The sequence below is a fragment of the Balearica regulorum genome, chromosome 3 (genome assembly GCF_011004875.1).
Source record: "Balearica regulorum gibbericeps isolate bBalReg1 chromosome 3, bBalReg1.pri, whole genome shotgun sequence".
NCBI lineage: Eukaryota > Metazoa > Chordata > Aves > Gruiformes > Gruidae > Balearica > Balearica regulorum.
Window position 1 is genome coordinate 62,173,903 of NC_046186.1, and position 66,856 is coordinate 62,240,758.

The following is a 66,856-nucleotide window of genomic DNA, read 5'->3' on the forward strand; positions in this document are numbered from 1 at the left end:
GAGCTCTCCCCCTTGCCCGGGAGGGCAAACGGCAGGGTTTAGGACTGGCATCAAAGACACCATCCCCTCTAGCTCCTTGTCAGAAGAGGGCATTTCTCCCCTCCTATGAAGGGTCCGTTTCAGCCTTGAAAAGCTTAGAGCAGATGCTGCATGCAAATCTTTCAAGAGGCAGCAGAGAGTGCTGTTCAATAAGCAGTTTCTAGTCTGGTTCTCCTTTTTTTTTTTTTTTTTTCCCTCCCAAGTTTTAATGCAAAATCAAAGAGGAAAACATGAAAGGGAAAAAAAGAAGTACTTGACTCCTCCTACTCATAGGAAAGAGCCCTCTGTCCTCTGCAAATTAATTGGTGTACTAACTGCCAGCTGGTATGGGACCAAAAAAAAGACGCGAGCAGCTTGTGGTGTACAAGCCTTACATCTCACTGTGTGCTTGGCAAGTCCATTTCTCCTGCCTGGGTATCTCAGCTGCACGTTGCTTAAAGACTAGCGGGTGGGCATAGGGGGGCAGGTCCATAGCATAGCGTGGGGAAGGTGGCAATTGCCTGCTACCAAGTCCAGAATTCAGCCCTTTAAAATTCCTTCTCTGCTGTAACCCGGCTCTGCAGGCAGGAGCAGCACCCTCCTTCTGGTAGTCATCAGGGCTGAACAAGCAAAATAACTATTTCTTTATACCAGCCAGAGTAAAGTAAGTGGCTTTTCTTCTTAGGAGACAAAATAAAAATGAAAACTTTAGTAGTAAAAGCAAGATCAGCAAGGATCTTGTGTTACAAGTGATGAGATAGCAGAGGAATAGGAAAATTCTAGCCAGGGCTGCAGAACAGGAATAAAGGGAGGGAAGCCAGAGAAAGGCAATTATAGTAGTAAAACAGGTGGGGACTAAAACCAAATAAATGAAGATAACCCCTAGTCCAGCAAGTACTGATTGAAAGGGAACAGCCCTACTTTTCCTGTTAGTACAGAATTTGAAAACTGAGAGTTTTCAATGAAAACTAAACTTTGGAGAGAACACTGTATAGAAGGATCTATTTTACTGTCCATCCTGGGGTTGAGGTTGACTAGTGATTTTAATAAATATATTTTTCCGATATGAAATCTTTTGCCCAACTTGCAATTTCCAAAATTTATAACCTCCCAATACGACATAAACACTTTAAAAAAAAAAAACCAAAGATACATTTTGTGAACCCATATTAAAAACAAAAAAACAAACAGAAAAGAACAATTTCTGAGTATCAATTTTGGAAAAACACATACTAGTCCTTTAACACAGTTTTGGTTATGAACATGATGCCTGCAAAAATATACCTACAGAAAAAAAGAGGTCCTTGGAAAAGGCATGTTTTATCTTTCTATTTACAAGGGAAGGTTCTTATCTGGTTAGCAGACTATTCCCTGCCGCCAATGCAGGAATGTTCTATAAAGTAGACAGTTTTTGTCAAATCTAAGATTACTGTTCCCAGACTATAAATCCCCAGGACTTCATTCACATAGGAAATGAACAAGCAATTGGACAGATTTCATAATCAGGAATTCTTGACTAATAGTCTTTTGCAGCCTTACATAATTTTACTTTGCCTAATTATCCCAATTTCCATTTAAGAATTCCTTCTCCTCTTCTGTACCAATACACTCCCTGTATGTTTCTGGCAGTCCTCTTATCTCTGTGGTATCCAGCTCCCACATGCACATTTTCAGATTTATCTGCCATCACCCTGTTTGGAGAGGGCTGGAGTGTGTATTAGTTTAGCTGCACACACGAATTTCTGGTGATGGCATGGGTTGGCTGCTGAACCCGGGACTCTTGGGCTTGGTTCAGTGCATTAGGTATGAAACCAGTTGTTCTTTCCATCATATCTTTCAAAAATACCCACAGATTTCATATATAGGGATCTCTTCTCTCTACAGCCCAGTTCTTCCCCACGGTAGCTAAAAAGCACTAACCTCTGGAGGTATGTTCAGCTAGACAGACTTATCTTTACCTTTTTTTCGTGCTGTCTGGTTCCTGTGATGCCTTTCTCAACTTTCTGACCTGCTTTTCTAAGTCTTGCCAGCCTTGAAGGACCAAATCCTCTGCTGCTGAAGGTAGAGTCGTATAGCCCTATAATGGATTTGTGTCACCTTTCATCAGCAGTGAATCCAACCTGTTAAGTCTAAAAATGCGTCCTGGTTCAGTATTTCAATTACATTCTCCCCAGAGAGGCACAATCTGGGAATAGCTTCTGCCAGATTTATTACACGATGCCACAAATAATGGCCAACACTTGAGCAGCTTTTATGGCTTTCACAGCATATTGCAGACTTGTAACTTGATGTCTAAAAGACATAGATATTTATAGAAGTTCACTGTATTCCCCAGAAATGCCTTGCAAGATTGTGCGTGGTTATGAAGAAGTTTTCAAACCCTATCCCCTTAAATATCTTAAGACATCCTCTGATGATGAGCCAGTCATATAATCTTAAGCCAACAAGTGAAAAAGAAAAATATACTACACAACATCCTCTTTTAGTCCTGAGAGCAGAAATTTTATGCAAAACCAACAGGTGACCCACAGAAATGCTACTTGGTTTGATGAAATAGGTATTTTTAATGTATTTTCTATGGTACTGGTAATCTATGCTTAAATAAACCTGAAAGCCATTTGAGATTCTCAAATTATTTGTGCTCCTTTGTAAAGCAAGGCTCTTCACAGTATCGTGTCAAGCTATAAGAACCTTTTATTCCCGGGTACCTAGGTTAGAGCAGGGAAAGGAGTCAGCAGCTTGGATTTTGCCAGGTTTCCTTTCAAGAGATTAGAAATTTCCAGTGAAAAAATACCATTATCTTTCTTAAAAATCACTGCAAACAAGGAAGTTAAATCATGATTAAATAATGACAATGTGCTGAGGAAATGGTTGCTCAGGCCTATAAAACTAAAAGAGAGAGTAATTTTTTTTTTTTTTTGCTTTACCACTATTTCATAAGGGAGTTGTAAACCACCTGTAATGAGGCTGCTTGGTGGTTAATTAGTAAGAGAACCACATTCAGCTCCCAGCTAGTTTCTTGCTCACTAGGATGGAAGAAGCTGGAAGCATTTACAAGGTGAAGTATACGTAACCCATGGGAGGCATACACAGGAAAGGAGAGAACAGCCTCACAAAAGGCAATTTACTTTGTCAGTAACTCTCTGAGTCTCCAGGAGTATTTATACAATTCGTTTGTGTTTTACAGTAAGAGTCTTCTGTCCCTCAGAGCTCACCTCAACACCACAGTGTTAGTTGTCATTGGCAGTGAAATTGCAATATGTTGTCCTAGGTCAGACGTGATGCCCCAGATTCGCTGTTACATGAGTCTGTGGCATACAGAGTGGCAAGTGTAAAAAGACATTCGCTTAAAGTAAATATTTTGTCAGTATGATCTCATGCACAGTGTTCCTTCACATGAAATACTGTCAGGGGTGAGCCGTCCCTCCAGGAAGACCCGTGTTCTGCACCGTCCTCCTCTGCTACAGAGAGCAACTAGAGGCCTCAACTGGCTTGAAGCTGGGTAGAGGGAATAACACTTGGTGTCATTTAAGGAGCTCTGGCATATCCCAGGTAAAATCAACAGTATGTAAGGATGCATGGCAGCTAGGGGAAAAGGGCTGCCTTTTGTACAGCAAATACAAAAAAACCCCAACAACCAACCCACATATGCTTTTAGCATCTGAGGCTTAAAATACAAGGAAAAGGTATAAGTTGAACAAAAAATGTGTCCCACTGCATATGCTGTATGTTTTCCATGATTAAAAGGTTGTAGTATTTCAAGATAGATGGTCAACCTTCTCCAAAAAAGCATGCTCTGCAAGCTAAGAACTGCTGCAATATATATCTAGTTAGTTAGTTATCTATATGCTGCCTATGAGATAATAAAAGTTGATTCCTGTAGTATGATATGAACACAATCTTAATAATTAAAAATATAATAGAAAGAGTTTAACTCAAACATACCAAAATTAAATTGAAATAGTTTAACATAAGTCTGGGATATGAAAGCTTTTGCCTGTCCTAGCTAACACAAGCCGTGCTCTGTCTGTCCTAGACTCTTCCAGGAGCAAGCAATGAATCGCACAACGATTTTATTCTGAGCAAGTGGTGATAAGGCAGTTGCTACCATCTGAGCCTGTAACAGTATCACTTGCACACTCCCAGCATACCACCCTTCCTCTTTCTGAAGTCATTTATTTACACTTTTAGGTTTGTTTGCATTTAACTAAAAAGGTAGATATTTAACTCAACAAAAGACTTTCTTAAAAATCTCAGCAGTACAGTTTAAACCAGTAATTTTAAAAGGACACTTCAACAAGTATTTAATCAGCCACCTCTACACCGTTCATCAACCTTCCTAACCGTGCAGGATGGTTTTATCTCATAATGAAGACTTTGCTTCTAGGGCAGGTATTCACAGGGTACTAAACATTCTCCCTGCATATCAGAGCACTGTTATCCTGTATGTCCTGTATATCCTCCTTTGCGCTGTTAAAAAGTCCCACTTTACACCTTTACATTCAGCAGCCATGCATATTTAAATTCCAGGTAGTATATATACAATCCAACTGTACAGTTTCTTCAATTCAGAGTTCCCGTCACATATTAAAATACAGTTTTACGCAATTTTATGAGTGTATTTTAAAAACAAGGAAACATATTTCACCTACTTCTTATCAGTTTCATTGAGACCCAAGGCAATTTGCAGGGCAGCTGTGAAAGAGCCAGCGGCCACAGTCAGTTCCAGCCGTCCTCAGCACGACCAAGGGGGAAAGAGGAGCAAAGCCTCTGAAATCTCACGCACAGTCAACGCTGAAGTCACCACTGAAGTCATAAAAGACAGGTCGCGATCAGTGCTACAAAGAGTGGAAAGGCAGGACATGGTGCAAGCAAATGTTGAGTCAATGGTTCACTCACCACGGTTGTCTGGGAAGTTTCCTGTTCTCTGTGTATTTTTACAGCTGTGGCACCTGTAGTCTTGCAAGTTTTTACAGGTTGTCTTGAAGGTTAGATTTAGCATAGGTGCTGGAAGCAGGGGTTACTGTTCTCTTCTTTCTGCAGTTACACAAACCAGGGCAAAAGAGATTTTAGAACAATTACATTAATGACAGCATTTAAAAATCATTTTGCACCATTTAATGTTGGCACTTACACACTACACAGAAGACAATGGTCCTCCATGAGCATTACCTCATATAGGTAATACTCATACTATCCTACCTTGAAGAAGAGCAGGATAAATAGGAGAAGCAATCACAAATTTAGCAGAGAAACACAATTGTACCTGTAAAAAATTTTCAGTGTAACTGCACCTGTTGAAAATGCTTTTCAACACTGAAGCCTGCGGATACAATGCAAACCAAGCGGGTAATAGGAAGATCCATATCTGATTATGTGGGATCATTCAAGTGGTGATAGGTGTGATTCTTGCTCGGTGGTTTGGAAGAGCTTGTACTGAATTTTAGCATGTCTTCTTTTCAGCAGGATGCAATAACTCATCCTAAAATGGCCAGCTCTCAGAAGCAGACTGTAAGTCATGTTTTTAGACATCTTAAATCATCTTATGTTCACCTGATATCTTATAGTTCTCCTGCAAACTAGAGTTACCACAAAACTAAAAATTCATTTGGGGAAAATATTCTACTTTGCTAGTTTTGATGTACAAACGTAAATTATGTTCATATCTTTATCCTAGGTGAGTGCACTGAGCACCACTCTTTAGGTTTTGGTAGCTGGGGCAGGCACCTGCACCACAAGCACTTTGCAGGGGCTGAAGAAGGGAAAATTCATGGCTGCCCCAACCCCTCTGTTCAGCCTGTGCCAGGGCCGGTGTGCCCGCAGGACACTGATGCTCCCAGGGGTACCCGTGGCCCAGGAAAACCTCCATGGGGATGGAGGAAGCAACCCAGAAGAGCTCTCTGTGTCACAGCTGTCATTTTCTTCTCCCAGCCTTCCCCTCTGCTACAAGGTTCAGGATAAGTTTGCTGTCTCTCTCTCTCAAGCAAGACAGAGATGTGCCAAAATCAGAAATAAGAGGCGGAGAGCGGAAGGAGTGGAAATTCTTAAACATTCCAGAAGTAATAATTGGTCTAAAAATAGTCACTTTCTGGATGAAGGGAGGGAAAAGGAGAATGAGACCAGTGTTTCTGCTAGGTTTAATTTATTAAATTTGTGCCCCTTCAGCATCTGGGATAATACAGCCATACAGTCCCTCTTTTTAACCAGCCAGTCCAGTTACCAAGCCAGACGTCCCCAGTGCAAGGACTTCAGCCCAGCACAGTTGCACTCCCTCTGGCTGCGGCTCTGCTTCTCGCCTTTGCGTGGGTCCACACTGTCACCCAGCCTAGATGTGTTTCTTTCATAATGTAATGTGTTCATTGTTTTGAATCCTTTTAGTTGTAAATATCCCAGAACTGTATCACCAGTCTCTTTTTTTATTTACCTGTGAAGCAAAATTTTCCTTCCCGTTCCTCCAGAAGTCATAAAACAGTTGCAGATTGAACAAAAATGAACTTTTAGTGTATACAGCAGGTCTTCCTGATATACTGGCAGTTATCTCTCACAGACATCCTCTCTGAGCCAGCTTTGCATTACATCATCTCGTGGCCTGCTGGATGGCAACAGCAAACACCCATCTGTTCACATGTTCTTAGGATGGGTGCCCATGGAAAGGAAATCCCTGTAGATAAGAAACTGCATCAAATCAGAGAACAGCCAAATGAATCGAAAATAACCCTAGATCTGCTTTATCTTTGTTGCAAACCAAGTCAACATAGAACTGATGCCAGTAGCCCACATCTATTAGCAAATGACAGACCGCATTGCATGTGAAAGGGCTCCCCTGTCCAACACAAATGTTCTTTTCTCATTTCATTCCCTATTATTTTTCCCTTTGCTCCCTGACAAAAAGATGTTCCAACATGCCCGCTTTAGGCATGGGTTTAATTCTGAGAAAGTCCAAGGGTCCCGCTGACTGCTTTTACAATAAGGTGCACCCTTAGCTCTGTGGTATCTTAGCTGGAGGATGCCCTAGCTTTTCACCTTCAGAACCGATCTGTACACATAATCACTGGGGAGTTTCTTCTGCTTATAATTCACTATGACCATTAATTTGTTTTTCATTTTTCATCCAGTTCTATTCAGGAACATAAAACAGAAAAGCATAGTCCTTCTGCTGGCAGGAAGGATACACCTAAATAGTTACATTTTTTTATTGAAACTTCAGAGTTTTGACCCCCCCAAAAAATCTACCTGCTATTTGGCATACACCTTTTCCTTCATCCAGCACCAGTGTGAAGGATGGCAGAACATACCACTGTCCAGCTATATTTACAGCAAGCGACTGCCCAACAACAGTGAAGAGATTTCCCAGGATTCGGTGGGAGTTGCTCTTACGCCAAGTGCAGACTGCAGCATCAGGAAGATTTAGTAGGCCCTAAGAACCTTTATCTTCACGGCTCATTTTAAACTCCCTTTATGCATACATTTTGTAATAAGATTGTTATAGCTCCTAGAAGATTAATCTATACTTGATTAATTCTCTCATCTCTAAGTGAGGCATTAGCTGCTTCAGTGCCTCTCTTCTGTGTCAGTCACCACACACACTGTCATTTTGGCTATCCACAAAGGAGACTTACAAGCTCTGTGATGCTTTCCTTCTCACTTCTCACATACAGAGAAGACAGTTCCCAAATCCTCTCCTTATTTTCCTTCTTATGTGGTATTTCTTTGCATCAGAAGACCCTGCCCTCGTTAAGAGGTGCAACTGCATGGACAGCTATCAGTCATTAACAGTCAATGAACACAAATGTTCAGAAAACCAGTTTATCTCAGCTCAGTCAGGTTCTTGACCTGCTCTGGACTTACCACACTGCACAAGAGTGCTCATAAATGGCATAAAAAGTCCGTAACAAAGTCTGTATGTAATGAGGTCTACAGAGGTTAGTTGTAGTGCAGGTGTTGCAGTGGTCAGGGAAGCATTCTCCACATCCAAACCAACTTATTTTTAGTAAAGTTTCTCCAGCACTATGGAAAAATTATAGTTGACTGTAACTGGAGTGTGGCTACAAAAATAAGAGCGGTTTTGGATGTTCAAGGTCCTTTTCTACTGTGTTGCATAATTTCGTTGGGGAGCAATGCATGAGATATCTTTTGAGGATCTTCCCCGCCCAACACCATCTGAGTAAAAAAGTTGCAGATTTCCAAATAAATAAAAAACTTTACAGAACACACAAAAATAGCCTCTTAATGAACCATTTGGCCTATCGTGATGCTCGGCATGTGCTAACAATAGCTCCCGGCAGGCTCGTACTCCGGTTCCCTGTGCGTGCCAGAGCCTTGCTGTGAGATAGATCTTTACTGCTCCTGCTATCCAGATCAAATCTAGCAAAGGCGTGCCTACCCCTCACAAAGCTTTGCTCGCTGTGCAAATACCTTAAGACAAAAGAAACACGCTGAATTGCCAGGGACCGGGGAAGAGATAAAGAACTGAAAATGGGGAGAGAAATCCTGCCAAGTTGAAGGACTTTACAGCAATTGTTAGGGAATATTTGAGGTTCGTCCCTTTCACACCCATAGTGCTCACTTCTCTTAAGATGGGGAGATGGTCTGCAATGCGTTGCTCCCAGAAATGTCCTCTCATGCAGGTGTCAGTCAGACATGACCAAATACATGTTTGCAAGACCTGTCCATGCAGAAATAGTTTCATAACCTGCAGATGTCAAGAACCAAGACAAAATAATACAGCACACACCAGGTGGAATGTGGTTAACTAAGTTGCTTTTAGTTTATTAATTTTACCCATATACATAGTTGGTTTTGAAAACACCATGTGAAAGAATCAGGACAAAGTGTAACAAAATGGTACGGAAAAAGATTTCAATATGCAATGTGCCAGTGTACCTACTGTGTTTTATACATACTTTACATTGAAAACCAAAATACCCCACAGTTTTCAGAGGAAGTACACATTTTATTTTGAACTGGCGAATTTAGTTTATTAATATGTAAAAAAATAAATCTACAATAGCAACAGTGCAAACATCAGAACTTGCATGGTATACAGAACACAAATGAATAAAAATTATTATACAAAGGGCCCAATGTTTCCTATGGTACTGGCTGTGACATATACAACAAACAACAGGGTGGTGAATAAACTGCAACGTAAACAGGAAGTTGAGCTGCACATTACTGGTTCTGTCTTGTACGGTCTCTCTATTTCCGGGGGTAAAGCTGTCATGCCTTGAATCTGCAATTAACATAATAAAAATTGATCAGAGCTTTGTCACATAAGATTAGAAATTTGTATTTTGCTCTCTAGCTAGTTGGCAGCTTGCATGAGAATCTATCATTAGTTTTGTACTAGGGTTGTGACTCTTACTGGGGAGACATCAAGCTCCGTAAAAATATTAATATATTGCATGCCAAATGATCAGCCAGTGTGCACGCCCATTGTCCTCAGCTCAGAAACAGCTGTACATACTGGCATCCTCTCCACTAAAGCAAAGTTAGGCTTTTGTTGGTTGATTTGTATGACCTTATTTTGCTTTGTGGGATTGGTTGGTTGGTTTGGGTTTTGTTTTCATCTTTCTGACAGATAAAAATGGCAGTTTACCGTGTTACAGTACTATAGGAATATATGATGATATTTGAACATCTTCATCTGTACATACAAGGCTTACACTTGCATGTACAAGGCACTTAATTGTGCACACATTTACTTCACAGAATCACAGAGTGGTTAAAGTTGGAAATGACATCTGGAGGTCATCTGGTCCAATGTCCCTGTTCAAGCATGGCCACCTACAGCAGCATCATATTTCTGTATATTGAGCATTTTTTACTCTTCCCTTAGAAACTAGTGCAATTTTTATGGAGTTAGACTAACTACCTGCCTGTCCTGGCTTTGACATGAAATTGGAGAGATTTGGGTACACTGCTTGGCTATGCTTTTCCTAAATGTATTCCCTACATGTTAAGGAAAAGAAGCCATGCAAAAAAGTGAGCCCCTGGACACAAACATTTTTGGAAGTCTGAATGCCCACCTGCACAGCATGTGCTTGCTTTGGGTTTTTTCCATGTCGCAATTATCCTGCACTGCAGAAAAAAAAATCTAAAATTGACTTAAACTTAGCAAACACAAAGCTAAAACTGATCAAAGGACCATCCCTACAGAAGGATGAAGGTATTTTCAACTTACTTCCTGAGTTTCACATTTTTTTCTTTCTTGTAACAACTCACTGATTGTTTGGCCATTCAGGTTAAATCTGTTCTTGGTTTTCATGAGGATGACCAATTTAATGTAGTATCACTAATAAGGGAAAGGAAAGAGTCCTAATCTTAGCTTTGATGAATATGCCCTAGTCATTTCAAATAGGAAACTATGATTAAAAGAAAGAACTAAGGACTCCTAATTCCAGTGAGCTCACTCTTTGACTACATTCTTTATGTTGTAAGTATTGTTCCTTCATCCTGTAAGATAAAGGGGAACAGCATTTTCCAGAAAGCATGCCATAAAAAAAAAGCAGCCTATTCCCTCCTGATAAAATTTTGATGTGCTTTTCATCATCTTAACTTGTCCTCTGACAAATAATCACTGAAAGAGTGGCTACGAAGCTGCTACTGGCCAGCAGTTGCAAAGGTCAGGTAGTTTAACCAAAACTGGTGAATAGTCACATGTACTGTCAATAACTACTTTTCACAGGAGGTCTGCAGTGGGACAAATATTAGGAAAAACCAGAACCTCTTTGATTACTTATAGCACACAGTATTTCATTGACATCCCATAGGCAGAACAGTCTGATCAATGTTGGAAAGACCCAAGAATGCTGCTGCAGGAAGGGCAATTTCTCCACCACCTGAAAGCTATGCATGACCCACTCCAAGGCAGCATGGGCTGTTTTGTGGAGTGAGAAGAATGAGGCAAAGGTCCTTTTCTAGGGAGTACTTCACCAGTAGTATCTGGTATCAGCTTTATTAGACTGACCTAAAATCATGGTAGGAGATAAGCCAGTACAATGCGACAATATCTCCCCTGCTAAGCAGAAAAGCTCAAAAAAGTAAAATGGAGCTTTCCATGGCTCAAGCTCTCCATAAGCCAGCAGTGTATCCTTGTGATCAAGAAGGCCAATGGTATCCTGGGGTGCATTAAGAAGAGTGTGGCCAGCAGGTCGAGCGAGGTTATCCTCCTCCTCTACTCTGCCCTGGTGAGGCCACGTCTGGAGTTCTGTGTCCAGTTCTGGGCTCCCCAGTTCAAGAAAGACAAGGAACTCCTGGAGAGAGCCCAGCAGAGGGCTACAAGGATGATTAGGGGACTGAAGCATCTCTTGTATGAGGAAAGGCTGAGAGAGCTGGGTCTGTTTAGCCTGGAGAAGAGAAGACCGAGAGGGGATCTCGTCAACTCTTATAAATATCTAAAGGGCGGGTGCTTAGAGGAAGGGGCCAGACTCTTTTCAGTGGTGCCCAGCGACAGGACAAGTGGCAATGGGCACAAACTGGAACGCAGGAAGTTCCAGCTGAACATGAGGAAAAACTTCTTTACTTTGAGGGTGACAGAGCAGTGGAACAGGCTGCCCAGAGAGGTTGTGGAGTCTCCTGCTCTGGAGATATTCAAAACCCGCCTGGATGCGATCCTGTGCAATCTGCTCTAGTTGATCCTGCTCTAGCAGGGCGGTTGGACCAGATGATCTCCAAAGGTCCCTTCCAACCCCTACCAATCTGTGAATCTGTGAGTCTTGAATTTGGACTCTGTAAAAGAATTCAAGGAGCAATATATATTTTTCAGCACCTCCTTCAGGGATGATACTGCATGCACTAGTAGTTCTTTATAAACACACATCAACACTAAAGATGACAGGTTTTCCCAGCAGTCCTGTTAAAATACCAGTAGACATTTAAAATAAATAATAATTTCCTGGGGAATTATATTTTATCTTACAGTTTTATTCATCAAGAAAATTGGGAAAGGAAAACCATAGAAGATAAAAACTTCCAAAGGTGCACAAAGGAAACAGAAAATCCAAATGTACTTTTTTTGGGCCAACACTATAGACATCTCAAAGACACTAGACCAACAAAAAAGCAAGAGATACTGGAAGAGTCCTCATGTAACTTTAGGTAGTCTAGATGCCTGAGTTAAGAAGTAAGATTCTTGAGACTTCCTTATGCAGTCAATGAGCTTCCCCCCTACAGAGTGACGCAGAGAAGAAACTTGATTTAGGGATTTTGAATCATCCATTGCAAGACCCTATCGTAAGTCCCTGACAATGGAGGCAGCCAAGGGAAAACAGCTTTCTAACTTGGTCACCTCATCTGGACACATATAGTTACTATCAGTCCCAGACACACTGAAAGGCTCCATACTCCGGTTACTGATCCCAAGTGCTGATCAAAGCTTCAACCTTTCTATTTTTTTTTTAAATACTTCTAGAACTCAAGTTAGGTGAAAGCACTGATAAAACATTCTCATCATTTGTATTGTATGTAGATGCAATATAGCCATGTAAACAGTCTGAAGACGTATAACCAGGTACTTAATCACACCAATGAAGCACAGTAACTCACATTTGTTTCATGGCATTGTTGCTTCAACACTTAGACTTACCGACCATTCTGCATTATCTGTTTTTGAACATCTCACATTCACTGGTAGTTTAAGCACAAGTTCATTATAGGAGAGACCTTCTGATCTGGACCATTTGAATTTGTTCATTGCATCCATAAAAGACAAATTTTTATATTGCTTAGGACTCTTGATAATGAAAGGCCAAGTCCTAAAGAAAAATAAATACATAGATTTTAAAAAATAGATAAAAAACATCAAGTTGGAACTGATGAGAAAAAGCTTTTGGAGAATCTACTCAGAAAAACAAATCTACTATTAACATGCACATTGTGCCTAACTCACATTCTCAGCTAAGTTCTCTGCTACTGAAAACTGAGGCAGTTTCATTGATTTTAACAGACTTACAAAAGTTTGTCAGCAGTTTAGGACTTGCTGCCAGATGCTTTTAGAAATGAAGGACTTTTAAGTTAAGAAAAATAATTACAATCCTGTTCTCTGATCTACAAACTGAATATACAGCCAACACAAAACAGATCTTCTGTTGCAACTTCTCAAAAAAAACAAAAGAAAAAAAGCACCACACCCTCTACTAGGCTTGGCAGACAGTGTTGCAAAGACACGTTTGCCATTAGAAAGCTACTTTCAGGTGGCTCCGCCACGCTCTGGTCATAATTCAGATAATAGGTCAAAACTCAGCCTAGGACAGGAGCTGCTCTAACATGCGTTGGTTCGCAGCAGTGCCAAAAGATCAAATGAGAATAACTGGTGTTGTGGACATTGCCTTTTGGCGTGTCCCTACGTGCTGCTGTGAGAGATCTGACTATTTGCCTACGTGTGGGAATCCTCCCCATGAACGAGTGGGGTCAATCCCATTCCCCACCAACCAAAGATGTGGAAAGGGAAAGAATGAGATGTCTTGTCTTTCATTGAGAAAAGAAAACTCAGAAATAATAACGAAGGAAAATTAAAGCAAACAAACAAACAAACCAGCTAAAGAAAACCTTTTCCATTGTTCTTGCTTTGTCCTTGTTTGACTCTACTGGGATGAATGGCAACAACATGATGGACGGGTCAAGTTTTTAACAACAGAAAATCCAACACAGCTAGTGGAAGAATGAAAGTAAATAAAACTTTATCTAAGTAATGTAATTAATACTTTGGTTGGAGCATGAGTTATCTTTTCAAAGCACTGTAGACAGATCTATGTTATCTTGCAGTAGGCTGTCTCCCACTTGCTTTGGGTAAAGTGCTGCCTATGCCAAAGTTCTGCCCTACTCAACACCCAGGCACAGAGGACATAATTTTAATCAAGCACCTATTTTACACTATTGTGGCCCAGCTGCTTTCATCTCAGCTCCTCATGATTTATACCACTGTCAGTGCCACCAGACTGAGGGAAAAAAAAAGCGTTTTAAAGTGAGCCACAGTGCCTTGATCCTGCTTCCAGTTTGCCTTCATGTGTAAGTCAAGAGAGACTTTAAAGGAGTCAGTGAAGCAATTCCAGTGTAAGACTGACACAAGAGAGATGAGTATCAGGTCACATATCCTTAGGCTGACAGAGCTTAATGAAACAAGAATTGTGGATTAGGTCATAAATACTAGAGGCATTAATAATCTCTTCTTCTAATTACTATTCCATTTGTGGCAGACAGTCTGCATACTTACTCTATTCAAAACATCTTTATTTCCCCAGGCCAAATGTGCATTTTTTCCTTAAGTACAGTTATCATGAATGAACACTCAAGAGAGCATACATTTGTTAGAATGTTTTGTTTCTAAGCTCAGAAAGACTCTTTTAGCTAGGACTAATTTAGAAACTGTGTTCTCCCTGTATTAAGAGATTTTAAATAGTGTGGGAAATTAAGTAGACATTGATTGTATTGTGACTTTCTTCAAACTCTTCTGGCTTGGATATAAATTTCAGAACTAAGACCAGTAAGCCTGTACATCAAATTATTTTGCAATAATAGTTTTATATGGTTTTGTTAAGATAAACTGTATAAGGAAAGACAACTTTTAAAATTTAAACGTGATGACACACTATTAGTCTATCCATTTTATCTTAAAATCTTACTATTACCTTATTTTAGTGCAACTAACAATACAAATGTAATTCACTTTTCACCACTAATAGTGCATTCTACTTTCCATTGTTTGATTGTTTTTCTGCATTTCCCGCATTTGGGAACTTTCCTCTTTAGACTATTCTCACTCTGTTTACAATCACTTCTACTCCTGATCTGCTGTTGAGATGCTTTAATTTGAAGCACTCTAAGGAACACTTAAAAACTGAAATACACTGGTGATTCCTCCCATCTCTGACCTAAATTTAAATTTTGTATTAGACTCTGGAAATCACTCTTGCTCTTAGAGAGCAGTATCTTTGTGCAGGTCATCCCATACCATTAAAGGGCAGAAAACTCAGATCCAGAATGGGAAGCATTTTGGTCTTGCTGAGGACTCTCATGATGAAGGACAGCAAGACTTCTGCTGACTTACTAGAGAAACTGTAACACCTTTTTTAAAATTCACCAGCCTGTGGTTTACCCCAGCAGTCAGATACCAGCTGAATTGCACAGATCTTCACGGTGCAACTACAGCTCCTGAGTTGCCTAAATGGTAACAGCCCTCACCCCTTGCCATTCACAGAGGGGATGTTTAATACTTGTGGAGCACTGATGTAGACAGATCTTACAAAAAATGATATTACCTCTTTTAAGCTGAGCAGCAGGCCAATATTCAGATTCTTGTGGGTTATTTTTATTAGGAAGAAAAACTGGTGAATGAGCTTGGGGTTTTTCTTTCTGACACAGATTTACATCTCAAAAATGTGCAGTGTCCTGCTTCCCTGAACAGTAGGAGTCCAAGACTTGGGAGACATTACACAGACTGCAAGCCCCTGCAGCCAACAGTTCACCTAAAAAGCTCTTTTCTTCCTCTTGGCTAGATTCCTACCACTGGTTCCATGTTTTTCTCTCTCTTTACCTTGTATATCATCCTCTGACTTTTTATTCTTCCAAAGCCTCCAGTTTTCTCATTTCTCTCCATCATGATTTTATCTACCATTTATCCTTTGCTATGAACAATTTAATATTTTCTCAATCCTCCACTTCCTTTCTAACTTACTTCTTCCTCTTTTGTCCATTTTTGTCAGTGTCACTGAGACAGCATTAAGCTCTGAATGTGAGCAATAGTTATAAGATCTGGTTGCACCAATTGACTTCAGCAGAATTTCTGACAACAAATCTACCCATGCTCCCAAACTCTTTTTCAAAATGATCTCTATATATGTGAAACACTGATGTTTTGATAAATTGATAGATTTGAAACGTTGATATGACATTGATACATAGTCGTTTTAATGATGGTTGAGGTGAAAAAAACCTACTGTGAAAAATATTATTTCTGCAACAGAAGAAACTGCTTTTTTATTAAAAAAAAAAAAAGATGCAAAATAATTTGGCAGGAGAAATAAGAAGCAGCACAGCGTATTCACCAAAAAGAAGTTGCATGAGTGACCCTAGCATGAGTTAACCTACCAGAAAGAAATAAAGGCCATTTAAAAATGACCTTGTAATCCCACAGACAGAAACAGATGCGCTACACATATTTATAAATATTTTACTTGCCTGACTGGTCTATAGATTTCCTTAACACCAATGAACTGGAGTTGTTCCATTATATCTGGTATACTTGCACATCGGGTGAGGTTGATTCTCGGGTAGTAGAGCAGATACGACAGGCACATTTCATTCCTGGTGCTCAGACCACCCTGAAAATGGGATTTTTCTTTGAATCAAGATAGCATTGGAATCCCACAGATAAAAACACTGATTAGCATTTATATGCTAATTAAATGTGTATCAGGAGGCCCAATTCAACAGGTTTACTTTGCACATTAGGTTATCAAGTAGCAAGAAGTTATTACACAATCAATTACAAAATACACTGCAAGTTCAAGCAACAGCTCCTGAGCTTAAAAGACGTCAGAAAGAACAACTGTCAATAAAATAAGACTCCTATTATGCTGAAGAGTACTATCTGAGTTCAGGTTTATTTTCAGCTGTCTCCAAGGTACTTATAGCTACCATATTTCAGAAAAAGGGCTTCGAAGTGGAACAGATGTAGAAAAAATCAAGTAGGATAATTAATATGTTTAATAAGAAATTAAATGAGCTTTGCATAGGAAAATGGAGGCTGGGATGGAATAAGTATCTATATGGACTCTCCTTGTAAGTATACATGCAGATATAGAGTAAGAAAGAAAACATTTAAGTTAACAGATAATGTTGACTCAAGAACAAATGAGCACTAACTATAAAATAATCAATTAGAGTAAGATTTTTAGCTAGCAGAAGAAATAGACTCTTAAACAGACTTCTACTGAGAGCCATGGGGCAAACAACTACTTGAGAATTAATCTTGGTACGTATGGACAAGTTGTACGTTCCTAAATCCCATGTGGGAACAGTTCCACAAATCTCACAGAACCACAGGAATAGGAATGGAGAAGACAAAACACATGAACCAAGGGCCAAGAGCTAGTGTGGTCACCACACAGGAAAATAGGACAAAAACACAGAAGCCTTCGTTCTCAATCTTTTTTTTTCTTTTTTTCTTTATATACCTACTGCATGCACCTACATGCAAGCCATGATTCAGGGAGAGGTATCCCTGCGCTCTCTGAATGCCAGGACCAGGTCTTCCTTGCCGAACAGAAACCCCTCAGGTCTCACCTGCGGAGGTCTGGATCCAGCCCCTCCTGAGGAAGCAGGATGAGCCCCTGGCGAGGGCTGGCTGTCAGCAGCTACGTCCCTCCCATGAACACAGGGGGTCTGGCATCGCCCTCTGGTTTCGCAGTGAGCTGGCACAGTCCAGCTCATGTCCCAACAACCAAATTTGCTTCACCTCCAAAACCAAGAGGCCACATCACGATGGCTGGTGCCTGGCCTCTGCTCACCTAAAAAGCTGTGTTTGGGAGATCATGCGCAGCCATGTGCCAAACCTGAGTCAGACCCCCTTGACCCCGAAGGGGATGCTCACCCCCTCGCCATGGCTCTGCCTTGCCCGCTGCCGTGGACATGCACCCAGGGCTGCGGCACAGCCGCTCCTCGTGCCTCATGTACAAGGCCATGAGGGCACAGCGTGGGCTCCTCTGAGCCTCCCTGGGGGCAGCAGCTGTCCCGGAGGGTCCCTGCCACTGGAAAATCCACCACGTGAGAAAGGTAACTCGAAGAGGCTCACTACACCCAGCTTCCTCCTCCCAGCCTGAAGGGCCTGGCTGGAGCACCTCTCCTGTGAGGACAGGCTGAGAGAGTTGGGGTTGTTCAGCCTGGAGAAAAGGCAGCTCCGGGGAGATCTAATTGCGGCTTTCCAGTACCTGAAGGGGCCTACAGGAAAGATGGAGAGGGACTGTTTATCAGGGAGTGTAGTGACAGGACAAGGGGTAATGGCCTTAAGCTGAAGGAGGGTCGATTTAGATTAGATGTTAGAAAGAAATTCTTTACTGTTAAGAGTGGTGAGGTACTGGAACAGGTTGCCCAGAGAGGTTGTGGATGCCCCATCCCTGGAAGTGTTCAAGGCCAGGTTGGATGGGGCTTTGGGCAACCTGGTCTAGTGGAGGGTGTCCCTGCCCATGGCAGGGGGGTTGGAACTAGATGATCTTTAAGGTCCCTTCCAACCCAAACCATTCTATGATTCTATGTTTCTATGATATGACCTGCATTCTGCCTGGATTCTATGCTAGGCACAAAAGCAAGTGGTCTCATCTTGGTCACAGCACAAGTAAAAATCAATACGTAAGAACTGGCAATAACAACTTGGGGGGAAAATGAATAACAAGTTAATAAAAATAATTCATTAGAATATGCAGAATTTGCATGTTAAGACATGTTATAAAGAAAACACTCCTTATACTACCAAGGTCAGATTTTTAAAGATCTTTTATGAGCTGGCTTGCTTATTTTTATAAACTAGTCATATGAATGCCTTATGCAAGGGATCAGACTATGATCATAATAGTCCTGATGACTTTAAAACCTAAGAATCTATGAAAGGAAAGACAATACACAATTATGTGCACACAGGCATTAGCAAGTAAGTTCACACTTTCTAATAGCATTTTATGAAAAAGCATTTTAGTCCGCACTATTATCTGCATACTTATTTTGATCCATTAGAACTTTTCTTACCCATGTCATGCGAATTCGGTCCACAGTACTGTAGTGACATTCTGTGATTAAATTATCCCCCTGAAACACAAGATTTAGGAAATTCATGGTTCTGAAGTTTATCAACACCAACTTCAGGTAACCACAGATGACAGCAAACACTTAAATAAAGATCAGAGCAGCAGATGTGACTTTTTAATAGAGCAAAGGATTAGGTAATTGGTGTATGCTAAGGCCTTGGCACTTAGCATTCATATTATCCCAGATCCTCAGGGACCCCCCATGGATTTAAATGAAGTCTTATTAAAGGTCTGGTTTGGTTTTTTTTAAATAGCAATGGTGGTGCCCAGTTACAATCCTATTTTCAGGAAAATTATATATGTAGACAATGTATACACATGATTCTTGCTCCAAAACTCATCCAATGCTACTTTATATAGCTTTCCCTAGGCTAATTTACCGAGCCAACTTCAATAGAAATACTTGCCAAATGAGGAAAAGAAGGTTTTCCATATCACAATAATAACTATTTATCTGCCAAGCCTAGGAGTAGAGGAGTGGCAGGCAAAGACTTAACTGCATTGATAGATATGTATGGGAAAGGCTGAATACTTACCTTCTCAAGTACATACAATTAACTTTTTGCTGTCTTGACAAACTGATCTACAGTTAGGTAGTACCTTTATTCCCTGTACCTAATCAACTACAAATCTCAAAATCACCATGATAATCAAGTGGAAATTAAAATACTGAAGAACATAGCCAGATGTCAAAAATCTGGTATTTTTGGGCAAATTCATATCACGAGGATGCCAGAGGTTTATCTGCTTTGGGGCTTTTTTTGGGTTTGGGGTTTTTTTTGTATCCGCATCTTCCCCTATCACCCATTGTATTAAACTTCCCTGAAAAAAATCAGATCACCCTCCAAAGGTTGAGGATTTCTCGCTTCCTGCAGGCTGTCTTGTTGCCAGATCAATGCTAGCACTGACTGCACTCCGGGCTGCTGGAAGAAGGTGCGTGAGCCTCGTGTCGGCCAAATGGAGACCGAAATCTCTGAAGCAGCATGAACTGGCACTGGTCCCAGCAGGAATATGCTGGTTCACACCAGCAAGGTCTCTGGCTCTCATGGCTTACGGACTGGATAACATTCACTAAAAGTGTTCCTTCTGTGAGATTAGATCTTTTGCTTCCAAATTCGGAAGAGAGTGCTAGTATGCAAAGAAAACACATAACCTGGACTCCATGAGCTGAAAGAAGGATACACCCTTGGAAGAGCTGGCAGAAGGAGAGAATAACAAGAACCTCTCTGAAAAATTTTAATATTAATAATTAATTGATTAGACTGTGGTCTGAATTACACCAGAATGATGTATGGAAAGCTGTACTGGTATTTTTGCATAAAATGAAAACAATAAAAGGCATGAAAAAGGCTCACTTGGGAGAAAGAAGTGCTGCTTCTATTCAAGCTGTCTTTTTTAAGTTGCTGATACCATCAAATATCTCTTAGTTTTTCTGCTGTCTACTCCCTTTTGTTCTTGAATTTTAAGAGGCCTTTCTCTATAATCTGCATGGATTTTCCTAAAAACATTACAGGCTTTCTCTGCAAACCTGTCATCTTCTGCCAGCCCTCTTCCTAAACCCTTCAACACTTCTTTCCTGGAGGAGGTAACACCAGTTTGTCTTTGAAGTCCCTGTGGAGTATGAGCAGTTGGACTTCAAAGAGTAAATGCTGCACCTGAACATCCATGATTTGCTGCAGAAATTAAATTAGAAAGTTAGCATTTTAGCTTCTTGCCTTTAAAGGACAAATATCAAAGTATCCCCGTGTGGGAGAAGAGATGTAAGAGAGGAAGGGACTTGAAGAGAAGCCTGGAAGTTTTAACCATGGGGCTCCTAACCATACTTGAAGTTCAGTCATTCCAAAGGTCTTCCTAGCTCTCTTCCCTTACTGGCTTCAATCATAAAAAAAAATATCCAGTTGTTTGTTTGATATTTTGCATCTGACCAGTTCCATCAGGTAACAGGCTTGTTCACATGCACCCAGACAGGCACATCTCCAGCTGCTCTGCTGGTTAGATACGGAGCACCCAGCCTTTGCTGCACTAAACTTTCTGTCCTCAGCCCAAAGCTTCAAAAATAGATGCCAGCTGGAACTAACAAGGGTTGAGTGAATACTTTTTAAATGAGTGACTCAACCAAAAAATATAGACTCTTTTTATGCAATGCCTATGGATAGCTACTGCTTTATAATATAATTGCAGTCGGGATTTTTCTAAAAGACATATTACATGATTCTCACAAGAACAGCAGATATAATTGCATGATTTCTTCTTCCGAAGAGTTTTGTTTACTTGGTGAAACCTCATGTGGAACATGAGCACAGAGCTTTACTCCCAACAGCAAATAAAAATGTGAAACAAACAGAAGACTTGGCTGATTTGTAGGCACATGTTTGCAAGGCTGGATACTTGCTGTGTGCAAAGACTCAGGATGTGCTACTTGGCTCCCGCAGCTCCATAAAGCCACGTGGTGGCATTTCCTTTCTTCAGCTAGCTGGATGCACAGAGATGGTACAAGCAGGCACATGTGTGATTTTATAATCTGCTTTTTCAAACATTTATAACAGCAAAGTTCAAATCATGTAGTTGTGGACGTCAAACGCACCCAAAGAACAGCTTGAATTGATGGACCAAGCCAGTGCTGTAGTGTCTCCTGAGACACTGCAATTTTAATGCATCAGCCACTCTGCAGTAAGTGGAAAAATGAACAAAACATTCAGGAATTCTGTAGCAAAATTAATCCTAAATGGGAGTAAATACTAGGCACACAATCTCTTAAATGCTTTCAGGGAAAGAATTAAGAGTGTCGTACTGGCAAGATGGTTCTTTCTTCTTTCAGATACTGAAACTCCTGGAAGTTGAAGTCAAACTCATCGTCATAAGCAAGCAGCTTCTGCTCCTCGCCGTTGTGGAAGTGGCGCATCCTGATAGCTCTGCCAGCAAGATGAGCATGAAGAAGTACCGCAAACACGTGAATCCCAGAAGGTCTCTCAGCACCTAGCGCCTGGCCAGGGGAAACCAACACTATTAGCGTGCCCAGATGCAACGTAACGTAATGCAATGTACAAACAGAGTGAAAATACATTAATAAATGCATTTTAACATTCCCTCAGTTTACAGCAAAATGCAGTCTGGAGCAAAACCAAGTCTGTATGTGAAATTAAGGTTTTATATACAAAAAAGGCTTGGGTTTTTTTCTGTGATTTTTTTTTTTTAATGAAAACATGTTTTGATTCCTAATGAAAATCAACTGGACTGCCAATAATTCACAATAGGTTAACACTTTCAAGGGTATTATACTAAAACCTGCACATTATTTTACTGCTATTGGCCAATACTGCTGAATATGGATGTTTACTGTGAAAAAGAATTTTTATGCAGTTATGAATGACATTATTATCAATACGGTGCCAAGAGAAGCACTTTAAGAAGCTGCAATTATAATATGCTCTACTTCCCATCTTCAAGTCAACGGTAGTGAAATACTATAAATTTACATCTGAAACTTTTTTCCAAGTCAAAAATATTTTAAAATTAACTTTTCCAAATTGACACAAATCTGACATCACTCCCATTCTAGCTGAGATCTACAGATCTGAACTTTTACTATGTTAATCTTTGTTTCTTATTCAGAGCCCAAACTAGAAACAACCAGTTATGTCAATACCTTTCAAGTACAGCCGTAAGGTCAGAAACCTCACAATAATAGATTACTCAACTGTTTTTAGGCTGAAAAATGCTATAACAATATGCTACATTTAACACCACCAAGAACAAATCTGAATTCCATATCTAATCTGCCCTTCACTCCAAACCACATCATAACAAGCATTGATTCAACCTTTCTCTATAAATGACAAAGTATATGAAAATTTCCCATGATACATTAATCACAGATTTTAGACAAAGTTGTCATTATCTATAGAGATATTTAGATTATCCTAATGATGCCCAGTGTTTAATGAATGCATAATTTTGTACTTTGGGCCATAAACCAAAACCATTTCAGGTCTTTAGTGGTTGGTCTAACAACATCTTTCAGGCTTTCACTTCACTATTAGGATTCTTTTGCACATCCACAGATCTTAATTAGTATCTCTCGACATTTTTTCTGGGCTAGCTATTTATAGCTTTGCCATGGAAAGCAATGTATGCTTATATATTGAACACACAATTAAATAATCACAAGCACTGTGCCATCCAGTATTACTCCTATCAGTAAAGCCACCTGAATACTGAACAACCCAAATACCCAGATCAAAAAGACTCAACATTCTGGAGGGCAGCGCATAGCAGGTGCCTTTGCTCTCATGTCTTTAACTGGTAGCTATCAATCTTCCCAAGAAGCTAAAGAGGCTGTCCAAAACTATTTCTAAGAATGAAAACCAATGGATTCAGGCAGAGACATACCTCTTCCAGACATTCCAGTGTGCAGTGACCCTCTGACACAAATTCAGGCATGCCTGGTGGGATATTGTGGAAGAGGCTGACCCAAAGACCGGCTTCAATAACCCCAGCATCGTATTTCCTTATAACTGGAGTATAAATTAGCCTCAGACCAGAGTTATCTATCAAGCCTGCAACAAAAGAACTCAGTCAGCCATGGCCATAAATCAGTATTTTAAAAAAAAAAATTAAAAAAATCTAATTGCTTCACAGTTTTCAAGGCTTGTCCTAAGTTTTTTTACATGAAAATTGAGGAATCAACCTCAATAACCTGGAAATGAGTCAAACCATATGCAGGAAGTAATAAATAGGGGCAGCCCACAGGAAGGTTGTTAAACATGGTATGTTGGTATCTGTGGTTCTCAGATGTGAATGAAAAATCTGTGCTGCCCATAGCCCCTGTGTCCCTTCCACTAAGCTATCCAACATGGACCTCAGGTAAAACAAGGTAGATCACAGGCAGAGCAAACAATACAAAAAATAATAAGACCTCAAAAGGTGGCATGTATGATTTTCAAATTAAATATTTAAAGCAGAGCTTAAAGTTGTGGGGCTTTTTCTTTAAAATTTTCAAGCTCTGTTCTTGAGAATTTATTCCTTCACCTTGAGCTCCAGCATTAATTATGTATTTTCTTTTTTTTTGGATTGCTTGTCAAGTTACAGCATACCTCAGATGACCAAAGACATCCCTTTTGCAATCTTCCCAATTAAGAGAGCATCAACTAATCATATGAAAATTGACTTCCTAAATCCCAGACTTGAAGATAATACCAGCACCTTGAGTGAAGTAGACAAAAAAACTACATAGGATTTTAATGCTGCCCTCACTCAGTGACTCTTTATTTCTAAAAGTAGTTTAAGGAACCAAAGTCTGACATAAAAATGTTGTGGTTTTTAAGAGTCAAAATTATATGAATCTGTTTCATTCATCCAAACATTTAGCCATAGGCATTTGCTTGTGTATCTACTCAGAATGTATGTTGCCTCTATCATCTAAATGCTTATAATTATTTATCTTGTATTACTCATTTTTATTAGGAAAGGTATAAGCTAAAAACAAAGATTAATTTGTGTTGCACAAGCCCTACATTCTGTAAGCTCATCACTTACCTTCTTTGTTGTCCCTTTTCAAATTTCGATTTTGAAAATTAAAAATGCAAAAAACCTACCGAGTATCTCAGAGAAGGTAAGAGACTTTCTAATGACCTATATTCATTTTCTAAAAAACATAACAGACATAGCAGTGCCTGAAACCAAATTTTACATCAACATAAAATTAGCAGGCTATTTTAAGATAGGCAAATGACAGAGGGGCAGAGCAGGGACTAAGGTACCCAGTCACTAAAATACCTAAGAGAGAATAGTATATAATTATTAAGGAACAAAGGATATGAACTATGCATAGCCAATTAAAAGTGGTAATCAACTGTGAGACATTCTGCAATATACAAATCATGACATTTCAGGTGATATATACCGTCCCACAACATCCCAATTTTCATGTGTTTGGAAATCCATGCTCATTCCCTTTCTGAAGCTATTTGTACAATTTCATCAACTTGAATTTTTCCTTTGTGGTATTTCCCCTCCAAGCTTGTTGCTAACATCTAAATGCCGGAATTTTTTACGATATGTAAGAGGTTTTGATAAACAATCTCAAAAGAGGCCACCTTTCCGATTAAAAGTGAATGTTAAGGATTTCATAAACAGAAACATTCAAAACCAGCAAAGTTAGGAGCAGTTCAAACATTTTTGAGTCTAACTGGGAGCCAGTGCTGACTACCAGTCTGAGTCACTTTTAGAAAACATTAGCCCAGATCACAAGGTGAGGCTGACAATGCAGCCTTTAACTGCGAGACCCAAGCTGGGAAAATGCAGATCCCAAAACAGGAAAACGAAGGTGACCCAGTGGCAGGCTGGGTGCTGTGTCAGGAGGACTCGTGTGCCCCCACCCAAAGCAGTGCGAGCACCCAGGTCTACTCCCTCCCACTCCTGGCATGATCTTATACCGTCTATTTTGTCAGGGAGGAGAGAAACATGACCTGGATTACAGACACACTATGCTGTCTGAATTTTCCCAGGTCTTTGGCAAGACCCTGTGTTCACCTGGGACTGTCCCACCAAGGCAATATTGTCCCTGTTGCTTAAAAAGGAAATGAAACATTATTGATTCCCAGTTTTTGCATGTGCCACTTGAACAACAGTATCATACAGCACAGTCATTTAAAATAAAATAGTGAATTTGGGGACATGACCAATTTGAAAACAGTTTTTCTGCACGTGACTTCTCAGGCTTTCAGGTAATATTTGATGGAAAAGTATGCAACATCAAGGATGCAAAGGAAGTTTAGTGTATCCCACAGAAACGTGCGTGCTGAAGAGCTCATCATTAAACAAAACAAGTTTGACATAGTTCATCCAGAAAACAAAAAGAGGGGGAATAACAGTAAGACAGAACACCATAACCCACACAGAGGATTTTATTTAAACACACGGGGGTTTAAAGAAAGACCAGTACACTGTGCTGCACTGGATTTTACTCAGTTCATACATAGCAATCATCAGAATATTCTCAGGTACAGTGGCTCAATAAACTTTTGCTTAAGAACAAAAAAGTATCTTTCCAAAAGTCAGCTTCAAAGTTCCCCAGATTTTCTGGGGCTCCTTGGTTTCTTCCTTTTGCTTCTTCTAAATAAATGAATTTTAGAAAGAAGATTAAAAAAACACCATTATAAATGAAAAACTTTTAAGATAAACTGCTTTTACCCAGTGAACAGTCTAGCAACCTGTGTCTATACTTCACCTTCAGAAACTGCCCACAGTTCAGGGTTTAAAAAAAATGCCCCAAAAAATTAATAAAAGGCTCGTTCCCTGTGTTACTGTCTCACAGTCTGGGTGCTGTGCTGCTCTCTCTCAGTCTGACTGGATTTCCCAGCAAAAGGAAAGGAGAGAGAGATAACATGAAAAATGTAGTGATAAAAGGAGATACATTCACCTGGTCCACAATTCTTTGTATACCTGAATCTCCCACTGACTTCAGGTTAAACTTTTGAGTGCAGTGAGAAAAACACTGGGAACCAGGAACTAATGAGCAGGGAAAAATAAACCTCAGCTTTGTATTTGCTCTGCTGGCCATGCAATACAATGGGAAGCACTTGTGTCTAGTACATTTTCCAATCTTGCATGTTTTAAAGAGTGTGAGGGTACAAACCTTCTGTGTATGATGGGTTGTCATAATGCACTTCCATAAGAACGAACTGAGGGTCAGCTGCTGTGCCAATGGATAAGCCAACGTGAGGAGGGTAGGTGAAGCCCTGGAAATCAACACATGCATACAAAGTTGAAGTATTTTTGCCATGGTTAAGGTTACTTTCTTTTTAGAAATACATAATCTTTTTCCCAATGATACAATCATATTAATGATAAAATTTACATAGGTAACAACTTTTAAAACTTTCTGAACATGGCATTGTGACATAATATATTTATTATATACTCAATGCACTAAATATGTCAATATAAAATAGTAGATCCTATGCTTGATAGAGGATAAAGCCCTGAGCAAAGTAGTCTAACCTCACCTCTGACCCTGCTTTGAGTTGCAGGCTGGACTAGAGACTTCCTGAGTCCCTTCCAACCTGCATTATCCTGTGATCTTACGATTATTTATCCCGTACTTATTGTTTGAGCGGAAAATTCCATTTTAAATGTATAAACATTGCATCATCAATGTAACCCTGACAATAAAACCCTTATGAAAAAGTGAATCTAAAAGCAGTAATTTCCAGGGAATACTGAGGTTGTACATCATTAGATTGTTTTTCCTGCACAAATCACTGCATTCTAAGTAAAATGATTTTACAATAAAGATGATCTTCATGGCTACATTTATATTAGCAAGCCATGTAGTGCAAAAGAAATAGATCTGTACAGTGCAACAGCCTGTGCTGGACCCACTGTCCCCAAATGATGCTCCTTTGGACAAGCTCTGCTCAGACCCCGTGCACTGAACCCCATTTATTGCTGGGAGGTGCTGGGTTCACCCCTGCACATTCAGTTTAACTTTATCTCAAAGAGGGCTGTACAAGTTCTCAAACCACTCATGATGATAAACAGAGCTTGGTAAGTGGGGCTAACCAGGAGATTTACCTCCAAAGCTCACTCCTGAAATATCAGTATCTTCTAAGTGAATTCATTTACCAAATTCCCTTTTATAGGAATTAATCTGCATCATTTTATAGTATATAGCTAATATTTTAATACACAATTTGAGATTCTAACTTTCTGAAATGTGCAATTTGAGATCCCAACTTTCTTATGTTTGATGGACATTAATGAATCAATCATAGTATACAGTAATTATATATTAATAAATATTATATAGTAATAAGTATTATAATCTCCATTCTACATAAGGGTAAACTGAAGTGAGTGAAGTGAGTACTCCAGTAAACCTGAATATACCCCAGGTCTGCCAGATTCTTCTCTACAGATCTTTAACAATGGAATCATCCTTGCAAAAGCCTCCATAGTGCTTGTCAAATTATAACTTATTTATGTGAGTTTTTTATTCACTTACTTAGATTAAGACAGTTGAAAGTACAAATACTAGGTCAGAGCATAGCTGATGGCGAAAATGCACAAAGCATACCTCAGGGATAATGCTCATAGTGGATTAAACTTCTTTTGATGTGTTCTTGTGGCTTCCTCGCACTGCAGCACTCGAAGACGGTTTTGGACTGCAGGCTGGCAAACGAAGGCTCCAGAAACTATCCTGACCCCAGTCCTTCTCTGTGGCCACACCATCATTTATGTGGGCACACAGTGAATCAAGGGGGTAAAGAAAGGGTGGGATTCTTTTGGCAGCAATGCTGCCTTGTATCAGCTCAAAGCATTAACTGCAGCCTAAATTAACATATGAAATAAGCCTAAAACACAGCCTGGGGTCAACATGGCATCAGAGACTGTTTTCTGTAGATATGCCCCATTGCCATGAGCAAAGTGGTTCTTGTGCTGTCTCTGCACTGACACAGGATCACTCCTACACTGAAATGATGTCTCTTTGGGCTGGGCAGGAAACTTCAGAACAATATGCCTGAACGGGGCAACACTATAACCAGGTCCTGGTGAGGCACAAAATGAATTAAATCCATGTCTAACTTCATTTGGAAAATGTTGCCTCCATGTCTTTTACGCAGTCACTACAGAGACTAGCTTTTCTTTCTGTCATTCTCCACAGGTAAGAGATATTGGTCATTGCTGGAGGCAGTGTATTCCCATATCAGATGGGCCAAGCTGATATGGCTACAGACTTCCATGCTCCCAAGTCATCTTTCTTCCCCTAAGGCATCAACTCTCTTTATACTATTTTCATTACTTTCAGCTTGTCACTCAGGATATTAATTTCATTGCATCTCATACTTAAGAGGCCAAGAAGAAGTCGAGAACTTACTGGTGAGGCATTTAGTGATTGCGATTGTGTACCCTTAAAAACAGACATATTAAGTAATCGCTAACATACTAGGAAGAAGCTTCATTATGATACACACCCTCCTAAAGTCCCATTGATGAACCATGCTAGACAGACATTCATCCTACCTCTCCTCCAATGGCCCAAGCAAAAATGACCGTCTCGCATGTAAGAAAAGAGTCTGGCATGTTGGGGTGGTAGCACTCATGCCCGTAGTCCAGCACGCTGTCATTCAAATTGCTGCTGCACTGGTAGAGCAGGATATGGTGCACCAGGTTCTCGTGGCCTTTCTGGATCAATGGCTCAACCTGCCAATGTTAAAATGAAAAAGGAAAAGAAAGAAAGAAAATACATCTCAAATGTGACTATTTCAATCCAAGTATGCAGACTGAACTAAAAATTATATGGTGCCTTTATTTTAAAAGAGAAGACTTGATGTTAGGTTTATATGTTACTTCGGCACTCTGCAACCCCAAACATTAAAAACATCATTGCCAAAGTGCATCAATGGGGGACAGGAAGAAAATTTTGTGTCTTGATGAAACCTCTGTTGCCATCTGTCTTCTCCTCCCATTTCTCACTCCAGTCTTGCATTGTCACTTGTCTTTCTCCCTGCCCAATCTTGTTTAGCCACAGTCCAGCATGAAGGGGATATAAACCAGCTAAAACCAGCCTGGTATCTGAACTACTCAGAACTTTTCATCCTTGCTTCTGCCTCTTTTGTGCTATTTCAGACTGGAGCTGCCCATAGATTCTGTACATGTAGCGTGAGCCTGGAGGTATACCCCACATTCCTCAGCAGCTCAAGACAGACTGTCAAATTTTTTTGACATCTACAAGAAATTAGAATTATTTTACAATCTGCTTAGTTGTAAAGATTTTATTAACATGAAGTCAGGTGGTCCAGCCTGTTTATGGCAGTGATGAGCTGGAAGGCTCTCAGGGGTGCCTGGGTGCCCCCAGTATAATTTGACCACTGAACTTCAGGGTAGGCTGAAATTATTTCATTCCCATATAACAGTGTTCACTCCCTATTTGGATGGATGATGTTAAACCATCTCTGTCAGAGATGACATCCCCGGGGCAAAGATGAAAGCTTCTGAAAAAAATTATTTTTTATCATATTCCACAAAATATCAGCATATAGAAAACAATATTAAAATGAAAGGAGTTTTCCCCTTGCTTTTGCTTTCAAAGATTGCATCCTGTTCTATCATATCTACCTTCAAGTTGAATAAGATAAACACTAATGTTTTCACAAGAAAAGTAAAGCTTTGGCAACACAACTCTTATGATGTAGTGTACCATGCAGTATTGCCTTTTAATATTAGGAAAGAGAAGGTATTTTAAACAGGCAAAAAATGTATACACATCCTAGCTTTGCATCCATTTGTTTTGCAAGCACATGAACCCCAGCTACCAGAGGAGCAGAACAGGGTAAGCAAGTACAGTTTATTACATTATTAAAATATTGTCAGCACAATTTTGTTATCAGGAAGGTACCTCTCTGCTCTTTCTTCAAACCACTAAACCAGTTACAAAGGGGGAAGGGCAGGAAGAAGCAACTACAGCCTGTGCGTATCAAGACCACCATCATTGATATGAATCTGCAAAATACCATTGAAGCTGGGCTCCTGGGGAGTCCAGCTGCTGCTGAGTACCTGCATGTCTGTCCAAGAAGTGCACAACCCCAAACCACCCACTTCACTGCACCTAGAAGTCAATGGAAGGATGCCAATTTACACGGATGCACCGAAGTTTTGTTCTGATGGCAAGACTGAAATACTTCACAAGAGATCTTCTGTACTGTTCTGAGTAATCCCTATTTCAGTTAGCGTTACCATTATCATGAATTACTGTACTATGGAAGTAAAAGGTACTTTTGAAGGAGGTAAGAGTCAGTTTTCCCATCAGATAAAAATTTATTCCCAAATTTATCAGACTGACAAAGATTCAGAAATCCATTTCAGCTTGATGTTGTTTCTTCCCTTTGCTCTGTCATATACCCGCATATGTATCCAAATACTGCAGAATGAAAACACACTCATATCTTGGCAGCTTATACATTAAATAGCAATATATATCTCAAGAATTCAGAAGCTCTACATAATGTATAGGTTAGTCAGGGAAATGGTTATGGGAATATTATCCCTGTATCTATCAAGAAAAAAAAGAGTATTTTTGTCCCAACATGTGATAGTTCTGCCTGCTGCTACAAGATCCCAGGACCTGCTGTGCTTACAGTCACTACTTCAAAACCAACTTCCCCTCAAAACAATGGGACATCCACAAAATTAGAAACTCACATCCTGTCATCGCTTTCTTAGTATTGGTTACCTAAACAATAATAGCACTTCAAAAAGTAGGTTTGTTCAGCTTGCTTTACTGAAGAAAAGAAAAAAACCTCAAACCCTTAAGCATCTTTCCGATGCATCTTGTAGGAGAATTTATATTCTTCAGATGCACAAATAAATAATGAAAAGCAGCAGTAAAGTTACACTTTTTTACACATTTTTATCACAACTCAGTTAAAGAGGTGCCACCTTTCTCTCTCCCCTTTTAAACAAATTGGGGGGGGGGGGGAGGAAGAAACTATTAGGAGTGGTCAAAAATCTGTTAACAAAAATCCTAGGAAAATCTCATGAATCACAAATTATTCTTTTCCCAGAAACGTATGGAAATATTTTAATGGCCAGCTCCCTAAGGATCACAGCATCATTTCTGACTCAAACGAGAGAAGGAAGAGGAGCAGACCCCCTAGACATGTTTGGTTCTCTTCCTCTGATCCAATGAATAGCAAAGTGTATTTATTTACTAGAATAACTTCAGCAGAAAAGAAAATTAAGAAATATAATTTAATTCTCTATTACAGTGATTATCTGGAGCTGGGATTTGAACATGCCATTCTACATCCCAGGTGAGTGCTGCCCTAGTTACTCAGTCATTTGTTATTTTAGCCTATAGAGTCAGTCAGTTGTTTAGGCTGCCTCCCTCTTCCTCCCTCACCTTCCACAAACAGCCTCTGTACAGCTTAGTTTGCTCCAAGCTGAACAGAAATTCCCAAACCTCATTTTTTTTTCCAAATAAGCAAAATTCTTGTCTTCTGGCCAGCCTTGCAAACAACGATGAACAATGACCGAGTTCTTCAAACATGGGGCCAAATTCAGCAAATCATTAATACAATTAAATGTGCACATAAGTAGTCCCAGGTGTAAAATTGGTTGCTAGAGCAGGTATCTACAATTAAATAACTAGATCAGGGTGGCCTGGTTTCCAGAGTACTTGCAGCCCCAATGAATGATAACACAATTTGAAAAGGCTCATCTCCTACAAGGTTATTCCCACTTTAAGAGCTCTTTATCAGCCTCGATCCCTAACTGTAGGCATGCAGTTTTAAAACATGGACTGTTTAATGCACACATGCAATGTTTCCAGTTATTTGAATTTTTTAAGCATAAAGTTTTTGGTTCTTTGATAGTCTTTAATCCCCAAATCATACAACTGAAAGCTAAGCTCTACTTTTGCAGGTCTCCAGTCACAATAATAGTGGACCAAGCCTGAAAAGTCACCATGACTGTCTTGGTAATTTGTCTTGGGAAATAGTGCAACTTTTAGAATACTTATGAAAAGATAATAATTTACAGTGGTAAATTAGGACAAAGGAGTGAAATACAGAAAAAATGAGATAAAAGTAGGCATAGTACATAGTAGTCAGTAAACTCTGCAGATTTAAGTGAACAATTCTTTTTTTATTTGGATTCTTATTTCTACATAGCCTTGTTGACTCTGTTCTTGTAGTGTAAGGGGACTCTTGAATGACACTTTCAGCCACCGATAACTTGAGTAATTTAGATGAGTTGCAGTGAAAATGGCAAACCGCCTTTCACTTTCAATAATTATGAGGAAACCTGTGACTTCGAAACACAGTTCCTTCCTCTTTCCTTGCGAATCCCTACTCACCTCTTGTTAGCCAAGGGAGTCAAGAAAGAGGTTGAAAGGAAACTGAAAGGGAATATGCATATAACTACCTATTTTCCCCATTTTATCTCATTCTTTGAGGCTCGTTTGTGGTGCTTTCACTGTTGCTGACATGCAAGGAAGACCCAGCTGTCAGGGTTGATCTCTTTGCCATGTTGTGAATAAGCCTGCAGAGACACTGCACCACCGGGGCACCTTGGTGACTTCTTCCCCTGCAGGCAAAGTGCATTTTCTGCTTGACATTTCTGAACTGCCAGAGGCTCAGATAACAAAAGCTCTATACCCACCCTACATCAAAATGCCGAAAGCATTTTGGACTGCAAAAAATAAGCGTGTGCAACAAGACAACATCTCCCCTGCTTTTCATGAGACCCACAGAAAGAAGATGCTGTTAATTATTCATGATGACTTACTTTTTGCATCCTCTCTACCTTACTTGAAAGCTTGGGCGAAAGATCTTTCTAACTGAGCACACTGATATATATGAACCTACTGGATTCCCACTAACAGAGATAAAAAAAATAATAGAAGTACTATAATCCACCACCACATCACATCAGGGTTTCCGAAGATGGAAGTATTTAAAATACACCACATTTCCAATGTAAAGTGAAGACACTGGTTTCTGCAACCAAAAGTATGGATTACGGTTATGGTGTTGGATTAGCATGACCTGTACTCAAGGCAGGTTGGGAGGTTTAACAGAGCTCCTTTCATTATACTGTATGTCTTAGCTCTTCTCAAAATAATGAATTTCAAAGAATATAACAAACAAATTTTCAATTTATTATTGAGTTAGTTAATACAGATAAGACCTGAGCTTTTCACCAGTTAATTTAAGAGAAGCCCTATTCTAGTCAACAGGCTGACATCACATGAACAAAGAAAATGTTTGTATCTGCCAATGCCGGGTTGCTCAGCTTTAATTTTTTTCCTCTCTTCTGTATTTCCTATTATTCCTTTACCCACTGCACAAACTGAACACACCACATGTCTTTGTTTCTTAAAAAAACAAGCTAAAATTGTAACGTAACAGAGCCTTGCATCTCAAGCTGCTGATAAGCAGGGTTAAGATACTAATGTTCGATGTATTAAACAGGATGAAAAAGCAAACAGTTCAAATGGTCCAAGAAGTTAGATTCCCTACAAGGGAAAAATATCTCCAGAAACCTGGAAGTCTTTCTAGCTTATTCCTGTTTTTCTGCCTTTTTATTTGTTTTGCTTTCTTTGATGTTAACAGCTGTGGTTTGTTTTTCATGCTTGCTTGTGCGAATGATGAAAGTTATTAAACTATATCCATAGTCTCCCCATAGTGTCCCTGTTAGAAAATATAGCCCACCGAACTTCAGAAAACAACATGTTGAATTTATTTTTATATATGAAAATGGCAACAGGGTTTTTTTTATCTTGTAGCAGTGATGCTTCTACTGAAATGTCACTGAAAAATATGACTTTATTTTTTCCTGCTCAAAAGGTAGCTTCAACTTAATCTTACATTTTAAAGACGCTATGGGATGGTATATTGCCATATAAATGACTCTGAATAAGGCCATAGCCTTACACAACATCTTCCCTATGTAGTCAGCACTCACACAGGGAAAAAACATTATTCTATAATCTCAAAATTATAGGAAAAATTTGACACACAATTCTGTCCTGGCACTGCTGCATCTAAAAGAGCTTCTAGCCTGTGGTTGGTTACTTTATTTATATGAGTTTCCCATGTCCCTGATCAACTCAGACCAAAAAAGTGATGGTTGTAAAACTGTCTGAGTTTACTTGATAGAATTTTTGAAGAAGACCAAGTTATAGGGTCTCTGTTTTCTATACTCATCCCGGGGAAGAACTATTTTACCTTCTTACTGATTACTCTGATCTTTGTACTCCTTTCACAAAGGTGTACCATGTACACATATTGACATATTTCACAGAATCGCAGAATAGCTAAGGTTGGAAGGGACCTCTGGAGATCATCTAGTACAACCTCCTGCTCAAAGCAGGGTAACCTAACCTAAGAAGTTAACCTAGAAAAGGTAAGTCTAACCTAGAAAAGTTCTTCAAAGATATGATGTCTTCTTATTAGGATTCATCAAGATTTTTTTCTGATTTTTCTTTTGCTTTTCAAAAGTATAGCTGTGGAATGAACAAATATTTATTTAAAACATCTCTTTTAAGGTTTTAGATTCTTCTTCAGAAAAGCAAATACTTAGAATATTTGGCTTAATAAAGTTGGGTCTTTTTCAGCAAAAAACTCCATGTATTCCAGAAAAAAAATAATCAGTAATAATATGGTTTTATTTTTACATAAATGTTTTGAAAGGAAAATGCTAGTTGCTTTCTGCCTAACATTTCTTCTTGCATACGACCCAGAGGTGTGCTGAGCAAAAACGCAAGAGCTGGAAATATGCCTCTGAGCTGGGGTAGATGTTTAAGTCCATGACTCCAGGGCAGACCAGGATTTTAACCCTAACAGCCTAACAGCTATCTCACGTCAGGAGAAAAGCCTGCCGAGGCCAGAGTCACGTCTGGGACACTAATCCACTGCAGACTTTCAGCCCGGAATTCAGGCATCCTGGGGTCAGGCAGGGACCACCCTCCCAGCGCCCCCACCCCGTCTGTCAGAAAGCATTAAATCAATGCCACAGAATAGCCGGGGCTGAAAGAGATACCTCCAATGCTCAACCGGCTGCAGCCGAGCATGGACTAGCTGCCGTAATCGCTCCTAAGATCAGCCCTATCCATGGCACATACACGGCTAAGTGCCCATTCCTGGTTTTCCTACTGTACAATCCAGATCCCAAATTCAGTCTTCATTACTACCAAAGCCCTTTAAATTGCTCTCTGTCCCAAGTGCTTCTGATTTTATACTGTGCTGCCTACTTAGAAAGGTATATATTTTGGTGAGCGAATTGCAGGAGGCTGAGCAAAAAGCCACTGCTTCTGGTTCACTGACAGTCATCTATGTACAACAGGGAGCATTACTGCTTAACACAAAAAAGTTCATCCAAATTATTTTCATACACATTTTTCACATCTTTCAGTTGGACGAAAGTATAACCTGTGTAGTTAGTGACATATCTTGCTTCTCATATTTTAATACAAAAGAGATGGAGATGAGAAAAAGGTCCAGGCAACAGCAACCATCCCCACCCCCAACCGCATAACGTGATTAGGTAAGGTTTCCTTGGAGGATGGAAATTTTCCAGACCAAAAATAGAGGTTCCATACAACTTAAGGCATTTAAATTTGCATGATTCGTCCTTAATATGTGTGGAGGGTTTTTTCCCAAAGGAACATTCAAATGCAGGACATAATACCAGGTTGAAATAACAGTGCTGAGTTGTATATTTATTTATTTAAACTCACATGCCAACAATATAGCTTAACTTGTATACTTTAAAATGCAGAACGAAAATTCTAACATCACCGTGGAGAAAATGGCCTTACCACATGAATGGAAAACCTTATTCAAAAGTACAGATATTTCCTGTTCTTAGTGTAAAGAAGAAAGGATTTGTTTACTCAGTGACTGCATTGTTGAAGGCTCTTATTAAAGTTTTATTAGTATACCACATTAAGAAGTAATTAACACACCTCCATTTTAAGCTGCAGAATTTTTATTGGAAAAGAATACCTACTTTCAGGTAAATTACTGTTGCTGTGCTGTTAGCTTGGAGAGGAGGCTGTACCTCTAAATTCACACAAATCCTTTCGTTCCCACATACTACTGCTAATGATTACACTGTACGTTCAGAATTCCTATAGGTCAGTGTGCAGAACAACTTAAATATTTTAATTAGGAAAGAGGAATCAAACACAACAATAACCAATAAAACCAAACATTTTAGAATGGGAACTGGAGATGGGTTTAGGGCTTCTTGTTCTCTCTGGCATCAAGTCCATTTCTAAGTTCTTATTCCTAATTAATTGCCTGGAACTCTGCCATTCATAAAGAGTTTCAGACTTTAAAGGCATGCAGTAATTTAGACTAAATCCAAAAGAAGTATACCTCAAAGAACTATTCATAAAACATTATTTCTGCCTGAGGTATGTCTGAAGATTTGCGATAAGGCATTTACTAACAGTTAAAAAGTATAACCCCGAGGAGCAATCTGGTAAAGAGCTCAGGTCAAGAAAAAACTTGTTTCATTCTGTTACGCTTCCTGGCAATACGCTCATTGCACTCCTGAGCAGCAGACACACCGGCAGAGTGGTTGTGGTATTCGGTACGGCCGTAGACTCCCAGCATAGTTGAGACACACCAAGCAGAATTAATCGGCAATTAATCAGCAACATCATTACTTTCTTGTGAAAACAATATAATAATAAAGTAATATGTAACCAAATATGTTTCAGATCTAAAGCCAAAATGGGTAGTCTATATATGTTCAACAAGAACATACAATTTGAACAGTAAAAATAAAGTCAACCAAGGTACGTACTTCTTTTATTTTCATGAAATCACCATTCATGCACAGTGATGTCTATCTATTTCTTTGAGATGGCAATGGAAGAGGTTTTAATTCTATTGTACAACTGCAAAACGTTCCCTTCAATCGTGTAGCTTAATAACATTATACTTTTTATCCTCCTGCTTGGGAGTGAACGTGCAGCTTTGCCTGAAGACAGAGCGCGTGAGAATCTACAGTGTGTCCGTTTCTTGTTTTACACATACTGGGGTATTCTGTTAGGAAATGTGTTTTCTGACAAGGAAATGCTGACTTTTGTGATGGACTACCAAAAGAGAACACACACGAGAAAGACCTTAGGCATTCAGATACAGGAATACTTCTACAGGAGACACCAACCTGGACGCTCTGGCACCTAAAGTTTGCTGAGGGGAAAGCATGGGATAAAATCAGCACAAGGCTCATGACTCTGACATGACACAGCCTCCTGAGTCAGCAGAACAAATCTTGGAAACTATTGCTCATAACCCTGTAAAAATTCGTATTTACAGGGTTAACATACAAACATGAGATGACTTACAACATATGTGCAGTTAAGTAATGGCTACATTAATACTACGATTTCCACATTTTCTCACCCTGAGCCAGATCCTAGTACCCTTGTGTAGGACTCCAACATCCCTCAACGGCACCCATGTAGTCACACAACAAGGGCCATTTTCAGATTACATGATTCTTTTGAAGTCACTTGAGAATACTGTATTAAAATTATACTATATTAACTCTCTAGAAACCAAAACTGTAATTGGCACTTCATAAAACAGAATGACACAGTTCCGGTCCAAGCAATTTAAGGGGTAGTAACAGAAAGGTCACTAAAATGAGAGGACAAAGAAAGGAGACTGAAGTTTGCAGTTTATAATAATTTGCTTAGATACTTATGTTTTCTCAGGTTAGGGGGTGTTGGGTTTGGTGGGGTTTTTTGTTTGTTTGTTTGTTTTTTGTATTTTAGTTAGATCCAAGATGTAAATTAATTTCTTACCAAGTAAAACTTCAGTCTTGGTATGAAGAGAAACTATTCGCCATCTACCTGTGTTTCATTTGCCATCTGTGTGCATTTTGATGTCATGTATATTATGTGTGGACGTGGCGGAGTGGTATTGTCCAACTAGTGTCTGTCTCTTTTCCTACTGTTATTAATGTTCTTTCTCTCTATTTTACCCCTGGGAGTCAACGAATCTATGCTCTGGACATAGTTGTGACTACTGTGCATTCCAAGTGGAAGCGTAGATGGAAAGGGTACCATAACACTATCCTCTGAAAACTAACCCCAGTAGCTAATGCTGGGGTTGCAGAGTGAGAGGTCAGTACTGAAGAGAAACACTTTACACAGATCAGAAATGAAATTTCTTCTCCGTATAAGTTACGTTGGAGCAATTAAATGTGGCCTTATGCTACTAACTGACTTGTCTGATTAGAAAGTTGGTCTCAAGAAGCAATGCCAAGAAGTCAGTAGGACCGAGGCAGATCTGCTCTGTGATCCATCCAGATACTCGCCTCACACTGTGCAAGTCCCATCAAGTCAGATTTTACTACCTATGAACCTGCTGTTCTGGTATTTGCACAAAAGATGGTTTGTAATTACTCATTTAAGGCCCATTTCTACTCTGAAGTATTTTATTGCTTGCTATGATATGAAATGTGAATCGGGTAACTGCAAACAATTCCTAGACACGATTTTATTTTTTTTCAGTGCACTACCTAATCACAGACTTACTCTAAAGCCATACACAAAGCTAAGGATGAGGAAGAAGAAACAAAGACATGGTACAACACAAAAAAGGAGTCAATCAATACAAAAATACATATTTTCCAACCACGTGCTGGCATAGTCAACACATTGCCATAATGCATGGATGCTGTTTTAATTAAAAAAAGAAAAATCAGAGAAACTGGATTAAATTAACTACATGTTCAAGTTTGTTGATGACAGGAATGAAGTAGATTAATTATTCCATACTTCGTATGCAAAAATAATGCAGCAAGAGCTGCTTAGTTTAAGTATTCTTATTGTAAATGTATACCAGAGAAATGAAATAAGACTACCGCAAAGTAAGATTATGTTCCACTACGAAACATAAAGTTTGGTGTGACAGTAAAATCTGTGGTCACATGTACTTTCATCTTTGATCACAGAATGAAATAATATATGAAATAGTTTTACATATGAAATAATTTAGCAGAATATGAGAGTATTTCTGCTATTTCCCAAGACAGTTGCTTGGGAAACTTTTAATTTCCAGCCACTTCACTTATATGATTCTTTAACACTGCAAAGCCTAATGGGCCAATTCAGGCTTGCACTGAAGAGACAGTCCTCCAGATCAAAGGGCGGATAGCTTGCAAGCTCTGCAGCGTTCGTTTGGTTGCCAATCTAATTTACCAAGGCTGAAATTGCTTTGCAGGGGAACATACAGGAAAATAGAGAACATTTGTTTGTGTCAGGCTGCATGATGCAATTTGCTAGAGTTATCACATTTAGCAAAACGTGAAAGTTCAAGCCAGAGAACAACAAGCAGTTACTGTCTGGTATCACTCAAGTTAAAAATCAGTGCCCTCATTTAGGTACTGAAGGCTACAGGCTGCCCTTCTGGCTTTCAATCAATCAGTCTCTTAAACTGGAGTCCTTTTGTATTTTCACACTGGGGTCTTTGGTATCACTAAAGCATTCCACTGTCAAAAAGCAGAGTTACCCTTGGCAACAAGTTTTTTTCTGGAGTTTTTACTTCCTTATCAGAGATTGCTCTGAAACTGAACATGAAGATTAACTAGCAGCTGCTGGTGTGCTCTAATATAGCCTTTCTTGAATTGAAAAGAGGCTCCCTTTTCTACGGAGATCAACAATGGAAAACTTTGGTGCTTATATAAAAATATGCCCAATGTATCGCTTCTCAGTTAATGCTAAATAATTATATTTTTTCTGGCGATATGCTTGGCCTGTTTTCACTAGTCACATCCAAAATTTAGTGCCAAAAAATTACACAGGATTATGTTTGAGAAAAATCCATTTTTCCTAAAGGCAAATTTAAAATAAAAAGTTTTCTTTTGTAATTTTTGCTCCTATCACAATCTCTTCTGTCCCTTGACCGTTTTGATGGGACACGTGTCCACCGATTCATCCGTCTGAGCGCTACATATTGAACACAGGCTGGTTATCTGGGTTCTCTCTTCAGTCAATACAGGGGACGCTTGAGCTCACGTGTCTCAGACACCTCCTCTGGGATGTTACAAACAGCTATTTTTGCCACTGGCTCAGACCTGTAGATAAGTCAAGTTAGGTGACAGGAAGCCCATCTACATGGTTGAAAATTTACTGTCTTAAATATGTTGCCTGAGTTTAATTTAGTATGCATAAGGTGTACTTAAAGAGATGCTGAATTTCGACCACATTAATCCCCAGCATGGGGCTTCTTCCCCATTTCAGCAGCACTAAACCTGCTCACTCCATTCTCATAAGCAGGTTCAAATAATGCACACGAAAGGAGCGCTTTATACTGCATCCAAATGTTTAAGAGCTTACCAAATGCAACCTACTATCCTCCTTTCCAATGCCAAATGCCCTCTAAAACTGGGCATCCCATTAAAAAAGTTCTTTTACAGAACCTGAAGTATTTTATGCTCTTGAATACAGCCATATTGCAGCCTCTCTGCCAGTATTTCTTCGACTATACTAGTTTCAAAAAAAACCCAGACAGTTTGGAACTATAGGAAAATGAGTAATTCTTACAGAAAAGACATGTAGATACAGCTAAATGACCCTACTACCCAATTGTATTTGTTATTTTACCTAAACTGTTTTTCCTGCTCTTAATAGTGAAATTCCGTGTCTGACATGGTTTTGTTTATGGGTTTATTACTACTGAAGCCCCGGGAACTACTTTCCCTGAGGAAAACACAGTATATTTCAAAGAAATTAAGAAAATAAAGAGGGAAAATTTACGGCGTGTTGAAACTAGTATAGACATGTTATACACTGAAGCTAAAAAGCTTCATGCAAATTGATTATGGCACATCTGGCATGTAGAATATACATACCATTCCTTCACCAGTAAACACTGTAAATTTTCAGAAGTTTACACACAGCATTAAACAAATTTTCAGGAGTAGTGGGAGACCACAGGTATAAGGAATTCACAGGAAAGCTAGAGACAGTAGAGGAAATACTGTATTTTAAGGTTTTTAATTGTGGCGGAAAAAACCAGTGGAGCACATGGGAGACCTGCGGTTAATGGGAAGCCCAAGTAATGAATCTTTAGCAGATGCAGTTATATTAATAAGCAATACAATGAAATTAAATAAACAGAAGACATGGAGTATTGAAAGCTAAGCTAAAGACAGTAATGAAAATGCTGTATCTGTAGAACCAAAAGTAGAAAGAGCACAAAAAACAAGCTTTGAAAATACAGCAAGAGCTGTATTTACTGAAATACATGGAAGTATTTCTTACGAATGTGAAATACATTTTCACTTCCATGCCGCTAGTAAAGATTCGCATGAAGCCAGTTCATGATAAGCAAAGAATAAATTCAGCAAATAGGCAGAAAAAAACCAATCACGAGAAAATATTCATACTAACTGTCAAAGTAGAGAGACGCATGTCAGCACACATGTATCCGCATGCACTGAAAATCAGACATCTTGACGGTACAAGAATTAAAGGATGTCAGAAGCTCCAGTGTGCTGCCACTGGATATAACACTTTTTTTAAACCAAAAGTGCAATAAGAAAAAAACCCTTTTAAAACAGGCTATTTACAAGAGGGAGGGTGCTGCAGGGGTTCCCCTTTTCAGCACGAGCTCCTCTCAGCAAGCACCCCTCGCTCTGCCAGCCGCCGCTCCCAGCCCCGGCACGGCAGTGACTCTGCCTGCAAGGACTCTCCACACCCCGGGAGCTGCCCTCAGCGTGGCTTCAGCAGGGAGACAGAGACCTTTTCGTGCAGGGGCCGGGGCATGGGCATGCCTGTGTGTCTGCTCTACCAGCAGGTCCATCCCTCCCTCCGAGAGGTCCTGTCGGAGTGGAGGTCCTTTCCCAGGTGCAGTCGGTGAAACCAGAGAACTTTCTTTAGGGATGTGATTAAGAGGCACGTTCGGGATCAGTCAGAATAAGAATATTTACAGAGAACTGCAAAAATCCTAGCAACAAATAACTTTAAACCCATCTCTGGAAAATCTGGGCTAATAAGTGGAATGCTTTTTTTCTAAGAAAGCTACTTCTGAGAAAGCTCCTGGCTAGCTTCCGTACGTGAGAAGAGTAAAAATCCCTGTAGGGTAGTAAGCCTGAGGCACATACCACAGCCTGAAGCTGAATGCAGCAAAACAGGCCAATGCACATGTAGCTGCAGGAGGAGTTTGCAGATGGGCTGCAATGCGCGCTCTCCCACACGAAGAGCAGCCGGGGTCCACCACTCCAGGACCACTGTCGAGCCATCCTGCAAACAGCTGACTTAAAGAAAGATGGTTGCCTGCTATTACCTCCAAGCAATCCCTTTCATCTGTTCTGCCTGCTGTTATTTTCAAAATTGATCTATTAACCTGGTAACTGGTTCTGCTAACAATAAACACATGTGAGGGAAAAACCTGTAGGAGTTTAACAAATTTTCAAGCAGCCACTGTTCAGCCAGGTAGGCAGCTTGAAGCTGAGGAGTGACGTACTCCATCAGACTCACAGAACCAGCTCACTGCCTAGTATTGGTTGTAATCTGGATAACTCTTATCGCTATTATGCCCAGCTATTGAGAAATCATCTTACTTTGTTTTACTTCTTAGCAGAGATAATTTTGAGTTATTTCTCCAGGAGTTCCCGGAGGCATCAGAGAAGATCTTGTAACAGAAGGTATTGTAGAGACATGTAGGAAGAAACAATCTCTTCCCTAGGGAAGAAGTTGCAACAGGTATGAAACAAAGGAAGATTAAACAGAGAAGTCCTAACCCTGGCCGAGTGCCTCGTTATCACAGTGAAGTTCTGTTCTCCATTGGTAAGTGCAGCATAAGGAGAAATTACTTATCCATGTCCTTATTCTACCTATGAGATGAGCGTAAGATTACAATCTTATCTCTTGCACAATTTACATGTCATGTAGTGCAGCTTGATCAAGAACAGTCCATAAAAATATGCTGTTTCTCATTACCTGAGGTTCTTGGAAAGCAGGATGAATATTATGTAAAGAGAAAGAAAAGACATAAGATCTTACATAATTTACCTTCAGCTGATTTCAGATCTCTTATGCTAGTTATTTCTTTACTTTGTGCTAACAGAAAAACCCAGACCTTCCATTCATTACCCAAACAAGCCCTTTGATTCACTTCAAATCAACAGCTTGCTCATGTGGGCAATCAGGTGGAGGACCATGCCTGAGCTACCCAGAAAGCAAAGACATCTGCAAAATAGCTTCTCATTTTCCAGAGAGTCATTCAGTTTGGGGGACATATTTTTTTTCCATGAGAAAAAAAAAGCACACAAGAGGAAAAGGATGTGGTCCTGACAGCTGTGTTATCCAGCATCAGAAATGGTACAAGTGCTGGTCTGGTCCCATGACCCCCATTTCCGTGTGGGGCACTTCTGTTGTGCTCCTGGCACATACCCTCCTGTTGAGTTTCACCAAAGGGATTCAGTTCACGAGCTCCATGACTGCTTCATGGCAGTGACCACGAATAAGTAAGCAAGAATAACTTGATTCGCTTCAAAAGTGTGCTTGTCATCCAAACTAAAACACTACTATAGATGCATCCTAAGACCAAGCGTTATCACTTACCCAGCTGCTGCACCACTGGATTGTATTTATGAAATCGTTGAAATGCTTTGAATGTGTTCTGCCTGCCAGCATAGAGGTACCCTTTTTTAAAATAATGCATGGTCCATGGAAGGTAAAAATTCCTTTTTAATTCGGAATCCGGATTCAGAATCTGGCATTCGTTAACCAGAGGTGATTAAATGTCTTGGCCTCTAACTCTAATGATAGGTCTAATGTTTCGTCAGTTTCTTTCTCTAAAATATTGTGCTTTCCAGATTAAACTGTTATTTAAAGAAATACATTATTATAACATGCTCAGAGCAGTTTTCAAGAAGAAAGGAATGACAGAGAACAGCTGAACAGGATGAAAAAAATTCTTATGGTGGCTGTTGCACCTACATGAGACTCCAGATCACCACCAGATTTACACATACGCACAGCTAAGCGCACACTTCCGCAGTGTTGATGGCACACATTGTCCAACGAGAGCTGAACTGCACTTCAGTGCTCCACAAAATCACACAGGACAGAAATGGCCGAAGTCAGCTCAAACGTACACTACTTAAGTGGACTGAATTACACCTGAGATTAATTTGTACCATTTTCTAAACTTTTTTTTTTCTGTCTGTGAAAATGAGATGTATAGATTTGTATGAAATTGATGCTACAGAAGGAAACCAGAACCAACATCTACTGTTTAGTAGATGTATTTACATCTAGTATTTAACTAACACAAACAGTCTGGTCAGGCCAAATAATTCATCTGTCCTCCCCTTTGCAAAAATTCAATCTTTGTTTGCATAGCTAATACCCTCCTGAGTCGCCATAAGCCCCATCCTCTGTGTATCAGTAGGCTTTAGGATATGTTGAATCAGTTTGCAAGAGTGCATAGATACAGTTCCACAATGACCCTCGATGTGTCATCTACAAAAGTCACACATGTGAAAATATAAGTCGTGCCCCTGAAAATAAATGCTAAGGAAATGTTCCTACATAATTCTTCTCTTTCTGCAGTAATTTTTCTCTCTCGAAACATTTTTAAGTGGCAAGATGAAAACTGTTTGCTTTTCTGAAAGTGGAAAATTGCTGAGGATTCGCCTCTAGTTTTTAACTTTATAAAAAACAAATAAATTGCTGATTTCAAAATGTGATTTCTAAAATTATAGTATTCTTTATACATAATCATAAAAATATAAAACTATTCTAAAAAATGAGTCAATGTTTTAGCTTCAACCAACCACATTTAAAAAAAAAACGACTAACCGTATGTGCAGCCAGGCAAAAATTAAAAAAATAAATTCAGAAAATATATATAATAAATAGTTCCAGAGAACTTTTTAGCAGAACAGCATATATCTACAACTTCTGTCAAACTTAACACGGAAAGCATGATGCTGATACTACCATTGTGAAGCTGTCTCACTTGAAAGCAGACCGCTAGGAATCCTGGTGCATATATACTGTATTACAAAGAAATTCTGCTTTTCGTACAGATCTGTGAAAGTAGCTGTCACAAATTTCAAATGTGATTAAAGATCAAGTACCTGAAGGCAGAAATTTGGACTTTGCCACTATTCATTCTGAAAAAATGAGGATAATAACTATCTGTATTTCTCAGACATACACTGGAGATCATATGTTAAGTTCTCTGAGTTAATTTAAAATTTCAGTCTTACTGAATGCATTGGAGCAATATGATTGACAATAATTCAAAAAATGGAATAGAACTGTGTACTTAAAAGCATCAATGAGTTCAAAGAAAGATTATTAAGCAGTCTAGAACAATAATAACAAGTTGTTCTTTTAGGAGGTCTTCAGCATTTTGCTTCCGGGAAGGAATGTGACAACCATCTTTCTCCCAGCATTCTTAAGCTTTCAGTTCCAAACTGAGAGAAAGTTAGAAAATGTATTATAGAAAAACATGTTTATGCATGTGGGTTTTGAAATCACCTTGGATCCTGCTGAACCTTGTGTAGATGTTTACACATTTTTATTAATTTTAATTACAACATCCATCTCTTTTTTCATAATATTTGGCTTTTACACAGCTGAAGATAATGGAGCCTGTGCTTGCATGATGTAACATGCCATAACTTCACTGTGGTCATCGCAAGAGAGGTGATTGGAATGAACTAAGAACCTGGCCATTTATTTTAAGAAATTTCACTATTTAATTATTTTTTAATCGAAAATTGCTCTCCGTTCAAAGAAATTCATGACATTTTTAGATAAAAGTAAAACTTGATGGAACATGCTTTCAGACAATTTTACTCAGTCTTTGCCAAAAACGTTTATGGACAGAAATAATTTTCAACCTCATTTCCTTAAGAGGGAGAGAGGCCGTAGGAGGAAAGAAAGAAAGGGGCTCTGTCACTGCGCACGCCGGTTGTCAGGGCGCACATACACATACACTTGGCCCAGGTTTGTTAAGACAGAGAAGCGGTCGTGTTTTCACTCCAGTAAGTAGTGAAACAAATTTTGACAGTGCAAGAATTGATTTGAAGAGCAATCATTATCTGAGCTCCTCTAAATTTGCTCAGTCAGAATCACTCACCTTTGTCACGTGATGCTTTTCATGTTGTACGGGAATCTTAAACATTTGGCACCAATATGTTGTATCCTTGTCTGGTACAGGTACCTGTCTTAATAGAAAGGGCAAGAACACAATATTATAAAAGTCACATTACCCAGTTGCGTAAGCCCAAAGCTTTAGCTGCCACCTTATCCCCATCTCCACATAAACCCACATAACTTACGTCTTTGTTTGTCAAGTCAAAGTATGGCAAGGAGGCAGACAAGACTTCTTCTTTCTCAGGATTCAGTAAACGTAGACTCTTTGTACCACGATTAGACCCATGGTAATTTTGACCTGCTTCTCCCATGTCTTTGTGGTGGTAGGCCCATATTACCCGCACTGTGCTCTCCTGAAATAAAGAAAACAATCAAAAAACCCATAAGGAATAGGAACAAGACCTTCCTCGCGTAGTTCACGTAATTCCTAAGATCGGTATGATGTAGGTGTTGGTGTACCAGGACAATGACAATGTATACCAGAGGAGCAGTCACCTACTGACTCAATTTTGCCTTTAAAATTAATAATGTTTTATATGCATAGAGTTCATTGTATATCTGCAGAAGTTCAATCTCTCTCTGATAGATTCCTTCATTAACGCTGCAAATTTAAATCATATCTGCAAATAGCAGAACAGATTCATAAAGAGGTAACCAACTAAATGCATCAAACAATTTTTTCTACAGATGCCACTCATTTGGCCAACAATCAGAAGGTTTTCTCCCCAAACAGTTCCCAGGCTCAACTCTGTAAAGAGTTGAATACCTTCTGTGAACTGCTGTCCTTACATGCTAGGGAAGATAGACATTCAATTACAGAACAGATTTACACCTTAAAAATCAATCTACAGCCACAGCGCAGATCAATTCTCTGTAAACTATTCTTGGATTGCAATAATCACCCTTGAGACAAAAGAGTCTAATAAATCCTGAAGTGTCCCAGAATGTTATATTATGCTGAGACAGTTTGGAGCAGGTGCGAAAACCATAGATCCATCGACTGCCTGGAAATGTGGTGGTTTATACAGCTGTGGTTTGCTTCCTGCATCTTTCAGCTCCTCACGTTGTTATTACCGCGTATATTGTGAAAACGTAGATAATAGTGTTGAAATAGTATAGCAATGATTCCAAAATGAGTAGTAAACAAGCCAAAGCACAGAAAGCCTTGCAAATGTCTTCAACCAATCTGTCATTTCCAATACAAAAGTCATCAACTTCATATAATTTAACATTATGCTTAGGAAAAAGAACAGCAGTCCCTAGGGCAATGGGAGAATTTACCATGAAAAGCATTTTATCACGGAAGGAGTTTTATCATAAAACTCTTCAACTTCTTAATTTTGAATAAAGAAATAAAACCAAAAATATACCATAAATATATATGCTCCAAACTTTTTAAAAAGTCTACTTTTAAGATCAATTACAACTTAAAGTAAGAGCTAAAAACTGTTTCTCAAGTTGGCATCTTTTGAATGACTGTAACTGTGGGATATGGGACTTGATGGCCCAGACGAACCTGTTTCAATCCTGTGTTCACTTGGTGTGTTAGAAATTAGAGAACATAATCCATTAAAGCAGAAGGACAAAGAAAGCTGAAATTAAAATGTAAGATCCTAATAAAACTAGCACAAATATTTTACATGGTTAAGTTAACCAAACAGTTGCTTTGGAAAGTGAATTTCTTTAATTCTGTCCTTTTACTAAGATGAGATTTTAATAACCAGCTTCATAACCGCATATACATTTGGCCCATATTAATGCCTTTATCCCTCTACATATAGGCAGAGCCTCTTACCGTTATGCTTTTGTCATTTGTATCACAAGTGTGCAGTTCTCTGCTAAAAGCCAATATTGTATGTGTGCTGTTTTCCATGGCATACTCCAGATGGTAATCCTGTTGAGGGTCCTTTTTAAGTACTCTGTTTTCATCTGTAAAATAATCCTGTCAAAAATAAAAGGTGGCCATTATTAAAATCTAATATTAAATTAAAAATCAAACTCCATGTCCAATATTGAAGCATCTTAAAGCACATCTTTATGTAAAAAGTTGAAGTATCACAGTTTCATATCAAACGATAAATCTGTGGTGGCATTGAACATTTTATTTTTTTTTTTTACTAAAAATCTTCAGGAAAGCAAGTTTCCTTGATAAGCAGCTTAAAGAATGTCTTGAGCAACTTTAACAACATGCTGCCAAGAAGCCTAATTTATCATGACTGGGGTGTCGTGAACTTCAGGGGAAATCACAGAGAGAACGAATTTCACTTAGTATTCACAACAACACAACTTTTTCTTTCTTTTTCCTTCCCCACAGAAAGCGAACCTCTTGAATTACCCTTGACCAGAACCAGAAACCCTACGGCTTAACAAGCACGGAGAGTGCTCCATTCATACAAAAGGTGCTGGGTTGGGGTCAGGTTGGGGTAAGCTGTGTGTAAGAAAGACGCTCCCCATCTGGGGTTCAGCAGAGGCACGGTACAATGGAGGAGCGGCCGCAGCGATGCCGAGTCATTAACCTCCTCACCCCGAATTCCTGCGGCCCCGCGCAGCTGGGACCCGGCCCTCCCTCTCCTCCAGCCTCAGCCACCTGGAAAGGGCTGGCCACCGCCTCACAGGCACCTCCTCCGGTCGCCCTCCTTCGAGTTTTAGGCTGTTTCTGTCCGGTTTGGGATGGGCTTTTAACTGATAGATATATTTCTCATGCCAAACGGGCTACAGGCAGACACCATTAATCACGCAGCATCCTTGCAGAGTTATGCAGTGCCAGCTGTTCCTGGAAGGCGTTTACTTCTGTAGCTATTTGGACCTCCATTCACTTCTAGAGAGACTTCTAGCTTTCCCCTTTTGTTAAAGCAGAGGTAACCGAGCTGAAAAATTGTCAAATGTTAGTTAGCTCCAAGTATATTGATACTGGTAAAAGTATCTGATACCTTATTAATTCACTAAAGGATCACTTGGGAGCTGTAATCTTAAACTTAATCCCACCGTAGAAATCTGTGTGCGTGCAAGAGCCCACATGCACACCAGTCAGAGTTCACAAGCTGGTCTGCCTTTTACAGATGTATGAATAACTGCATGCCCAAACAGTTCATTAAGGTATATTAATTTGTATAAAATTATCCCAGTGATGATGCATCTTCAAGGTAGAAAAGGGTAAAAAGCTGATCACTTTTATCAGTATGAAAATACTCGGATTTAATTCTGTCTTGCCAAAACTACTGAAACAGTTTGGATGTTTTCAGTTCCAGAAAAAAAATCTAACTCTCAAAATTTTTCAAAGGTACTGACAAGAGTCCTTCTTTTCCTGTCAGTACTTTTCACGACTACAAATGAATGAATACATATGTGAAAGAAAACACGCATGGAAAAATAGTCCCCAAAAAGAGCAAAAGAGGGGCCTAAGACCTGAAGGTGTGTGCTGAAAGAAGGGGAACGGATGAGTTATGCTTGTTTAGAGAAAAAATTTTGGATTTGCTTTTCCGGGTGGAAATAATCAGCCTGTTCTGGGATGGTACTTGAAGATGGGTACTTTATGGGATCAAAACCTTCTGGTTTAACTCTGCAACACTGCTTGGAAAGAGGCAGTGTATGTCTATACACAATACCATCCCTGCTCTGAAAACACTCCTCTATGGAATCTCTGCTTTCATCTTAAAAATAGTAAGGCTTGTCTGTACGAGAAATGTAACCTTGTAAACATCAACTTCTATCAAAGTGTGATATCTTTGCTGAAATGTTAAACTAAATTGGAGGAAGGCACCCTTGTACTAGAAAAAGCACCCACATATTGAATTATTGAGGAATATAAACTCAAGAATAGCTTTTCCTCATGTGAACAGGTTGAAAGTCTTTGCCTGAAACCACTGTGAAGGAAAGCTCAGAAATGTGAAGCAAGGTTTGCTGTGTACACTCAAATATTTTGCCCGTGAACTTCACCATCTCTTAACAAGTCTAGAGGACACAGCTGTAACCAAAAAAACCTCTTGTGATATAGCCCTGGCTTCCATGAGCCTACAGGGAGAATACAAAAATAACCTGAAGAAGTCATGTAATTATTATTAGCTCAGATGTGCCTTGATAACGTGATTGTCAGTGTAATTATTTCACTCGCCTGGATGACAGTCAAAGACAGGTCCCAGCTCTGGCTCACTGCAAGGGACTCATTTTGTGGCTGCCGGCAAACGCTTTGGGGAGGGTGGTCCCAAAGCTCGGCCCCAGGAGGGTGCCCCACTGCGCCCCGTGGGATGGGAGCTGGGTTCAGAGAGTCGCCCTGGGGGCTGGCAGCGCTCCCCGCCCGGGTGCTCGCTGCCTACCCCTGCCATCGACGCTGAACAGCACCTCGCTCCGTGACTCACCTTAAATTATTTTGTGGGTAGATGCTAATCTGCCCAACTAACGTTAATCTTTCCCATGTGAAAGTTTCTGTGAAGTAATGAATTCCTTGTCTCTAACTTGCTCTGCCTGATACATGCCACCTTGAAACAGTCCTTGAATATCAGGGTGCTGAGAGTACCTGGGAAGCAAATTTATGTAATGCCCAGGAAGACAGAGATGTCCATTTATTCCCCAAATCCTCCACCGAGTGCAGCGGTGCTGCCCTAGAGGAATCAAGTGTGAGTATACTTGCTGGGAGCTATTTAGGAGTTAATGAACTGCCTCTATTACTATTTTTTATTTCCTTTGTTGAAAATTATCCAGATGTTCATCACAAAAATAAAATCAAATAATACAACAAAAAAATTTCTGAACAGTTCAGAATTTGATTGCTCAATGTCTCACATGAAAATTGTTTACCAGTTTGAAAACAAAATAAGGCCACATATTGCCAAAAAATCATACTGATCTCTTTGTGTTCACAAAGTCAAACTACACAGACTCTGCCCAACCTACCAATCAGAGCTTAAAAGCCTTTAAGACATGTGTTTGTGTACACAATGTAATGAACAAAAGGAGGTTATAAAAAATGAAGACATACTGACAAACTGTGATGCCACTTCCTTTTCAGCAGCATCTTGGAAAAGTAAGAAAAAGTTAGTTGTTGATGTATCTTTATAGATATATGTCAGTATTTAGATTGGATATTAGGAAAAATTTCTTCACCAAAAGAGTGGTCAAGCATTGGAACAGGCTGCCCAGAGAGGTGGTGGAGTCACCATCCCTGGAGGTGTTCAAAAACCAGGTAGACGTGGCACTTCGGGACATGGTTTAGTAGGCATGGTGGTGTTGGGTTGATGTTGGACTTGATGTTCTTAGAGGTCTTTCCCAACCTTAATGATTCTATGGTTCTATTCTATGATTCTATCTTTATACATGTCCTATGCTTCCTTTCAGAGTAGAAAAGTAAGAATAAATGGAAGTCCTGCTCCTATGGTACAAATGCAATCAAAACCATCACATTTGGACAGCCTACACTGCCTTTAAGTCTTTGCATCTAGTCAAAGGAGAAAGCTGGGTACCTCTGAAGGCCTTTGAAAAGTGACTTATAAGGCCAAAGGACAGCACAGAGGATGGATCCACCAGAAGCCAGAGAGGGGACATTAGGCATCTGGGCTTCAGCTGAGCTCAGGATACCTAAATACAGCTCAAAACTCTCTCAGGGCCAGACTACCATAACACAGAACTCATCTAAATCCACAAGTTTACTCATTTAATTCTGTAGAGAACATTTTCATCAACAGAATTACAGTCCTTCAATATCTATCACAGATGGTCTGAGACGAGCCTCATATAAGAACAGCTTACCCTCCCCACCAGGTAGGATGAGGCTCTAATGTGGCGACCTCTTTTACACAGATTTGGGTTTGCCATCCCATACATCTAGGTTAGCTAGAAAACCTGTGTCTTTTGTAGGATAGATTATACTGACACAAGTCCTCCTGAATTTCATGGAGTCCCAGCAGAGATCTGCAATAATTATCAAGCCCTTAAAATCGAATCTTTTAAAACACTCACAGCAGAAACCTGAAAACATGGATTTAGGTATTGATTTGGCACTTGCATCCAGATTCTTTGGTTTCTTATACACACAAAAGTATGTATCATATCTTAAATGAAGATAAAGTTGCCAAGTTTCACATCAACTTTACAGAAGTGTAAGCAGTTACAGAAAGAGAAAATAAGGGTGAAATGACTATATTTTTCTAGTAAGAACATCTTATTTAAACAGTAAGTGTTTAAAAGTTTTGGAAGTGTTATTGGTCACGCTACATAATAATATCATAACATAATAACAAAGATGTTATTTTAATGTCAAAATCTGCTTATTCAAAACATTTAAAGTTTCTGCACAACTTTGGTAATATTGTATAAACTGGCATTTTAAGCTCTAGACTAAGTTGTGCAATCAGTCAAATAATTAGGTATCTCCTTCCTCACTTTAACTAGAAGTTGAAACAACATATGGAAAATGAAAAATCCTCCTGACAGTACAAGTTAGTTTATGTTCTTTTCCAGATGTCAAGCCGATCATGTTATACTGGTTTTCAGATCCCATTAACCTCTCTCTTTCTTAAAAAAAATATTTTCCAGCATATATGGTTCCTGATTGCTGCTCTCCAAACAGTCATGGAGAATAATTTCTTAAGGATGTGAAAAGAAGCTGTTTTATCCTTCAAGCATGTAAGCGCAGCTGCAGAGGAAAGCCTGACCCCGAAAGCACCACCAGCTGTCATCGCAGACGTGAACAGGTGTTTATGGGACTCCTTCCCCACATCTTTACAATGTACAAGATTGTTTTGTTTATGATATCCATTTCCCATCCTAAATTATAGACAGCACCTTTCAACCTCAAGGAGCATAAAATAACTCTCAAACTGTGGCCCCATCCAGCGATCGCCTCGCGGTCCCGGCTCACGAGCAGCTCTGCCGCCGGGATTTCTGCGCGCTGCCCTTCTCTAACTGGGAGATCGTTGCCATTTCAGCAGCGATTTAACACTTAGGAGCAAGTAAAGGGACAAGCCAGGAATGGGAAATGAGGGCAAACCAAGCTGTGTTGCAACTAGTCCTCACCTATGGTCTGTAGCCAACCCATGGAGTTTTGAACATCCCCAAACTACCAAACTGACGTCCAAGACCAGGGCTGAAGACAAGTTTGGCAAAAGGAATCGGGAAGCTGTAACCAAGATGAAAGTTGGCGCAGGAGAGGCTCTATCTTAGTATAAATAGGATGGATAAATTGCTACAGTACGCAAAAGAACTGACCAAAACATTTGTTTGAAATAAGCACCAAGCTATGCCTTTCTGGGTTTCCAAAAAAAATAACTGTGGTTAACATTTCTCTTTTTTATTGTTGCATTTAATTTAGATGGAATCCTGCTGCTCATGCTTCCAGCACACACTGGATGTTACCACCAAAAAGAAGCTGGTTTTACATTGTATTTGGCAAGAAGCAAACAGAGCATGAGTTTACAAATAAGCAAACCAAACTTTTTTGCAACCTCAAACAAATTTCAGCAAAGATCTTACTATGCTCTTATGTTAGGGAAAAGCAGAGCCCACCCACAGAAAACTAACACGAAGCAGGAGTCTGAAAGCATCACTGCTCCGTATAAGAACACCTTGAGAGCATTCCAGTTGACTGATCCGATCTTGGGATTGGCCCCTAAAGAAAAAATATCCACAGAAAGGGTACAGCAACAGCAATCAAGCAGTTGCAAGAAGTTCCTAAAGTAACTGGGATTGGTAAATTCAGCTGCTGCCCAATGAACAGTCTGTTTGTAATTAATTTACTGATTGATCTATTTTTTTTACCTACACAGAAGATCAGCATGAAGCGATTCTGTCCTTGCTAGGAAGCCTGGATCTCACTCGTGCAGGCGGTTCTGAGAAGCTGCACACAATTCCTGGTACAATTCCAATGAATCTGGCTGAATTGCACAGGAGTAAATGTGGATTATTTACTTCAGGTGTACTACTAACTTTGACAAGGACGGAAATTTTTATCCGTAACAAATAACTGTGGGTGTGTCTGTATTTTAAATGCAGACATACACATATACACAAAGACATACATGTTCCACTCGGGTATTTACAGAAACTGATAATGCATGTTTGTGTGTGTACATGTACATATATTTTCTTTGCAAAAAGAGGGTGTGTATTTTTTACACATGAAACACAATGATTTACTTAGAGACATGTCTTTCCTCATTCAAACTGTAAGTCATTTGAATTTATTTCAGTGTATTTCTTATATCTAGTTAAATGCTGCCTGGGGCAGTGACACCCCTTGGTGACACCCGGCAGTGACACCCCTTGGTTTCTGTGGCATTCCTGGGAGATATAAAAATATTGCTTCCTCCACACGCAAATGAAAAACACTGAAACGTGGAGAGCCTTCTAACTTACCACTCAAAGGTGTAAGAAGCATGAGCAGTTAGAAGTTGATATGCCACCCTGCTTATCAGCATGGGTAATTTGACTTTGCAGCAGAGTCCCAAGGACCTAACCGAGTCTTTACATCAAGAATAAATGTTGATGTAAGAGGTTATATTACAGTTATATCAGAAGCTATAAAGCTAGATTAAAGGCTGTCCTAATGCAAACAGACTAGACAAAACATGTAGCAAAGTGTTTTACGAGAAAGAAAACCTGTAAGTAGGAGATACTGTGTGATTCAATCTCACAAGTGTACTTTATCACACGGAACATTCCTGATGCAGGAGCCACATTTAACCAGTGCACATTTTCTTGTTTTAATTACTTTAATTACTTCAACTATGAGGAAGTTTTAAAAACACTTAAGGGATTTTCAGGCACAACTATTAATGATACTTCTTCCCAAAATCTCTGTATGTGCCTTAGAAAATCTCCCCTCTTTCCTCTCCTACTTCTGAGATACTTGTTGATATTGAGAATGAAATCATTCCCCCGTTATTTTAAGCCTTTGCATCACTCACGGTGGCTACATTTCCATCCTGCCCCCGGCACCTATTTTTGGGGAGCTGTAAGAAAATTCCATTTTCTTGGTGTTTCCAAAATCCAAAGGACAAGAAAAAATACCGTAGAGAACCGAAAATGTTGCAGAACAGCTCCCAAAAGCCTGCAAAATTCACGAGCTACAGAATTCTTCTCATCTTTTGTTCCCCAACTGTTGCTTCCTTGTCCTAACTATTGTACCTCTGAAAGGGAACTACAAAGCTCCCAGCCAGTGGAGATGTACACTGGAGTGTCTCTTTATGCCCCGGATCCAAGCCAAGAGGGACTCATTAGTCATCTGGAGATTTTGCCCCAATGCCCAAAGGCATGAAATACCTCCAACAAAGCACCGACTGAGATATGTCAGTGTGGCACTCACTTTGCATCTCTCTCTTGGTGCCTTTCAAGTTGTTTTCTCAACACTTCTTTTGTTGCTGTTGGCATGAGTGCACTTAAAAGCAGCATATCGTTAAGTACAGAGAATGCTCACTGTTTTCTGTCCTTTAAAATCTCTTCCAAGTACTTCCCTATGAGCAATTAAGCTAATTCTATGGGATACATTTGATAACAGATATTCTTTAGTTTGGGTGACAGTTAACAAGCAAGGCTGTAATGAATAATAAAGTACTTTTTAGTGACACACAGTCCCTATTCACCCTGAGTAGGGACTATTTTTGTGCAAGTTCAACAGAAGATTCTAACAATGCAATCCTCTTGTATAACTTGCACAAAATAGGCATTCATCAAGGAGGATTACTCTCCCCAAAATGGGGCTCTCAGCAGCTACGTGCTGTGGGTGGGGATGCACAATTCCAGACAGGGGTGGAGACCAAGGAAAAGGCATGGGTCTAGCATGAAAATGCATGCTGTGTCAATTCATAAGCACAAAAGAGATGCATTTAAAAAAAAGAGAGAGGAAAAGGAGGGGAAAAAACTAGATGCAGAAGCTAAGGCTGCTGCAGGAATTGTGATGAAGAGTAACGCACGCTGCAAGTGACCGTGGCAATATTTCAAGGTAACATTTTGCTAAGTATGAACTCTCCCTCCAAGTCCACCCCCTACCTACAGAGACAAAGGCAGCTCCCTGCTTTCTAACACCAGCCTCCATTGGTATCTTCTACCTGTTATCAGACACGCTGATAACAGACAGAGCACGTAATCTGCTGCTCTGTCACCACAGGGCTCTCGGTAACATGCGAGAATCACTGATCTCTCTTGTTCTCCCTCTGCGTGGTAGAGCTGTGTCGCTCATGACAATATAGTAAAGCTATGCATGTATGTATTCATGCTATGTTCTCTACATCCTCCCAAAATATGTCTACATTCCCATTTCAAATACCAAACTTCTGAAACATTAGGACAGTAAATGTATAATTCTCTGATCATTCAAACACTCTCCAAAAACCTTCCAGAACCATGAAGGTTTGTTCTTGTCTCATGGCGTCGTAACGCTTTTCACCTTCATATATTTAAGGAGAACTAAATCTCAGACTTTCAAATCATTTTAGCCTTTGCTTATGCCAGGCACTCTTTCAGCTTAAATATAGCTCAAACACAGAAAAGCAAACCAAACCAAGTAACTCATTACAGCAAAGTTCAGGAACCACCTAAAATCTGACAAAGTAAAACCCAATCTCAAATACCCAGCAGACTGAGTCACTAGATTTTTTTCAGGGAAAGCACTGCCTGCTGGCAGTGGGAACAGCATCTACTTGCTCTGAGAGGATGAAGAATAAAAGCCAGAGGAAATGTTTTCTCTCTTCTCTAAAAACTGTCTGGAAGTTTTCCTCTATCACGATACACCAATCCTGCACAGACTATGGAGTATCTGCTTTCTGCTTTTTGCCTTTACTGACAGCTGTAGTCTAACTACATTTACATGTTTGCTCCCAGAAGAGGACTCTTCCCTCCAAGAACACTTTCTATTTTTAAAGGAGGAGAGAGAATTTAAGGGGGAGGAAAGAGGCTAAATTCTCCCAAGAGACTAGCAATTTCAGTGCCCACTTGAAAGGCTACAAAGGTGTTTCAGAACATCTCCTGAAAATCAGGCCACTAACAAGCATCTCAAAACTTTCAAAGAAACCAAAAAATGACCCTCCTAAGAGGTTAGACCACGATGCACATTTTCCAACTGATGATCATGGAATAAAAACATATTTCTAAAACCGAAAAGAAAAGTAAGTTCTTTCATTATAGGGTGTACATATTTTATAGAGTGCAGCTAGGCATAAAACCACATACTTTCAAGGGTACTATCTATGAAAAAATCCTTTTTAGTAGTAAATAATGTAAATGATGATGATATACACTTAACACAGAATGTGTTTTTAAAATATGAACCGTATTTGTGTGTCCAGTAAAGGGAAGAATTAGATATTATTGAAATAGCATTCTAGAACAAGTTACTCATTTTATACCAATCCCTGCTGACTGGCCAGAAAAAGCCTTTGGAAAAATTTTGTTTCTTCATCGTCTTTGTTTCTGGCCTTTCCTTTTTGGTGCAAGTATGGAAATATTTTAATTGAGCAACTTTTAAAAAGACCTCAGTCCAGTTGAAAAAGAAACCTTGCTGCCTAGAACTGAAGAAGAAATGGGGATGGAGGAAACCTCAGGTTGCAGGCAAACTTAAAAGATTTAAGTGTTTCTTCTGTGCCTTTACCTACTCAAAGTACAACAAAATAACTCATGGCACTTAGCATAGCAGATGTTCATGTGCTAAATTAGTGTTTCAGGAAAAATATCAGGTGCTCTGTAACAGGACGTGCGTGCTACAGTCCTTCCCTTTTCTATCTATCTCAGCTGTATTTGTCATGGAATGTCAGTGAATAAAATCTTTGGAAGAAGAATGGAATTTGTATGGAGCCGTTTTTAAAGGATGCTGAAAACCTGTGAGAGGTGCTGAAAAGAGCCACAAAAGTGCTTTGAGTGCTGGGGGTAATGTCCTGCAGTGGGATGCTTAAAGAGCTAGATTTATTTATGTTATGCAAAAGAAAATTGAAAAGTGACTTGATTACAGCATATAAATAACTTTATGGAGGCAGGATGGGGGTTGGAGTCGACTTTTTAATATAGTAGAGAAAATACATAGCTGGAATCTGAACACAGATGAACTAATAATGGAAATCAGGAATAGCAAAGACTCGCCATTGCCACAAACCAGCAAGAGAAGTGATGGATCCTCCATCACTGGATGTCTTTACAATAGATTTGGATGCCTTTCTAAAAGGCTTGCTTTACCCACAGGATCTCTGAACGAACCAAATACAAACTTCGTGTTTCTTTTAATGGCCTATCTTCTGAAATGTAAGGCTCTAGCAAGCCTTACAGTCTGTGAGCTAAGAGCTCGTTGCTTGATAACCAGGAGTATTCAATTATTATTAGTATTAATTTATTTAGACTAAGGTTTTTGGAAAAATTATCTTCATTTTGAAATATGGAGGAAAAAATATTCTGAAAATCGTCAGTCTGAAATTAGATAAAACAAATATTTCCCTAAACTTCACAAAGTGAACTAATAGGGGGAAAAAAGGAAAATTTTATGCTAAAAACTCCCTTTTTCTGGAAAAGGTTTGATTTTATAAAATCTTGACAAATAGTAGGGGAAGCATATTAAGCATTTAGTTTTCTTATGATGAAATGTTAGTAAAAATCCATGTTCTTAAAGCAAAATCTCGCAAAACTTAAGCAGCAGCTTCAAAGATCAACTAGCTCTAACAGGATGAAAAGAAGATAAACGACTTCTCCTAGACCATACTCTAACAACTGGGTGCTACACTGCTCTTGAATTGCCTCTCTAAAAGTTATTATTCAGGCAACCAGGGGTGACAAGTTGTCATGACGGACCCCGTTCCCCTTTCACTCACCTGTGGGACAAGCTGTCCCTGTTCCCCTGGCCCCAGAGCAACTCCCCCAGGCTGGATCTCAGACTGCTGAGAGGGGACTGAAGGTGTGGGTCCCTTCCCCCTCACGGTTGCTACCCCACCAGCCACTGGTGTCTCTAGAAGAGGATGCTTCGCTGGAAGCACCAGTGGAGCCCACGTCCTGCACTTCTGTTCCCAGCTGTAGCTCTGGCAATGTCTAGACAACTAGAGAAACATGCCTAGAGAATTATGACAATACAGCTGGGCTCCTCTGAGGTTGCTTTATCAGATCAAGCACAAGTACCAGGAGCCCCAGTGGTTACCCTGTAAATTCTTTTCAAGAACTGAGTCAAAACACCTCCAGCTGAGGACAGGAGGAACACGGAGGACAGGAGCAGAACCGGCTGTGCCCCAGCAGACAAGTACATCAGCAGGCTGGGAAGCTAGTGGGATCGTGCTCTCACATCAGCGGGATTACAAAGAGGAAGCTCAGGTGGCAACCAGGACGACCAAGCTCCGTCACTTGTTGGTTGCACGGATGAGCTAGGGCAGGGTGAGGGGAGAGGTGCCGCTCATCGCTGGGAAAGACTCTGCCATCCCTCCCCTCTTCTCCTCGGGTCTAGGCTCAGGGGGCCGGCAGGGAGAGAGCGCCCAAAGAGAGAGAAAAGGGCCGTTGCATTTTTCTGGATGAAGAGGAAGGAAACCCGACACCTTTGACGAAACCCGTGCAGAAGTTTAGAGGGAAAGCTGGCAGGGAGCGGACCAAAAAGGAATAGCTCCTCCGGGGGAGAGGAACGCAGAACAATAGGGATAACCAAAAAGAGGTACGGAGGTGAGGGACGAGGAGGCTGCGCAAGAAAGACAGGCAGGGAAAGAGGGACGTCCCGAGAAAGAAATAGCAGGGGGAAGGTGGGCGGACAAAGGGGACCCGGGACGCGCGGCCGGAGCGGGGTGCCGGGAGCGCTCTGCCCCGGCAGGCGCCGGCGGCTTGCGGGCGAGGGGAGAAAGAGCCGGGCCTTACCTGCAGGTAGGGCTGGCCCCTCTCCACGCCCCCCACCACGATGTCGGCCGAGGCCATGCCGCCGCTGGCCGAGAGCCCGAAGCCCACGTAGCCGCGGGTGCGCACCTCCAGGCGGAAGGCGAGGGCGCTGCCGCGGCGGCCCCAGCGCAGGCGGTAGGCGGCCGCGCCGTCCAGCACCGCGCTGTGGGGGTAGCTCCGCGGCGGCGGCTCGGCGGCGGCGGCACACAGCAGCCCGCCCAGCACCAGCGCCCAGGGGCGCAGCCGCCGCATCCTCCCGCCGCGCACCGGCGGCTGCCTGTGTCTCTGCGTGTGCCCGGGCGCGCGTGTGCGTGTGTGTGCGCGGAGAAGGGGGGCCGGGTGCCCCGGTCACCCCGCCCCCGCTGCGGGCGGCACCGTGCCGGCCGGCCCCGTCGGGGCAGCGCGTCCTCGGCAGCCGCTTTGTTCGCTCCCCGCCCCGGCCCGGCGCTGGCGGCCGCCCCCGGTTCCCTTTCCACCGCCCGTCGGGGCCGGGCAGGGCCGAGCCCCCGCCGCGCCGGCAGCACCTGCCGTGCGCTCGCCGCGACTGCCGGGCTCCCGCGGGGGCTTCCCGGGGAAGCGGTCGGAGTGCGCGTAAACGAGCGAAAATCCTCCTCCTGACGGGGGAAGCGGAGAGGAGGCGGCGGACGGGGCTCCCCCGCTGCTCGCCGGGGACCCCGCCGGCCCCGCGGGAGCTTTAACTCCAGTGGAAGAAGTCCGCGGGAGGAAGCCCGGAGGCAAAGGAGCGCTTTCCAGCTCTCAGCCGCTTCTTCGCTTAGTGTGAGTGCACTGTGCCGCGGACGGATGGCTAAGCGGGAGATCCCCCGTCAGGAGAGTTATTTTTGCTCCGTAAGTGGAAAACGAAGACCTCCCCAGAGTGATTTGCACCGAGACGGCTCGAAAAGCACAGCTCAAAACCCCACTCGTGTCCACTGACACCCCCGTCCCCGGTGCCACCTCCACTCGGCCAGCGTGGCCATGCGGTGCCCGGTACACCCCTAACAGAGGCTGCATCCACTTCCCCTCCGCACGCCGCCAACTCCACCGCCATTTCGGTAGGAAAGTAAAGATCAGATGTTTTTGGAGGAATGTCCCCCAGCCCCCTGCAAATCTGGATGGAAAGAAAAAAATAGCATAGCGGCCGAAAAGGAGAAGATCATGGCCCACAAGAAGTCGTACTGGCCCTTGAAAGCTCCAAGCAATACGAAATCAGTTTTAAGATGAAGTTATGCTGTTTGAATTGCATTTCGTTAATGTTTAAACAAAAGAGAAAGAGCCTGGCACTCAACAGAAATTAAACATTATTTCTATGAAAACCAATAAAACTAGTACATAAAGGAAATTAGTAATGCTTCCTTTTTAGGCTTTTGCATGAAAATATTTCACAAATATCGCTGAGGCTTCCAGAATATCACCACCTACTATGATGTGAGGAATTCATCAAACTACAAAACAATTTATAGAAAATAAAATGCTTTAAAAATGATAGGCAACAAAATCTACTTTTAACTAAAACACCATAAGAAATGAGAGAAAAACAATAATTAGATGCTGGTGAATGAAAATAATTTTTAAAGGAATAGAATTGGTGTGACCTTTCTTCCAATTATACCAGTAACTTCAATGGTATAAACTCAGATGACAGACAAAATAGAAAATGGTGAGATGCTGAGTGTTTGGATACTCTTCTAAAGAATTACTAACACCTACAAGTGGATGTGGATTAATTTAAGGAGAGATTGCCAATGCACGATACCTCACAAGGCCACAGGTGTGACCTCAGCACTCAACGGGGGGACGCACCCATTGTAAAACTGTGTGTTAAAGAAGGGATCCTCAGGACAGATACCAAAAAGTGTGTTTTCTGGGGGCAGGGACAAAGAAGGAATGAAGGGTGTTTCTTAAAATTAGCTTTTTGCTTCATTTTCTTATGAGATTGTATTATGTTCTTATATAACAGAAACCCTGAGATAAAGTTTCAATCATGGACATGACAAGCTCTTACAGCAACTTCACTCTCAGAAAGAACAATTGAATTACACGTCTAGTAGAAGAACTGCTGCCTTTTCAACCACAAGAAGGGCGCTGAAGTCCAACTAGTGCTTCCTATAGCATGCATTCTATAAGTGTACTAAATAATAGAAAATACTCACTTTGAAGTACTTCATGGTGTTTCAGTTTGGTAGGGATGGTATTGAGAACATTTTAGAAACGTGTACAGAAGACGGAGTATTGTTATATAGGGAAGGATGACCGAATATCCCACACAACGCAGTATGCTGCACAGCACAGCAAGCAGAAATAGGGTTCCCCAGCCAGCCCTGGGCACAAGTGCCACGAGGGAAGCAGAGCTGGAGGAAGGTGTGCACCGTAGGGGCTGTTGTCAGTAAGAGCTGGGCACCTCCCCGTACGAAAGCCTGGCCTCCGCCTCCCGCACCTCCGTCCGACTCCCCGCGCCTCTTACAGCAAACAGGCACAGGCAGAAAACTGAAAAACAGGCTCCAATGAACCCAAACCTGGGGTCGGCTGAGATCATTCCAGTAATTCAGCCAAAAGCCGAGGCAGCAGGATCATCTAGTGACTTGGACAAACTGCAGTGTATCTCAGACAAGACAAGCCGGAGGTTCGTTATAGTGGGTCAGGTAAAAGTGGTAGGACTCACGGGAAACAGCCTGATGTTTCTGGTGAGCTGGAGGGTGGAGAGCCCCCGCCCAGCCCGCCACGCAAGTGTCCTGTGCCGGCAGAGCCTGAGGCCAGAGCGTCCCTTTTCACGGATCTGGAGCTAACCCCAGATTGCTCCTGGGCTTTATTTTCTTTTGTGGAGAAAAAAGACATTTTGGAGGCTGAGAGCTGGAATGGAAACAATACTCAAGTTCTTGAAATCCCCCTGGGACTGAATGATCTCTCCGCACAGCTCGAGGGTCACTCTGCTGCGGCTCAGCAGCTCTGCAGCCTTTATTCCCAAAGCCCTTGTGCCCCTTTACCAAAACCTGGGGGTGCTGGTAACCTGTCTTCCAGCAATGGAACCGCATGCGGCATCCCTGCTCACCCCATCACACTGGCCACGTTTGGACTAGAAGTGCAGGAATAGCAGCCCTGTTGCTTTCAGATCTCCAGCAGATATTTTTCCATTAGAACAAACCATCCCAACGGTTTTGTAGAGCTGTGCACTTGATCTACAAACACTGTGACAAAACCAACCTTTTTAAACTTGCTGCTATTTATAATCCTAAGAACAATACTCATGTAATAAAACTTTCCTAGTAGAGTTAGAAGAGGCACTTTGTGGGCAGAGCAGTACAATTCCCAAAACTCACATTAAGAGACTTTGGTGACTTCACCGAAAATTTTTTGCATCATTAAGAGACCAAACTCATATGAAGAAAACAGAGTCTAGATCTGAGCTCTGGCCTAGAAGTAGTGCTGCTGACAGGAGCACAGGGCGACATCAGGTTACCACCTTCTCCTGGCTGAACTCAATCCCACCGCTTCTTTTCTAGAGGAGGGCAGTCACCTAACCAAGCACAGAGAAGTTCAGAAAGTGTTTTTCTTTTTAAAATCTCTTATACTGTTACTGAAGATGATCTTGCCAATTGCTCCCTCATACCATTACACAGCATGGTTCATATGCTAAAATACTGTGTAAAAATGGCACCTTCTTGTTCATATCACAAATATTTGAGAAAAAAAAAAAGCGCACAAGATCTATAAAGCATTGAAAACTTCCTAAAAACATAGACATCTTTTGATACAAACCAGTGCACTTTGCTATAGGAGACACTCCACCCACCAACCCCCAAAACTGCAAGGAAAGAAAGAACATATCACAGCTGAAACAACAACCTGTGACTACCCAGAAGAAAGCTGGCCCTCAGCCAGTGAGCTAATTAAGCTGTGTAAGAAAAATCTTAAAAATCACTTGGAGCCGACAGTGACACTGGATTTCATCCGGAGCAACAACATGAGCGTCTCCCTGGAACACACCGCTTACCTAAAAACACTCCTGCGCCAGACACCCCTCATCTAATTAGTATGGAAACATTTGAAACCATCTGCATAAGGACCTTCTCAGCTCCTGCAAGAAATGCATGGAAATGCATGACATACCAGGGTGGCACCACATGCCTGTGAGTAATGCTGTGAAGAACAGAACATAGCAATTACTGTAAAACAAGTCTGCTATTAAACCTATGCAAAAAGCATGTAGACTGTGTGTATGCCCTGTGTGACAGATAGATGGACAGGCAGGTAGAATTGTAATTACGTCTGTATTAAGTTAGTAAAGATATATATGAAGCATAAGTAACCATTTTAAAATGGTACTTGCACTGAAAGGTACATATGTTAAAAGGTATTCCACTATAGGGAACATCAGTGCCGGAACAGATACACTCAGTGAAAGATTAAAAAAAAAATAAATAAATAAAATTGAGATTGGGTTAAATTTGAATGAAAGGGAATGAATTCTTCCCCACACCTGAGGAGATACGACCGTGTAGAAATGCCATTGCTGAGGTATCTCCTTGTGGCACTTGCTGTGAGTCGGCTCCCAGCATCACACTGCACGACTGACTGCAGCTAAGTGCCTCCTTTCGCAGAGGTACTCGTAAAAGAAGGGAAAAGACAACAACCACAACCGAGAGAAATGAGAGACTCTTTGCTGTAAAGCCTGTCGGCTTTTCCAACTGGTCTAATAAAACTCTTGCCCTCCAATTTTCTCTCCCAAGAGAAGTAAGAAGTTTTTATGAACTTGAGTCAAGGTATTTGGAAATTTGGCAACGTCTCAGGAAACCAGCCTGCCAGTGTGGAAAAGAAAGCTAAATCATTCTGCTAGTGCCCCAAGCACAGAATCAGGAAAATAATTTTTTTTATAATACTGATTTTATTTTTCTGTCCTCGCGCAAGTCATTTAAAACATCAACTGACATGAGTCCAAACTCATCATAAGAATAGATGAAATCGTACTAGTCTTTATTTATACTAGTTTGAGATTAACAGAGCATTGAAAACATAGGTCATAGGTAGCATAGGAAAGCTCCAAAACTATCCTGACTTGAGCTAAGGTTAAGCTGCTTCAAGAACGGAAAGGTAGAAATGCTCCACCTCTGTACCCACTGGTGCTAAACATTGCTTCCAGCTCCAGTGATTAATGTGTATTACTTCATAAGAGTTTGTAGCTCCTCAGTATGCCAACCTCAACACCCAGCAAAAGCAAACTACAAAACAAGTATATGAAATGCATAGAAAGAGAATAAAAGAGACTTATAAAAGCCTTCATGCAGTTACTCTGTTTACAGTGATCAATTAAATTGCAGGCATTTTCCACTTTAGAATGTAAAAATAATTTTCAAGTATTTGGGAAATGGGGTGGAAAAAGGACAAGGAAAAAAAAAAAACACTTTTAAAGACTAAAAGATTAAGTAATAAAGCAAATTCTGGACAAAATATATACTGAAATGCCGAAGAAGTTGTATTCCCACTTTGACTGATGTCTCACTTTCAGAGGGCTTCCATTTTCAGAAGACACAATGGGGCCATATGTTTCCCCTCTCAAAGTTAGTCAATGCCTTTGATATCTTTTCAGAAAAACACAGCAGTGCACAGGAAGGGTAAATACACAGCTTCTGGTGTATTTACATGGCCATATTGCTGTTCTAACTACAGCTTCAATAAACATCATTAAAATAAGCACAATGCTCTTTTCTCCCACCTTAATCAAGTAGGTTAAGACAAAACAGTGGTTCCCACCTTGAAGGTTTTATTCCCTCTAAGTTAAATACTTTAAATAAACATCTAAGAGCAGCCAGATCATCACATGTGCAAAAATAAATGTTTGGCACTGGAGGAGGCGCAGGTGGAACGTTTCCACCTTCCTCTTATTGAGGCAATCTTGGCCTTGAATCAAGAGAGGAGAGTTTTCCAGCTCCTCTTACTTGTGCTGGTAGCAATGTTCCTGCGAGCCCATCCTGCTGGCTCAGCATTTCACAGACAACATCAAGTTCAACCCACAAACCTTCCCACTCTCCCCCCCCCCCGCCCCCCTTGAATGCCAACAGGATTGTGTACCCTAGAGCCAATGATACTGGGTTTATTCTGCATAGGTATTGTCCCACTGTAATAAACTTCCAGCTGGATTTGCAAACTATGTCTCTAACCCTCTTGCATCACATCGATATCAAAATCTGGATTTATGTAGGTCATTCTGATGCGGGACATAAATCATACTAAAAGGGCAAATAAAAGGTGCTTCATTTCATCTTCACAGGTGAGAACAGACTTCTTGTCGCCCTGTCAGCGAGATGGTGTTGCTATTGGCTAGGTAGCATATAAAACATTTATAAAAGCCTTTGCATTAATTAGCAATGTATAATCTATATTCAATATTCATGGGTTTCCTGCACGTAAGCTGAATCGCATAAGAGAACAGCCAGCAGGCGTCTACCCTAAAGTATGCCGCAGCGCACGGGGTACATTAGAAACAGGCTGAAACCGAATTTTTATGTCTCCGGGATATCCTGTTAGTCTGCAAATAGACCAGACAGCAGCGCTGGGCTGCTCTCTGCCGAGAATACCTCCATGCCACAAC

The 66,856-nt window shown here is 40.6% G+C and overlaps 1 protein-coding gene across 2 annotated transcripts; it reads right to left on the reverse strand.

The window, feature by feature from the left end:
• Nucleotides 1-8,758: 8,758 nt before the first annotated feature.
• On the reverse strand, nt 8,759-60,629 carry MOXD1 (monooxygenase DBH like 1). 2 transcript variants are annotated; one of them, XM_075748108.1, is made up of 12 exons: nt 60,256-60,627; nt 48,254-48,400; nt 46,644-46,811; nt 46,442-46,525; nt 28,839-29,018; nt 26,452-26,554; nt 23,205-23,371; nt 21,607-21,798; nt 18,757-18,816; nt 16,195-16,337; nt 12,605-12,773; nt 8,759-9,250 (listed from the first exon to the last, which is right to left on the reverse strand). In XM_075748108.1, the coding sequence occupies exons 1-12, from the start codon at nt 60,523-60,525 to the stop codon at nt 9,086-9,088; spliced, it is 1,848 nt and encodes a 615-aa protein (XP_075604223.1). In that variant the 5' UTR covers nt 60,526-60,627; the 3' UTR covers nt 8,759-9,085. The 2 variants fall into 2 exon arrangements, with proteins under 2 accessions (XP_075604223.1, XP_075604224.1); XM_075748109.1 differs by lacking the exon at nt 28,839-29,018 and having other exon boundaries at nt 60,256-60,629.
• Between the last annotated feature and the right edge of the window lie 6,227 nt (nt 60,630-66,856).

Coding starts and splice junctions, on each gene's coding strand:
- MOXD1 (XM_075748108.1), bottom strand. CDS start 60,525: ATGCGGCGGCTGCGCCCCTGGGCGCTGGTGCTGGGCGGGCTGCTGTGT. Junction 48,401..60,255: donor GGGGCCAGCCCTACCTGCAG/GTAAGGCCCGGC, acceptor TATTTTTGACAG/GATTATTTTACAGATGAAAA. Junction 46,526..46,643: donor TTGACTTGACAAACAAAGAC/GTAAGTTATGTG, acceptor CTATTAAGACAG/GTACCTGTACCAGACAAGGA.